General features: G+C 43.5%; 3 protein-coding genes and 1 long non-coding RNA gene across 44 annotated transcripts in view; 2 read left to right on the plus strand and 2 right to left on the minus strand.

The window, feature by feature from the left end:
* Positions 1–22,673: 22,673 nt before the first annotated feature.
* On the minus strand, positions 22,674–23,816 carry LOC136487937 (uncharacterized). The gene has a single exon (XM_066485023.1). The coding sequence runs from the start codon at positions 23,814–23,816 to the stop codon at positions 22,674–22,676; it is 1,143 nt and encodes a 380-aa protein (XP_066341120.1).
* A 19,635-nt stretch (positions 23,817–43,451) lies between these two features.
* Positions 43,452–44,179, minus strand: LOC136487938 (uncharacterized). Its single transcript, XM_066485024.1, has 2 exons — positions 43,921–44,179; positions 43,452–43,780 (listed from the first exon to the last, which is right to left on the minus strand). The coding sequence occupies exons 1-2, from the start codon at positions 44,177–44,179 to the stop codon at positions 43,452–43,454; spliced, it is 588 nt and encodes a 195-aa protein (XP_066341121.1).
* An 11,889-nt stretch (positions 44,180–56,068) lies between these two features.
* Positions 56,069–58,242, plus strand: LOC136487062 (uncharacterized). The gene is made up of 4 exons (XR_010767126.1): positions 56,069–56,168; positions 56,511–56,615; positions 57,977–58,023; positions 58,155–58,242. It is a non-coding gene; the product is annotated as an uncharacterized lncRNA (long non-coding RNA).
* Positions 58,243–64,281: 6,039 nt separating this feature from the next.
* The window catches only part of LOC136486172 (uncharacterized), an 8,881-nt gene continuing 1,073 nt past the window's right edge, over positions 64,282–72,089 (plus strand). The window contains exons 1-14 of one of the 41 annotated variants that reach the window (XM_066483009.1): positions 64,282–64,818; positions 64,926–65,024; positions 65,408–65,533; positions 65,626–65,736; positions 65,841–65,922; positions 66,037–66,130; positions 66,234–66,308; positions 66,908–67,574; positions 68,002–68,104; positions 68,856–68,934; positions 69,129–70,212; positions 70,310–70,413; positions 71,013–71,876; positions 71,970–71,995. In XM_066483009.1, coding sequence (XP_066339106.1) covers positions 65,022–65,024; positions 65,408–65,533; positions 65,626–65,736; positions 65,841–65,922; positions 66,037–66,130; positions 66,234–66,308; positions 66,908–66,920 — 504 coding nt within the window. In that variant the 5' untranslated portion in view covers positions 64,282–64,818; positions 64,926–65,021 and the 3' untranslated portion in view covers positions 66,921–67,574; positions 68,002–68,104; positions 68,856–68,934; ... (2 more) ...; positions 71,013–71,876; positions 71,970–71,995. Of the gene's footprint in view, positions 64,819–64,925; positions 65,737–65,840; positions 65,923–66,036; positions 66,131–66,233; positions 66,309–66,907; positions 67,575–68,001; positions 68,105–68,835; positions 68,935–69,128; positions 70,213–70,309; positions 70,414–70,509; positions 70,673–71,012; positions 71,877–71,969; positions 71,996–72,089 lie in introns of all 41 variants that reach the window. The other 40 variants (XM_066483008.1, XM_066483006.1, XM_066483001.1 and 37 more) reach the window with 40 other exon arrangements.

Genomic DNA, 72,089 nt, shown 5'->3' on the forward strand with positions numbered 1-72,089 from the left:
TTGATCATGATGAAGAGTTGATCCTTGAGAATGAGAAGCTCAAAGAAGAGAACAAGAAGCTCAAGGAAGAGAAGAACAATGATGTTCTCAAGGAAGAGAACAAGAAGCTCAAGATGGAGAAAGAGCATCTCAAGATGGGATTGAGCAAGTTTGCAAGAGGCAAGCATCTCCAAAGTGAGCTACTCATGAACACCGTCATGAAGATGGATAGAAGTGGCATTGGATATGTGGCAAGTGTAGAGAAGAAGAAGGCTCAAGTTCAACAACAACAATCAAAGCCAAAGCCAAAGCCAAAGAGATGTTTTGAGTGTGGACAAGAAGGCCACTTTGCTCATGAGTGCCAAACTCCACCGCCACAACCCTTGCCCAAGCATGCTAGACCCTTTGCCTTCAATGCTCACTACATGCTTAGAAAGGATTCTAGTGGAAAGATGAAAGTCATGTTCTTAGGACCCCCTAACAAGAATAGGCCTAAGAAGATTTGGGTGGCTAAGTCACTTGTTGAGAAGGTGAAGGGCCCTCAACAAGTTTGGGTTCCTAAAGCTTGAATCTCTTGTGTGTAGGTGAACTACAAGACCGGTGGAAGTCATTGGGTTATTGATAGTGGTTGCACTCAACATATGACCGGTGATCCTCGTATGTTCACCTCACTAGATGAAGAGGTAGATGGACAAGAGAAAATAACATTTGGAGATAACTCAAAGGGCAAGGTTAAAGGATTGGGCAAAGTGGCAATATCAAATGATCATTCCATCTCCAATGTGCTATATGTTGCTTCATTGAGCTTCAACTTGCTATCCGTTGGACAATTGTGTGATCTTGGCTTCCAATGCTTGTTCACCGAGAAGGAGGTTGTTGTATCCAAGGTAGATGATAATCAAGTGATATTCAATGGATTTAGATACAACAACTTATATCTAGTGGACTTCACCTCCGAAGATGCAAATTTGAAGACTTGCCTATTCACCAAAACAACACTTGGGTGGCTATGGCATAGAAGACTTGCTCATGTTGGGATGAGCTCACTCAAGAAGCTTATGAAGAATGATTTGGTGAGAGGGTTGAAGGATGTGAAGTTTGAAAAGGACAAGCTTTGTAGTGCATGTCAAGCCGGCAAGCAAGTTGCAAATACTCATCCAACCAAAGCTTTCATGTCAACCACAAGAGTGCTAGAACTCCTTCACATGGATTTATTTGGACCAACAACATACAAGAGTTTGGGAGGAAATCTTATTGTCTTGTGATTGTTGATGACTATTCAAGGTATACATGGGTATTCTTTCTTCATGACAAATCCAAAGTTGCATCTTGCTTCAAGAAGTTTGCCAAGAGAGCACAAAATGAATTTGAAGTGAAGCTCAAGAAGATTAGAAGTGATAATGGCAAAGAGTTTGACAACACAAACATTGAAGCCTATTGTGATGAAGTTGGAATCAAACATGAAGTCTCCGCAACTTATACTCCTCAACAAAATGGTGTAGTTGAGAGGAAGAACCGGACATTGATCACTCTTGCAAGAACAATGCTTGATGAGTACAACACCCCCGAAGCTCTATGGGCGGAAGCAATCAACACCGCATGCTATGCATCCAACCGCCTATTCCTTCAAAAGTTCCTTGGCAAGACACCTTATGAGTTGCTCAATGGGAAGAAGCCGGACGTCTCCTTCTTTAGGGTGTTTGGTTGCAAATGCTACATCTACAAAAAGAGGCAACACCTAGGGAAGTTCCAAAGACTATTGTGATATTGGTTTTCTTGTTGGTTACTCATCAAAGTCCAAAGCATATAGAGTATTTAATCATGCCACCGGCTTGGTTGAAGAAACATATGATGTGGAATTTGATGAATCTAACGGCTCCCAAGGAGCACATGAGAATCTTGATGATGTAGGTGATGAACCATTGAGGGAGGCTATGAAGAATATTCCAGTGGGAGACATCAAGCCAAAAGATGATGAAGATGATGTACAAGTCATTGATCAACCTTCTTCATCAAGTGTGCCACAAGATGGTGAAAAAGATGGGAGAGTAGAAAATGAAGATACTCATATCTCCCATGAGCAAATGGTGGTACAAGCACAAGATGTTGATGCTCCACAACCTCCTCCTCAAGTGGTCAATAGAAGAAATACACCTCTCCTACAAGATCATCCACAAGATCTCATCATAGGGAGTCCATCAAAGGGTGTAATGACTCGATCTCAAAAACTTGCTTCATTTATTGCTCATCACTCTTTTGTCTCTTGCTATGAGCCTACCAAGGTAGAAGAAGCTCTTAAAGATCTGGATTGGATCAATGCCATGCATGAAGAGTTGAACAACTTCACTCGCAATGAAGTTTGGACTCTTGAAGAGCGACCAAAAGGTGCAAGAGTCATTGGAACAAAGTGGGTGTTCCGCAACAAGCAAGATGATCAAGGTGTTGTTGTGAGGAACAAGGCAAGACTAGTTGCAAAGGGGTTCTCCCAAGTTGAAGGTTTGGATTTTGGAGAGACCTTTGCACCGGTTGCAAGATTAGAAGCCATCCGTATCCTACTTGCATATGCATCACATCATGAAATGAAACTATATCAAATGGATGTGAAAAGTGCATTTTTAAATGGCTTTATTAATGAACTAGTCTATGTTGATCAACCTCCCGGGTTTGAAGACCCTAGATATCCTAATCATGTTTATAGGTTGTCCAAGGCACTATATGGGCTTAAGCAAGCCCCAAGAGCTTGGTATGAGCGCCTTCGGGACTTCCTCATTGAGAAGGGCTTCACCATTGGGAAGGTCGACACCACACTATTCACCAAGAAGCTTGATGGGCATATCTTCATTTGTCAAGTATATGTTGATGATATCATCTTTGGATCATCAAATGAAGACTCATGCAAAGAATTTGGTGAATTGATGTCAAAGGAGTTCGAGATGTCAATGATTGGTGAGCTTACATTCTTTCTTGGTTTTCAAGTCAAGCAAATGAAAGAAGGCATCTTCATCTCTCAAGAGAAATACACAAAAGATCTTCTCAAGAGATTCAAGATGGATGAATGTAAGCCAATCAAGACACCAATGCCTACCAATGGACATCTCGACCTAGATGAGGGAGGTAACCCGGTTGATCAAACTCTCTACCGTTCCATGATTGGTAGCTTGTTATATTTAACCGCATCTAGGCCCGACATCATGTTTAGTGTGTGTATGTGTGCTAGATTTCAAGCTAATCCTAAGGAAACACATTTAATTGCCATAAAAAGAATCCTTAGGTATCTTAAGCACACACCAAGCATTGGCCTTTGGTATCCCAAAGGAGCTATATTTGAATTAGTTGGCTATTCCGATTCGGATTATGCCGGTTGCAAAGTTGATAGAAAAAGCACATCCGGAGGGTGCCATTTGCTTGGTAGATCACTTGTGTCTTGGTCCTCCAAGAAACAAAATAGTGTGGCTTTGTCCACCGCCGAAGCAGAATACATTGCCGTGGGTGCTTGTTGTGCACAAATATTATACATGAAACAAACTTTGCTAGACTATGGTGTAGTTCTAGAAAAGGTACCTCTTTTGTGCGACAATGAAAGTGCGGTAAAACTTGCAAATAATCCGGTTCAACACTCTCGCACCAAGCACATAGATATCCGCCATCACTTTCTAAGAGATCATGTTGCTAAAAATGATATATCACTAGAAGGTGTAAGAACCGAAGATCAATTAGCGGATATCTTCACTAAACCGCTAGATGAGGCTACATTTTGTAGATTGCGGAATGAGCTCAATGTGCTTGATTTTAGCAACTTCACTAAAAATTGAGCTTGTGTTGTCCCTTGCATTGCATTGTAATATACAACATGTTTAACGCTTTATAATGCATATAGGGCTTGTCTAACATGGTTAAGATAACCGCCGAAAAGCGTGTGAAGAAGCTTAACCTTGGATCAAACTTGACAAGCAACTAGATTTACTTATAAGTATTGCATATGCATGAATGTTGTTTTGTCGTTTTGTTCCATTTGCCCTCTTATTGCCTATTTTCTTAAAAAGAATTATAGCCTAAGGCAAAATATTTTGAAAAATATGAGGGTTTGAGAGAGGTCACTCACATCAGTCCCAATTGGTGTTTATTTGGATCTTATTTGAGTTGGGACTCGATTGGGAACAGGCAGCGTGGAGGAACATTGAAGATTTACTAGAAAAGAGTGACCGGACGCTGCACCGGACTCTGCAGTCCAGCGTCCGGTCAGTTCACAGGAGGTGAACTCACTATGAAGGAGTGACCAGACTCTGTCTTTCAGCGTCCGGTCAGAAGACATCTCAGCGTCCGGTCGTGTGAAGAAGACGAAGGCTAAGTTGACCAAACTCTGGCTGCGTCCGGTCGGTGTCCACTGGACGCGTCCGGTCGCGATTCCAGAGGAATTGGACCTCTCTGGAATCGACCGGACGCTGGGTGGTAGCGTTCGGTCGCTACCACTAGAGCGTCCGGTCAGTAGATTTCGTGCGGCATCAGATCTCTTTCCCCGTCTCCTTTTCTGACTCGTTGGGGGACCCTTATTTAATCCAAATCTCGTGCGTGTGTTTGCCCTAACCGCCGACATTGCCGAACCTTTCTAGTCCCAAGCCACCACAACCCTAGCCCCCGAAGTGCTACCCGCGCTCACCTCTGCTCACGCCACCGTGCCTCCACCACCGCCGCGCCCACACAGCACTTCCCCGCGCCAGCGCCATCAAGCTCCGCCCACGCGCCACCACGACCCTCCCTGTGTCTGCAGCGCACCCACCTCCACGCTGCGCCCATGTTCACCGCACCACCATGCCCTATCTAGCGTAGCCACCGTGCTCTGCCTGCCCACGTCGCAGAAGCCACCACAACAGCGCCACCCAGCACGCCGTTGAGCCACGCCAATGCCCTAGCACCATCTGTGCCACTACCAAAGTTCCAGGGCCATCATTGCAACCCTCGGCCGTTGATTCACCGCATTGCATTGCCAATCCTCACCAACTAGCTAACCCTAGCTGATCCAGAGGTTCCCTGCGTGTCACTTCTCTTTTCATTGGATCGCCGTTTCGTCTGGTAGCAAGCCAGTCGTCTCAATTTCGTACCTAAATTGCTTGCTCTCATAGGATTTCGCATCTATTAGATATATCGTATTTACTTGTATATCCTTCTATTCCATCGTGCAGCGAGTCGGTGTCGTTGAGGTGTCAGTGGCAGTTGATAGTAAACTCAGAGCCAAGCTCGTGAGTACGGATCGAGGCCAAGCCTCATAAGTGTTAGTGGACAGTTGATCTTGTCAGCAGCAGTGGTTCTAGTCAGATCAGATGGCTCCCACCAAGAATGTTGGTGGTGGTCCAGGAGATGATGATCGGAGGCCTCCCCCTCGCCTGCCTACAGGTCCTAAAGGCAAGGCGACGAAGAAGACTGCATCAAAGAAGCGCAAGTACCCTGATGCAGAGACAGCGAGAGCAGCAGCAGTTGTAGAGGCCGCAGAGCGTGCTGAGAGAGGAGGAGCCCGTAGTGGAGTGGTTATTGCAGATCATCTGTCACCAGAGGCGCAGGGCAGACTTGAGCATATTGAGCGTCTTCATGGTAGTCCATCTGGGACTATCATGATGGTAGGACGACGTCTTCCCATTGTGGATCCTTAGCCTCAGGGGGAGTCACAGCAGGAGTCATAGCAGTAGCCCCCACCAGCAGAGCCGACAGAGCAGACTCAGGAGGGCCAGGGGGCTGAGGAGACCGAGCAGGCACCCCAGCCACAGCTACGCCGCTCTGGTCGTTCACGTGTTCCAGTCTCACCGAGGCCAGCTACTCAGTGCAGGGGATCACGCCCACCGCCTAGACCACAGGGTCCGCCTCCAGTGACCCACCTTGACTTGAGGGCCACCACGGCCAAGCAGGTTCAGCAGCTGAGATTTGGAGAGTTTGATGTATGGTTTCCTCCGAGGAGGGATGAGAGAGCATCTGAGGGATTCTACACACTGCTCTAGGAAGACTTCTACAATGCATATCTGAACAGTGGGGCAGTTTTCAGATCTCAGCAGGTTTGCAGCATTGAGGCTATAGTCACAGCAGCTGGAGAGCATATTCGCCCCTACCTTGCATATCTGTCGGGGCTGACAGATCTGATTGGCCGGACAGGATTGTATGTACCATCTTGGGTTTGGCAGTTCTATGCTTCGCTCTACATTGACCCGCATCATAACTTTATACACTTTGCATTCAGAGGCAGAGACTACAGGATGATGAGTCAGAGGGCCAGGGAGATACTGAGGTTATAGGAGTAGCCTGTAGGGTTACATGAGGTATGTTATGGACAGCAAGAGCCTCCCAGGTGTCCTCATGGTGGTATGGTGCCCCCTATAGATCTTGTGCGCCATTGCTTCAAGGAGCCCTTTGGTGAGAGGTCGAGGAGGAACCCCAGTGACCTTACTCCTACAGCTAGAGTGCTAGAGGCTATCATAAGGAGGACACTACTTCCTAGGATGGGATACAGAGAGGGCTTGACTCGCCTCCAGCATTGGCTCCTCAAGGCCCTGATGCAGCAGACTGTGTTTGATATTTGGGACCTCCTTCTATTAGAGATGGAGGATACTATAGCTGAGGGCTTCAAGGGTCGTAGGCAGCTTCCATATGCACATTGGATCACATTCCTTATTCTCAAGGCTGTGCAAGTTAGGACACCAGAGATGGTTGCAGAGTATAGAGGTGCCACCACAGAGTTTCTAGCTTATAACATGGCACAGAGGATCAGGCATAGCACACCATAGGCACCCACTCAGCCTCACCATCGTCTAGATGTACCAGAGTCTGTAGCTCAATAGGACGAGATTATCAGAGGCATAGCCGCTACTGAGGAGGAGCAGCTTGAGGCTCAGGAGGAGAGGAGCGAGTCTAGTGACAGTTCGGATGACGACTACCTACCTATTCCTCAGATGCCTCCATGCAGACATGATGCAGAGGCCGACAGTTCCAGCTCAGCTCCACCTGCCCCACAGATAGACCCCGCTTTGATTGCTATCCTTGAGCGGATGCAGTAGGATCAGGCTAGACAGGCTCAGGAGACCGCTGCCAACTTTGCATAGTTTCAGGCTCATCAGGACGAGTTTCAGTGCCAGCAGCAGGTCCTCTAGCAGCATCAGCAGTAGATGCATCAACAATAGTTACTCATGCAGTAGTAGCTTTTGGGATTCATGCAACATGTAGTGACAGCCATTGGGGCCCCACAGCCACAGCTTTCGCCCCAGATTGGTCAGCCTACTACCACTATGATGACTCCAGCAGTATAGCCCAGTGGGTTTCAGAGTCAGGGATAGCCTCCAGCTCTGTTTCCTTCACCGATAGTACAGGTGTCCTAGTGGTTATCCTCGCTAGTGGTAACCCTGCATTTCACACCATTACAGACGGGCTTCACACCGGATCAGTCACCATCGCTATTTGTGCCTGACACGTCAGTCTCCAGGGGTCTTAGAGCATCTTTTAGCGAGTTGACAAGGATGCCTACACCACCACATATGCATGTCGTCGGTCCTTCTACAACAGCTCCCATCATCGTGACTACTCAGAGGCTCCCTTCTTCTATCGCATCTTCAGATCCTACGACAGACATACCAGCAGCATCACAGGCAGCACCTGCCCTAGCTCAGACCTAGACCTCTTCAGCGATGCTTCTAGCCACAGAGGGTCAGTCAGTACAGAGCTCAGGGTCAGATGATGATAGCGCCCAGTTCCAGCTTGCCCCTCGTACCTTAGCGCCCGGCTCGTCCGCTGCAGCCCCGCCGACCGACCCTTAGGTTTTGGTGTTTGACACTAAAGGGGAGAGGGTTCGAGTATGTAGACTCAGGGGGAGCGACTTTTAGGGGGAGCCTAGTTAGCTATTAGTCTATTATATACATTTGGAGTTTCATTTGTGTGATACACTATTACTATTATGCATTCAGTGTGTTTACTTTCATGCATACTATTATATCTATGTGATAGTGATATCTACGTGATTGTGATATATGACATGTGTGCTCTCTACTTTGAATTCCTTTATATGTCATATCACTTGTGTTATGCTCATTTGCTTTTGCTTCCATGCTTTACTCCGATGCAAATGAGCTTTATTACTTGTACTCATGCTTATTTCATATCTTTTGAGTACATCGTGTCGGCTTGGGTCATATAAGCTTGCCTAACTATTTTGTTCTTATTAACAAAAGCTTATATGAACCAAGCATGTCAAAAACCTCACTCTTTCACATACTCGAGGTGGTATTGTCATCAATCACCAAAAAGGGGGAGATTGAAAGCATCTAGGCCCCTTGTTGGTTTCGGTGATTAATGACAATATAAGATTACTATGACTAACGTGTGTTTTGTAGAGGCAATTAAGTTAGGTCATGGTAATGGAGATCAATTGGGCAATCAAGGTGGTCATGCCCCTATGATGGAAATCATTTTGGTTTTCAAAGGATGGATGACAAGGTTAAGGATGACTAGTTCTAAGTGTCGATTGGAGTTAGAGAGACACTTAGAGTAGTTTAGGACTTTGTTTTTCCTTTGGCCGTACTATTAAGGGGGGTATGGACAGGTAGCTTGACCTAGATGAGTCTAGTGAGTTAGGTGTGGTGCACACTTGTCATAACTAGCACTAGGTAGCTCCTACATATGCCTAAGATCCTTTGGAGCAAACTTCATTCACATATGATCGAGAGTTGGAAGTGAATTGAGGGTCAAATGCTGACCGGACACTGGCTCCGGTGCGACCGGATGCTGGCCGTAGGGTGCGGTCAGTTCATTTGACCAAGGTGATTGCGTCTGGCACGATCGGACGCTGGAGTGGTCGAGTGACCGGACGCTGAGGTCCAGCGTCCGGTCGACTCTAGTAAGGTTCTAGAGAGGGAATTCTATGACCGGACGCGATCGGTCAGTACTGACCGGACCGTGGGGGTTCAGCATCCGGTCGAGTACAGTAAGGTTCCAGTGAGGGTTTAATGCGACCGAATGCGTCCAGTCAGTGATGATCGAACGCTGCCAGCGTTCGGTCAACACTTAAACACTGGTGTGCGGGTTGAACTGACCGGAGTGTCCGGTCAACATGACCGGAGCGTCCAGTCACCCCGCGGAAGCACATAATGGTTCGTTTTTCAGCCGGTGTTATAAATAGAAGCTCCACTCGTGTGTGGAGTCACTTTTGCTCATTCCAACAGCTGAGAAACACGTTTGTGAGTGCCAAGAAGAGCAAGGTCCTAGTGAGGTGATTGAGATTTGAGAATCCATAAGAGTAGCCTCATTAGTGAATCAAGAGTAGCAAAGTGTGCATCCACCGTTCTCATTAGGCTTCGCGTGGTCAAGTGAGAGTTCGTGCTTGTTACTCTTAGTGATCACCATCACCTAGATGGCTTGGTGGTGATTGGGAGCTTGGTGATCACTCGGCGGAGCTTGTGGGTGACCCAACTCAAGTTGTGAGCGGTTGTGGGTGATTCACTGCGACGGAGTGTCGAAGAATCAACCCATAGAGAGCACTTGATCCTTGCGCGGATCAAGGGGGAGCTACACCCTTGCGCGGGTGCTCCAACGAGGACTAGTGGGCAGTGGCGACTCTCTGATACCTTGGCAAAACATCGTCACTTTCCTCTCTCTCTCTATTTACTTTGAGCATTTACTTTATGCATTTACTTTGAGCAATTCAATACTTGTTTTTACATTCATAGAATTGCCATGCTAGAGTAAGTTTGGAACATAGGTTGCAAGTCCTTTGTGCGTTAGATTAATAGAAACACTTTTCTAGGCACAAGGGGTTAATTGGGCTAACCGTATGACTTAATTATTGCAAGAAAATTTAGAATTAGCCCAATTCACCCCCCTCTTGGGCATCTTGATCCTTTCAGGCTCTTTCTAGACCGACTGATTGGAGGTGGGGATGGTGGAGATCTAAGCACCGCACTAAGTCTGAGACTTAGGAGTGGGGGCTTGGAGTCCACGTTTGGATGGGGACTTGGACCCCATGATAGGAGAATGATGGGTTGGTCCTGCTTGTGCCTGGGGTACAAGCGGGGCGTGTGTTTTGGGGTACCCAGCTAGGCACATTGATTCATGAATTATCAGGCAATCTGGTATGGCTTGTCTATAGTCTAACACCGTAGTAAGAATTGAAAGATGAAAGGTGATGAATTGGAATTGTTTGCTCAACTCTTGCTTGAAAGTAGAACAGGTGCTTACATAGAATAGTTAGATAAAGAATTAATCATGACTACTAATAATAACATAAATAAGGATCCACCATTAGTATTGCTTTCTGCAAAAAGGAAACCATCAAACCATAAAGCTTATCATATCCCTTGGAGTCAGGAAATTATTTCCACTAGTCAGATAAGTCTTGCGAGTACATTGTGTACTCAGGGTTTATTTACCCCTGTTGCAGGTACTACTTGAGGAGTAGCCATTGTGTGAAGGATTCTTCTGGTGGGCATAGACGAATCCTTGCTTATTATCGATAGATGTTTAATTGATGTTTATTTTCATTCTGCTATTTAATATTCCACACTTTAAAGTTGGTAATGTAATAATACAGTTTTTAAGAATTTTGGATGTATGAAATGGACTAAGTATTGTAACTCGTTCTCATTATTGGATCCTTGGGGAAAAGTTTGGACTATTCGGGCTTTCCCTTGGGGTGTGCCCGACGGAACCTGCCCGACGTAGCTTGCTTTCGGGGTGCTTAGTGTCTGGTGGAAGATGAGCGCCTCCGAAGGTGTGATATTTCGGGTTGTTCTGCCATAGTTGGTACCAGAGCTAATAATGAGTTTACGAGTTTCATCACTTTTTTCTAAATACCTAAAATTTGACCAACAAAAGTTTTGCGAAAAGTAGGATGCGATAAAATTATGTAAATAAGTATGGTCTATCTAGGATAGCGGCACTAGTTTTATCTAATCAGTTTTCTGCAGAAACACTAACTTATGCTACATAAGAATCACTTAAACACAAAAAGTGAGCGTGTGATGTGCCAAAAATTCTTACGAATGCCGCTATATTCTGGCTTGAGTGAACGTATAGGCCGATACATGCATCATGATAAGAGAATCTTGTTTAAATTAACTTTTCCCCTACACGTATAATTGGGATTAGTAAATTGATAGGATAATTTAAAAGAATGCTTTAATAAACGTCTTATCATTTCTCTAATCTCTTGTTCCTAATCTAGAGGGTTGACCTAAATGGTTGGTTCCTATCTATTTTCATATGAACCTGAGGTTCGGACTCGGGAGCACCAGTGTCGGAGCGGGCCACGGTCTTGGCGAAGGCCAAGGTGAAAGTGGACGGGGCAATGAGCACGGCAATGGGGAGAGCCATGAGGCTCCCCTTCTGGCTCCTCCTCCACCGCCACCGCCTCCTCCGATGACTCATGTGGAGATGATGGCGGAGATGTTGGCTACTCATCGCGAGTTAGCCCGTGCCATGGAGCTATTGGCATAGGCTATCAGTGGCTTCGCCCATGGAGGCCACAGGGGCAATGGTGGGAATGGGGCTGGTGACCGCGGTCTAGAGGGACCCTGCTCTTATCAGGATTTCTTAAAGACGCACCCACCCATGTTCACACCGACGGCTGAGCCTCTAGATGCGGAGCATTGGCTTCGTATCCTGGAGCAAAAGTTTATGCTGCTCACTGTAACTGATGAGCAGAAGGTGCGCTTTACAGCACAACAACTATTGGGGTCCATGAGTGCATGGTGGGATACATTCAATGCCATACAGCAGGCGGATCATTGGGTGACCTGGTAGGAGTTTACTGCGGACTTCAGAGAGTATTATATTCCTATTGGTGTTCTCAACAAGAAGCTGACGGAGTTCCTAGACCTGCGACAAGGGAGTATGTTCATGATGGACTACATCAACAAGTTCAACCACTTGTCATAGTATGCTAGGACTCATGTTGATACAGATGAGAAGAAGAGGGACCGCTTCTATCACGGCCTCTCTTGCAGCCTACAAAAGGAGTTATATACTGGGAACTATCAAACCTTTGGGGCGATGATGAACGCTGCTATTGCCATGGAGGGCTTGCAGCATCACTCTCAGGCAGAATGGAAGCGCAAGCAGGTGGCTACTGGGTCTTCTAGTCACCCCAATGCTCAGAAAGTATAGGTTGTCAGGTAGGTGCCCTATCAGTCCTCGGGTGGGCATTCGTTTCAACAGCCTCAGCAAACCTTTTAGGCTCCTTCTACTCAGTATCGTGCACCCACTTAGCTGGTGCAACATCAGCAGCCCCAAGGATAGCAGGTTCCACCTTGTTTGGGATAGGGGAACAAGCCTGGTGCTTGTTTCAAGTGTGGCAAGGAAGGCCACTATGCTTGAGAGTGTCCGCAAAACTAGCCAGTCCAGTCTGCTTAGCCATCAACTAACTCTAGGCTAATCAAGCGAACAGTTATCAAGAAGAAAGTGCTAGTCAGCCGATCTAGACAGGTTAATTTCACAAAGGCTGAGAAAATATTACAAAATGAACCGGTGATGGCTGGTATGTTCACCATTGATTCCCATTTAGCTTATGTGTTGTTTGATTATGGTGCATCACATTCATTCATGAGCATGGGTTTTGCACACCGGCACAATATACCTCTTCTGGCTATACCTTTTGCCTATAGAATCAGTACTCTAGGTGCACATATGTGCGTTAATACTCAGACAGAAATAGTGAGCTTAGTATTAGCCACTCACACTTACCGTCTCCAGTTCATGGTGCTGCCTAGGCAAGGCATTGATGTAATTATTGGAATGAACTGGTTGCGGGTATATGGGGTAGTCTTGGATCTGAAGCAAAGAGTTGTAGAGTTATGGCTTCCTTCTTCTGAGGATAGAATGTCTCTTCTTGTGCCCTCAGATCCAGTCTTACCTATTGCTACTCATGCTAAAGCTTCTCCTAATCTTGCCTCTATTCCTGTGGTATGTGAGTTCAAGGATGTTTTTCCTAAAGATCTACTTGGGTTGCCACCAGATCGAGATGTGGAATTCTCCATTGAGTTAGAGCCTGGTACTGCTCCTATCTCTCGATGTCTGTACCGCATGGCCTCGAAGGAATTGGCTAAAATGAAGAAGCGGTTGGAAGAGTTGTTGGAAAAGGGATTCATCTATCCTAGATCTTCACCATGGGGTTGTCCAACCATTTTTGTGAAGAAGAAGGATGTCACTCTTTGGATGTGTGTGGATTACCGCCCTCTCAATGCGGTAACCATTAAGAACAAATATCCTTTACCTCGTATTGATACTTTGTTCGATCAACTAGCTGGTGCCAAGGTGTTCTCCAAGATTGACCTTCATTCAAGCTATCATCAAATCAAGATTAGACCACAAGATATACAAAAGATAGCTTTTTCTACTAGGTATGGGCTGTATGAATACCTAGTCATGTCTTTTGGTCTCACCAACGCTCCTGCATTTTTCATGTACCTAATGAATTCAGTCTTTATGCCAGAGTTGGACAAGTTTGTAGTGGTATTCATTGATGATATCCTGATATATTCCAAGAACAAGGAAGAGCATGCCCAACACCTTCAGATAGTACTGGCTCGATTGAGGGAACACAAGCTGTATGCTAAATTCAGCAAGTGTGAGCTTTGGTTGGATCGAGTGCAGTTTTTGGGGCATGTTTTGACACCTGACGGTATTTTTGTAGACCCTATCAAGGTGCAAGATGTGCTAAATTAGAAGTCTCCCAAGTTAGTGCACCAGATTCGTCAGTTCCTTGGTCTAGCTAGATACTATTGGCGTTTCATTTTAGATTTCTTCAAGATAGCTCAGCCAATGACCAAGTTGCTCCAAAAAGAAGCCAAGTTTTTTTGGAGTTCGGCCTGCGAAGAAGCATTCGAAGCTTTGAAGACATTTCTTACCACTGCTCCTATTTTGGCCCAACCAGACACTGACAAACATTTTGATGTATATTGTGATGCTTCGAAGATGGGGTTGGGATGTGTGCTTATGTAGGAAGGGCATGTGATAGCTTATGCTTCACATCAACAGAAAAAGCATGAAGTGAATTACCCCACCCATGATTTAGAGCTGGCTACTATGGTCCACGCTCTAAAGATTTGGAGGCTTTATTTGTTGAGCAACAAAGTACACATTTTTATGGATCACAAGAGCCTCAAGTATATTTTCACTCAGTCCGAGTTAAATATGAGGCAATGGAGGTGGTTGGAATTGATCAAGGATTATAACTTGGAGGTACATTGTCACCCCAGAAAGGCCAATGTGGTAGCTGATGCTTTGAGCCGATAGTTATATCAGGTTGAAGAAACACCTTTGTCTCTCTACCATGCTGAGGTGCTGGCTCACATTGCCTTAGTCTCAGAATTACTTGAGCAGATTATTATGGAGCAAAGGCAAGACCCTTTAGAAATTCCTCACATCAAGAAGTTAATTGACAAAGGGCATGGTCCTCAGTTTAGTATTGATGAGCAAGGTGTAGTGAGGTACAAGGATAGATGGGTGGTTCCATCAAATGAGGAGCTAAGAAGGAAGATTTTGAATGAAGCTCATCATTCAAAGCTGTCTATCCATCCTGGCAGCAACAAGATGTACCATGATTTGCGCCACTTGTATTGGTGGTCCAACATGAAGCAGGATATCACCAAGTATATCATGGAGTGCGACACTTGTGGGAGAGTTAAGGCAGACCACATGCGTACCCTAGGATATTTGTAGCCCTTGCCCATTCCTGTTTGGAAATGGGAAGATATTTCCATGGATTTCACTGTGGGTTTACCCTACACATCCAAGGGCTATGACTCTATTTGGGTCATTGTGGACCGTCCCACTAAGTCTGCTCATTTCCTTCTGGTGGACACTAGATATATAGCCAAGAAGTATGCTTAGATATATTTTGATTGGATTGTGACCCTGCATGGAACTCCCCTTACTATCATCTCTGATAGAGGGTTAGTTTTTGTCTCTCGTTTCTAGGAGCAACTTCAGCAATGTCTTGGTACTCGTCTCCTTAGAAGCTCAGCATATCATCCACAAACTAACGGCCAAACAGAATGGGTGAACCAGGTACTCGAGGACATGTTGAGAGCTTATGCCATTTCTTTTCCTGAGAAATGGGATGAATGCCTGAAGTTAGCTGAGTTTTCTTACAACAATAGCTATCAGGAGAGCATTCATATGGCACCATTTGAAGCTCTATATGAAAAGAAATGTAGGACACCACTTAACTAGGTTGAAATGGGAGACTATGGGTATTTTGGGCCTGATTTCATCAAAGAAGCTCAAGAGCAAGTCAGCATTATTCAGAGTCATTTGAAGGTAGCTCAGAGCCGATAAAAAGCTTATACGGACAAGCGAAGAAGGCCCTTGCAGTTTGTAGTTGGGGATTATGTGTACCTCAAGGTGTCTCCTATGAGAGGGGTGCATCGGTTTGGCGTCTGTGACAAGCTAGCCCCTCGATATGTGGGTCCTTACAAGGTTTTGGAGCAGTGTGGCCTAGTTGCTTATCGTCTCTAGCTTCCCGATATTTTATCTGCGGTACACAATGTGTTTCACATATCACAGTTGAAGAAATATTTGTGGGTCCCTAATGAAGCTGTAGAAATTGAAGGAATTCCCCTCCAGCCTGATTTGACTTATATTGAATACCCTGTCAAAATCCTGGACGAAAAGGAAAGAGTGACAAGGAACAATGTGGTGAAGTTCTATAGGGTATAGTGGCAAAACCACTCAGATGATGAAGTCACATGGGAACAAGAGAGCTATATATCAAAGCATTACCCCCACCTTCTCTCTGGTTCAGATAGGTAGTTGTTTACATTGAAATGTAATTCTTATCTCTTTTCCCACACTAGACACATGAAATCTCGGGTCGAGAATTTGTTTTAGGGGCATAGATTTGTAACACCCATGATGTTACACTGTATAGTCTTTTACTAGAACACTACATGGGCATCATATTTATGTGTAAATGTGTGTAATATAGGGTGTAAAGAAATGTACGTAACTTGAAACGATCATCGGAAACGCGAAACGAAAGATACATTCAATGTCGCGTTATATCACTTAGGGTTTTAAACGATTTTTTATTGAACGAAAATACTATAGAATGCATATACGGCACTTTAATAAAGTTTGTAGTGTAAGCTTCATAGGTGATGATGAAATACTTGAGGTCGCGAAAGGAATTCACTAGCTAGCGTATCGAATAGCTTGGAAACCGAATTCAACACGAATCCGATCGAGACTTAGTCGAATTTCCTAAGTCGGGAAGCGGTTTGACAAGGCCAAGTTTGGCAATTTTTGTAGGCGAATTGGATTAAGTAGTGGTAGGGTTTCATGGCTGGTTTTGATAGCCTAACATGCCTTCTTGAGTATGGAATAGGTGGTTTAGCAATTGAAGCATTGAGTTGGATTTTTGGGATGCTTTAAAAAGCGTGCATGACACGTTTCCGGACGGTTGCAGCGTCTGGGCGCGGTCACCGTGACTCGGCCGGCGTTGCCGCTCACCCATGCATGCACCCGTGTGCACCACCACGCGGGCTTCGCACCACCGCTGTTGTGCTCACGCACGCGACTCACGCACGCAAGCACGCATGCACTCACGCGCACGCCGCGCTCGGCGGGACGCTAGAGCTCGGCGAGCCTGGCCACTCTACCACCGCCGTCGTGTCCACATGGCCGCTCTGCCACCACCATCGCGTCTGCCTACGTCACTCTGCCACTGCCATCGCATCCGCCTGAGTCGCTCTGCCACCACCGTCGCATGCGCCTAAGCCGCTCTGCTGTCTCGTGCTCGCCTACGTGGGACCGTGTGCGCATGGCTGCACTTGGCCTACTACGGCCCACATGGCCCTACCCACACCATCGCCTTGCCACACATGGGCTTGCCCTGCCTACCTAGCCATCACATCCATGCTTGATGCGACGCTACACTGTTGCCTCTCCCCAGACCGGCGCTAGCCACTGCGGCGCAAAGGGCCGAGCCACCGTCGGCTTGCTAATTTTGGCAATGTGGCCAACCTTCCTTGGGTGCGTTTGGCTGATTCCCCAATGGCCTATAGCACATGCGTGCTTGAACTCCGAGTTGACAGCCACGTCCTTCCACAGCAACGTCGAGCCAAGCCATGCCGACCTTCCCCTGTTTCCTCTGTCGCCATGGTCGCCGGACCCACACCTTCAATTTGGCTTGGTGGAGTCACCTCGGTCCAATTAACTTTGCCCATAGCTCCATTGTGTAGTCAGCCAGCCACCCGACCACATCTTGTAGTGATTCTTGTCGTGCCATCCTCCAATTTGGAGCTTCCTTCCTGCCGGGTCGATAAGACCTTATCGGCATGCGTCGACTGAAGGCCCCCACTCTAGAGCTACTTGCGCTCGATCTGTTGCACCACCCACTTTGCCTCCACCTACTCATCACCCGGCGCACCCTTGCCAGGTTGCTATCACCTCCCAGCCACCCCTGACGTAGTCTTGCCACCGTGGTGCACCACTGCACCGTCCGTGCGTACGTGGCCAGCTTGGCTCGGGCCGCCTCTAGTCGAACCACCACCTCGTCTAGGTCCGCGGTGAGTACCTTGAGCTCATGCGCTACCCCTACTGCTCCGGCATCGTTGTGGCTAACCGGAACGGCACTGTTTTGCTGCAGGAGCTCCGCCGCTGTGGCTCGCCTTTACTACGGCGTCCTGGCTCATGTTTTCAACGCCCAGCGTCTCGCGTTCGCGCCTAAGCAGGTACTGGCTCCTTAGATAGGGCGAGGAGGGTCCTAGGTGCCTGCGCGGGGGCCATCGGTGCCATTGGCCGCTGTGCCGGCGTGCGTAGCCAAGTCAAGGACCTTCCCGATGTGAAGACAGGTTGTTGCAGGGGCCGTTTTGCGTAATCACAGACTGATGGAATAGTGCGCTTAGTGATCGCGCTATTATCGGATAGGCCAAGGGCGGTTTCACGAAATGACCATCACGCGTGGGTCTCCCCGTCGCGGGCCGCCGATGCGCAGTTGGGCTGCGCCGCGTGGGCCGCGCTGGTGGGTCGCGTATGCGCGCGCGCGATGTGCGGAAGTGGGGCGCGCCGCTCGCTCGTGGGCCACGCGGTGGATTTCAGTTTTTCATTTTCCAGTAAATTAGTAAAGGTTTATTCAATTTAGTTTTGAGCTAAACTTTGAAAAAATATAATAAATTCTGTAGATATCCAAAAATAGCAGTGTTCGCCTAAACGACCTAAACGACCGATTAAACAACAACTAAACGGTAAACGGTGGTAAACTATTTTGTTTAGGGAGTAAACGGAAATTAAACGGTTGACCGTTTAAACGGTCAAAAAATGAGAAAAATGGTCTAAACGGCCTAAATGGAACGGAGATAAACAGTATTAAACGGGTTAAACAGCTGTTTAAACGGTTGTTTAAGCGAACACGAGGTAAATCTAGTTTAGTTTTATACGGATAAATTTGTATACTTAAGTTTATTATATTTATAAATGTGTACACTTGATATGTTACATGCATAAATATCTATATTTGATTCTTTTCACATGCATAAATATATATACATACCAAAATAATTGATTTTTACTAGGATAAATATGTATAAATGCTAGAATACTGGATTTTTTACATGCACATATATAATTATATGTATTTTTTTTTAAAGTATAAAACCGTTTAAACCGTTTAAACACCGTGTAAACAACCTAAACGCTAAACGAAGGGCGACCGTGTAAAGACCGTTTACCATTTAGGAAAACATTGAAAAATAGTGAAACAAAATTTGTTAGGTTCACAAAAATGCTATGTATCTATTGGTGTAGTTAGTTTATAGTTACCTGTGATAATGATAGTTTCATTAATTCATGTAGGAAAGCTTAGTATTATTTAGCTTAATATTTATAGGAATTTTTGTGGCAAATTGGTGATAGTTTTAGCCATAAAATTTTTATAGTAGGTTCATTAGATTATTATGTGCTCACTGTAATTTTTGTAGCCATTGAGTAGGCTGGTATATAGGGTAACTAATACTCCTTGTTTTAGTATATATATAGTAAACCGGTATTAAGAGTAAGAATGCATTTAGTTGCCATGTTTCATACTTGTTAATGGTAGCAATAGGTAACTTAGCACCTTAGTCGGTAGAACTAGCTTAGTAGCTTGATAGGTGTGTTCGTATTTTAAGAGTTGTTGTTGTCGTATTACTAAGTGTTGCATCATCATTTCATGCATGTAGATAACGAGTTGGTAGAGTTCGTTCCTGCGGGCGAACAAGAGTTCGAGGAGATCATTGAGGAGTATGAGGAGGAGATTCTCGTACAGGAGGGAACCCCGGAGCCATTCGTTGCTAACTCTATTGACACACCGCCTGCCCAAGGAAAGCCCCGGTGCATAACACTCCTTGAGTTTGCCGAGTGCCCGAAACACTCGGCAAAAGACATAAAACACTCGGCAAATGGTTCGCCGAGTGTAACACTCGGCGAACAGCACTCGCCAAAAACAGTGACGGCAAAGCCGACTTTGCCGAGTGTCTTTTATCGGGCACTCGGCAAAGCCTTTGCCGAGTGCCCGACACTCAGCAAAGTTGAAACCGAAAAAACCCGAAAAAATGGGAATTTTTACCCAAAAAAATGAATTTTTTTTATCGATGGAGGCCCCCACTGGCCAGCGCCCACCCATCTACGACATTTTTTGCGTGAATTTCATGGCTACGCGGTCGACGCGATTCGAACCCGAGATCTCCCGCTGTGCACGTACCTCCTCTACCACTACACCACACTCTCACTTGTGTCTGGATTCCGTTTTAGTTCCCAATATATTATACTAAACCGAGTGTAAATTGCATGTTTGAGGCCCTAAACGAATTCAAATAAAAAAGTTGTAAACTACAAAGTTTCATAACTTTTCGAGATCTACACTTTTAGTTTAGGAAGTTTTTCCATCCGAGGTCGTTTACAAAATTTGAATTTTAAAATTTTGAAATTCAAACACAGTTTTGCATGACAAGATGTTTTCAAATCAAAAAGTTGTAAACTACAAAGTTTCATAACTTTTCGAGATCTACACTTTTAGTTTAGTAAGTTTTTCCATCCGAGGTCGTTTACAAAATTTGAATTTTAAAATTTTGAAATTCAAACACAGTTTTGCATGACAAGATGTTTTCAAATCAAAAAGTTGTCAACTACAATGTTTCATAACTTTTCGAGATCTACAGAGTTTATTTTGGTTGTTTTTTCATCCGAGGTCGTTTGAAAAGTTCAAATTTTAAAATTTTGAAATTCAAACGCAGTTTTGCATGACAAGATGTTTTCAAATCAAAAAGTTGCCAATTACAAAGTTTCATAACTTTTCGAGATCTACAAAGTTTATTTTGGTTGTTTGGTCATCTGTTCATCCGACATGGTCGTTCTAACATTGTTCACAAATCTTATATATCTCTCTTGTAGTTTCATAAACTACAAGAGAGATATGTTAGATTTGTGAACAAATTTATTTTCACTTTGTCGTATGAAGAAAAGACCAAAACAAACATTGTACATCTTGATGAGTTATACAACTTTGTAGTTGAAAACTTTTTCATTTGAATTAATTTACTGCTTCAAAATGTGCTTTGAAATTTTCTTTGCCGAGTGTCAAAAAATAACACTCGGCAAAGAAGCTCTTTGCCGAGTGTCAAAAAAAACACTCGGTAAAGAAGCTCTTTGTCGAGTGTCAAAAAAAATACTCGGCAAAGAGACTCTTTGCCGAGTGTTAAAAAAACACTCGGCAAAGAGCCTCTTTGCCGAGTGTCAAAAAAAAACACTCGGCAAAGACGTCTTTGCCGAGTGCCTGAAAAACAACACTCGGCAAACCACCTAGCACTCGGCAAAGAGCCGGTCTCCGGTAGTGTATCTGTTGGTGTAGTTAGTTTATAGTTACCTGTGATAATGATAGTTTCATTAATTCATGTAGGAAAGCTTAGTATTATTTAGCTTAATATTTATAGGAATTTTTGTGGCAAATTGGTGATAGTTTTAGCCATAAAATTATTACAGTAGGTTCATTAGATTATTATGTGCTCACTATAATTTTTGTAGCCCTTGAGTAGGCTGGTATATAGGGTAACTAATACTCCTTGTTTTAGTATATATAGTAAACCGGTATTAAGAGTAAGAATGCATTTAGTTGCCATGTTTCATACTTGTTAATGGTAGCAATAGGTAACTTAGCACCTTAGTCGGTAGAACTAGCTTAGTAGCTTGATAGGTGTGTTCGTATTTTAAGAGTTGTTGTTGTCGTATTACTAAGTGTTGCATCATCATTTCATGCATGTAGATAACGAGTTGGTAGAGTTCATTCCTACGGGCGAACAAGAGTTCGAGGAGATCATTGAGGAGTACGAAGAGGAGATTCTCGTACAGGAGGGAGCCCCGAAGCCGTTCGTTGCTGACTCTGTTGACACACCGCCTGCCCAAGGCAAGCCCCGGTGCATAACCCCTATTTTTGAATGATCAGTGAATATACATATATGATGTGCATTTATGTTACAGGCATTTCATGGAAACTGCGTGTATAAATATACTTACCTATGAGTCCTACTAGTATAGGTCGAGTAGCTACTGTGCTCAGGATTCGGTAGCATGAGTAACATATCGTTACTCACAATAGGTGATTATTATCACTCCTGATAAAATGGTGGAAAGGAAAATGGACACCGAGTAGGGATATGGTTTGGTTATTGGTGGGTGCAAGAGGTTGTGTCCTGCGGTCAACAGGGCATAGCTTGGTTACACTTTTTCCCTATCTATGTCGGTTAAGGGCTGGCCGTTGCATTAGGTTCTACGTAAGTCATAGACTTATTATCCCGAGCACATACTTGGGTATGGGCATAGGGAAGACTTGTTGTTCTCTTGTCGTGGGTTCCGGCTCTTTCTGGACTGACTGATTGGAGGCGGGGATGGTGGAGGTCTAAGCACCGCACTAAGTCCGAGACTTAGGAGCGGAGGCTTGGAGTCCAAGTTTGGACGGGGACCTGGACCCCATGATAGGAGAGTGATGGGTTGGTCCTGCTTGTGCCTGGGGTACAAGCGGGGCGTGTGTTTTGGTGTACCTAGCTAGGCACATTGATTCATGAATCGCCGGGCAATCCAGTACGGCTTGTCTACAGTCTAGCACCGTAGTAAGAATTAAAAGATGAAAGGTGATGAAATGGAATTGTTTGCTCAACTCTTGCTTGAAAGTAGAACATGTGCTTACATAGAATGACTAGATAAAGAATTAATCGTGACTGCTATTAATAACATAAATAAGGATCCACTATTAGTATTGCTTTCTGCAAAAAGGAAACTAGCAAACCATAAATCTTATCATATCACTTGGAGTCAGGAAATTATTCCCACTAGTCGGATAAGTCTTGCGAGTACATTGTGTACTCAGGGTTTATTTACCCCTATTGCAGGTACTACTTGAGGAGTGGTCATTGTGTGAAGGATTCTTTTGGTGGGCATAGATGGATCCTTGCTTATTATCGATAGATGTTTAATTGATGTTTATTTTCATTCCGCTATTTAATATTCCGCACTCTGAAGTTGGTAATGTAATAATATAATTTTTAAGAATTCTAGATGTATAAAATAGACTAAGTATTGTAACTCATTCTCATTATTGGATCCTTGAGAAAAAGTGTGCCCGACGGAACCCGCCCGGCGTAGCTTGCTTTTGGGGTGCTTAGTGTCTGGTGGAAGATGAGCGCCTCCGAAGGTTTGTTATTTCAGGCGGTTCTGCCACACTCCTCCTCATCCTCACTCTCACTATCGCTCTCATCATCGGATTGTACCTTAGTGGCCTTAGTGATGAAGCATGTTGATGGAGCATCAAATAGTGAAGTCTTGTTGTGAATGGTAATACTTGCAAGAGCCTTCTTCTTGGCGGTCTTCCTCTCATCATCACTTGAATCATCATCATCATCACTTGATGAGGCATCACTATCCCATGTGACACAATAAGATTGACCCTTCTTCTTTTTCTTGAAGGTCATCTTCTTTTCCATCTTCTTGTCTTTCTTGTTGTCATCATCATTATCACTATTGTATGGACAATCCGCAATGAGATGATCCTTGCTCTTGCACTTGAAGCACCTTCTTGGTTCTTCCTTGTTCTTGGATGAAGCCTTTCTTCTTCTAGCACCATAGCCCTTCTTCTTCATGAATTTGCCAAACCTCTTCACAAAGAGAGCCATTTCTTCATCTTCATCATCATGAGCACTTGAGCATTCTTCATCACTTGACTCATCTTTCTTCTTCTTGCCTTTACTCTTAGATGATGCACCTGCCTTGAAAGCAACACTCTTCTTCTTCTTCTTCTCATCCTCTTGGCTAACCCCATCCCTTTCTACACGGTATGTGTCTTGAGTGACCACATCACCTAGTACTTGGTTTGGGGTCATTGCATCCAAGCCACTTCTCACTAGAATGGTGACCAAATTATCAAATCTTGGAGGCAAGCACCTTAGGAACTTGTGTGAGAAATCCTTGTCTTTTACTTTTTCACCTTGGTTCTTGAGATCATTGACAATTACTAGGAGCCTATAGAACATCTCTGCCATGGTCTCTCCTTCTTGCATCTTGAAGCTTGTGAACTTCTCCTTGAGAATGTAAGACCTGGCACTCTTGATCGCTTGTGTGCCTTCAAAAGATTCCTCCAATTTCTTCCAAGCCTCATGAGCATTCTCAAGATTCTTGATTTGCTCGAATACCTTCTCATCAAGAGCATCATGGATGGCACTAAGAGCAATGTCATTGCTTTTCAAGCTCACTTCTTCCGCTGCCGTGGGGGCTTCTAGATTTTCAACCTCAAACTTCTTGTCAACCACTTCCCATATCTTTCTATTCATTGATTTCAAATGAGTGGTCATTTTTGCCTTCCAATAACCATAGTTCTCGCCATTGAATTGGGGTGGCCTCTTGGTATTGTTGATTTGAGCTATTTTGACACCGAAGGATGTTAAGCCTCAAATAACGGTGGTCTCGGCTCTGATACCATTTGAAAGGTCCTAAATGCCTAGAGGGGGGGTGAATAGCCTATAAACATTTTCTACGAAAACACTTAAGCAACCGGTTAGACAACTAAATGGCAAAATATAATTTTGCACTAGCTCTACAAGGGTTGCAAGCCACCTGCCACTATTCTAGTCAATTAAGATCACTAAGCACACAAAGAGCTAAGTTACTACTACTACTTTCGTTAAGCAAGTTAAGAACTAAAACAACTAAGCAACAACCTTAGCTACTCAACTAACTAGGTAACAACCTCTACAACAAGATAAACAAGAAAGTAATGCAAGAGAGGTTGATAGTGTTATACCGAGCCAGCAAGTGTCAATCAATGAATATCAATAGAATTGCAAGGAGACAAATGACACAATTTTTCTCGCGAGGTTCACTTTCTTGCTGGCAAGCTAGTACCCATTGTGAAGGCTCACTCACTTGGAGGTTCACGCGCTTATAGGCATCACACTCCTAACCCACACTTGGGTGCCGTACAACCAACACAAGATGAGGGCACTCAACTTCACAAGCAATTTAAAAGAGTGGCTTTTGGCACTCCGCCGGGGAATAAGCCCAAGAACCCAATAATCATCGGGAGTGGCCATGAACAATCACCAACTCATGCCAAAGCTCCTTCGCTGCTCCAAGCCATCTAGGTGGCGACAACCACCAAGAGTAACAAGAAAATCGCAGCAACAACGATCACCAAGTGCCTCTAGATGCAATCACTCAAGCAAAAGCACTTTGGATCACTCCCAACTCACTTGGATGCATAATCAAGCAAGAGATTGAGTGGAAGAGGCTTGGCTTAGCTCACAAGGATGTATTACTGATGAAAATGTGCAAGAACGTGAGCTAGAGCTGGCCAAGTTCTATTTATAGAGGCCCCAAGCCTCCACTAGCCATTACCTCTTCACAGAGGCAACTAGACAGAGCAACAGTGCTCCAGACCGAGGGGTCCGGACCATTCATCCTGGGTCTGGTTCCTCACCGCAACAAACCAGCGCCTGCCATACGTCCCGCCATTCGAATGTTACCGTTGCGCGAGCTCACTGGTGAGTTCCTGTGTGTTCGGACTGGGCTCCGGACGCTACAGCTCAGTGGTCCGGACCAAAGACCTAGGGTCCGGTCCACTGCCATCGACGAACGAGCAGCTGCCATGCGTCCTTTTTTAACGAGGTAGCCATTGGCGCCTTCACCTGCTCACTCGCGTGCGTTCGGACCCTGGCCTTTGAACTAAGCACAGTGCTCGTCCAGACCATCCAACACTAGAGTCCATAGCATTCCAATAAGCTCCCCGAGAGGCAAAAGCTGTCCGGACTTGGTCCGGACTGGCCAACCGAACCAACACCGCCGTTCGGAGCAGCCACGCCGTCTCCTTGCCCACCACGTGGCTAGGGCTGTAGCAACCGGACCAAGGGCCGATGGTCTAGACGCCTCGCGCCATAGGGTCCGAAGCTGTGTCATCAGCACAGTGCCCCTAGGGTTTGCTTTCGGACTCATCTCTGATGGTCCGGATGCCCCAAGACCCTAGGGTCTAGAGCCCCTTTTCGCCTCCTTTCAACTCCAAACTTTCACCCTTGCTTCCATGTGCCAACATCAAAGTGTTCCACCACTTGTGCACGTGTGTTAGCATTTTTTTAAAGCATTTTCCAAGGGTTCAGAGATAGCACACTAGGTCTTAATGCAAATGCATGAATCACTCCACCTAGTGGGACTTGATAACCACAATTACCATGATTTTCCCCTCTTCATAGTACGATTATCTATCCTAAATGTGATCACACTCTCTATAGTGTCTTATCACCAAAACAAAAATGGCCCTAACCATAGACCTTTGCCTTGAGCCTATTTTTGTTTTTCTCTTTCTTCTTTTCCCAATTAGGAGCACTTGATCAACATCAACTAGGCCACCTTCATCACCTTGAGTGCCTTGTAGCTCCATCACTTGGGGTGTACCAACCTATCTCATAATCACACTTAGAGCAATATGTTAGTACACTAGGTTTCATCAAATATCCAAAATCAAACTAAGGCTTTCAATCTCCCTCTTTTTGGGAATTGATGACAACCTATACAAAGATATGAAATAAATTTAATTTCAAACTTGAGTTGCTTGTCCAAGCGATTTGATCGTGAATAAAGATTGGACAATCACCACAAATTCGATTTTGGAAGTATTAGCTCCTCCTACATATGTGCTAAGTGTGTTTGGTTTAAAGCTTGCACATATTCATGAAATGGAGTTGTGGGAGAGTAATAGCTACCAAACGATGCTATAGTGTATAGAATGGACCTTTGAAGCGTGATACCAATCGGAGTGCACTTTTTACACCATCCTTAGCTCCATAGTTAGCTAGATACATCAAAGACTAAATACCTCGTGAAATCAACATTATAAGTTAGGCTCTAGTACCACTTGATAAACACAACTATATCTAGCTACCAACTATGCATGCTAGTATTTCATTTCATCATTCAAATTCTATTACTAGCATACACCACACAAGTATGTATATTAAACTTAAAAACTTGTGCAATGCAAACAATCATATGTAGATGCACATTCAAATGCCACAATCAAGCCTCATGAAGCCGCAGCCCGAGCAGCCATTGTCGCACTGTTCAGCAGCAGCAGGCCTATGGGCATGTCCTGCTCTACCACTGCAGGCATGCCCAGGTTGATGCGGCTTACAGGTTTGTTCCCTCCATGTCTTCCCATGGCTGCTGCTCGTTTTTTATGAAGCGGAGGTCTCAAACGGAGGCCAACAAACGACGTTAATAGCGAAAGTAACGGAGTGCTAGATTGCAGAACGGATACTCACTTTTAATGGTATTTTACGGCGCGATGACCTTTCGATGGTATTTTCCGAATCTCGTGTTATTTCGGTGCTATGAAACCAATTTTCCCTTAATCTCACTTTACATGCCCTGACATTGCATCTCATAGTGCTGCACTAATACACTCCATATACAGCAGATGAAAACAGCATGTTCGAAGTATACTCTTTAGGTATATTTTACAGCACTAATTCACTATTATTACGAGCTATGACGTTGCTGCCTTTTGTAAGCTCTACTGTCCCTGTATTCGTGCAGGTAGCTGAAAGATTTAGACTTTGGGAATGATCTGGTAGCTAAAAGGTTTAAACTTTGGCTTATAATGCCTCCATGATTTTCTAACACGGGGAAACTATTTATCTAAGTCACCGTCAAGGAAATTGCTCACATGCTCGATGGAAGAACAAAATGGTATGTCAGCTCTCTAATGTGTTGGCTGCTATCAACCCATCCTTGTGTTTAGCTGCAAACTGAAGTTACATTTATGTTATTTTCCTTGGAATAGAATGGGTGACGAAGAGGGAACCTTCTGCAATCCAAAAGCTGCAGCAAATATTGTAAGATTCTAGACATCTATTAGGTCATGCTGTATATTTTATGCCCATTTGCAGTGGCGTCATCATGTTCTCTGTCATTCCAAACAGGAAGCATATATGTACTCAGGATGCTATGGAGCCGCATGGTCCAGAATTTGATGTGATGAATGCCCTCCTAGACAAAGTTGCTGCGTACAGGGCTGGGCATGCCCAACAAATGTCTCCTGTGTTTACCATTCAAATTCTTGTGTCCACGTGGTACCTTATGTAGAACTATAGCCTGTCTATATTGGCTTATTGACAACAAGTGCCTTGTGTAACATGTGTTTATGTCAACCTATTATATATCAATGTAATGTGCTGTCATCAAAATATTATGTCTTTCAGTCATATCTATTCTTTGTCATATGTATATCTATTATTCCATTTATCAAATAGTCATAAAACTATCATGTAAAATTATCACGCGCGCATAGGCGCACGCAAATTACTAGTCTACTCTTATCAAAGCAGTTTGCTTTGGCCGCCTCCTAGCCTGTCCATGACAACAAATTTTTTTTACCGCGTTCGATCCTGAATTCACGGAGTGGATTGAACCTCCTTCCCACCGTAAAAAAACGCATCCTTATCCTCTTGTTAGCTTACGAGGAGCCCGTCGTCCTCTTCCCTGCGCTTCTCCTCCCTCCGCCGCCTCCCCTCCCCCATCCCTCCTCGCTGCGGCACGCCAGACGGGCCTGGCCGCGACCTCCTCCCCGTGATGTGTGCTGGCAGGAGCCAACGCCCGCGCCGCCACTCCGTCTTCGTAGCGCCGCCCCTCTCCATCGCCAGCGCCGCCTCTTCCGATCGCCGGCTCCGTTGCTCCGCCTTCTCCACAGTGTCAGCCTCATCTACAACCTCCTCAGTTCGTGATTTCTTTGTTGTCTAATTTTTGTTTTGTCTTTACTGGATTCGTTGCCTTGCCTCTGCTAGGCCTAGCGTTTCAGGCGGTGGCATACAGGGCCCCTCGACGGTGGTGCACAGGACCTAGGCCACCGGCGCCACTCGCCAGCAGGAGCTGATGCCCGGCATGCTCTGCTTCCGTTGCGAGGCCACCGCTGGCTCTGTTTGCCAGGAGGGCCACCGACGCGTGCTGGTCACGGCTGCGCACCCATGCCCCCATGGCAGCGAGCCACCTGGTCATCCCCTCTTTAGTTTCTCCACCTGCACAAAAGGCCACACAACAGGTATGGATGGATCTGCAGCTGTTGTTTCCAGCTGCTTTCATTATACATTTTATTCTTGGAGGCAACATATATGGTGTGTTAGGTTTTTATTTTTGTTCGGATTTGGTGTTCTTTGACCAACCTCTACAATTTCTTTGACCTGTGTTTGAGATGAGCATGGCATCTTGTATTTGTAGCTAGATGTGAATGACTCTGTAGGAGTTGCATAACGTGTGTTCAATGAAATGTCGATGTATAAGAGTTGCATAACATGTGCTCGATCGAATGCCCATGTGATATGTGGTTTGTACCTTTCGTTTTGCTAACCTGTATTTCATCTACAAGGGTGTTCTTTGACCGACCTGTACAATTTCTTTGACCTGTGCTGACATGACCATGCCATCTTGTACCCCAGCTAGGTGTGAATGATTCTATATGAGTTGCATACCATTTGCTTGATGGAATACCGCTATGAGATATGGTTACTCCTATTGTTTTCCTAACCTCTTTTGCTAGCCTCTATTTCACCTACAAAGATGCCTGCAGCCCAACTCCAAGGTGTATATAGTTTTACAAATCTAAACTATAACTACTCGAGCGTTTATTTTGCAGATCATCTTCTACCTGTGCATATGTCGGATGGTTAGTTTCAGGTACCGTTACCAGGCTCTGGAGGATTAGCTATGGGCATTATTGAAACTAAGGTAAATACTTGGGTTTCCATCTTATTAGGTTTAGCTCAAATCACTTCTTTTTAGTTTCATGGCCATACACCTACCAGCCTTTTGAATTGTCATCTTAATTCTGCTTGGCATTACTAGAACTCAGGTAAATACTTAGTTTTACATCTTACTAGATTCATCTCAGATCACTTTTTTTAGTGCCATGTACATAGACCTACCAACCTTTTGAATTGCCATATCAATTCTGTTTCAGGAAGCCTATAAAACAATTGTTTTCAGACAATTAAATTTCAAGGACTGCTGTTATTGGAAGGGGTGTGCCGTAGGTCACTAGAGAATAACTGCTTTCTTATGTTTCTTGTTTTATAAATATAGCCAACGGACACTGCTTAACAGCATCAGCTTTACTCTATAGGAAATGAATTTATATGTTGTGCTACCCACAACGAAGATTTATCTCTAAAACTATGACTTTGTCATGCTATAATTTGAAGTGTTTTTTTAAAACAAATCTCGAATGTTTCAGGTTGCCAAAGGGCCATCTCACATGGTGTTGGCTGATGACAGTTTTAGTACTATAGTTGGTGAAGTAAAGATCTATTTACAGCAGCATCAAAGCTTTCATAAGGTTTGTGCTATGAGCGTTTGTTTAATTATCGTTGACACTTTGTAGCTACCTGAACATACACATTCTCATTAGAATATAAATGACTCCAACTATTCTTTTCCGAGCAATTTTGCAATGTTCGTGATATTTGATTTGATTCTGGTAGCTACATTCGCTAATTAGTTTTGTCTATTGGTTGAGATTTTTTTTCAATTTAACTTCCTGATCATCAGGTTAACTGCTGACATAAAAAACATGGTGTTGGATCTTATTTACCCCAATCCACAGTCTATTTTGATAGCTACATTCACTAATTAGTTTTGCCTATTTTTGGAGATTTACTGTTTAGTTAAACTTCCTGCTCATCAAGTTAGTTGTTGAGCTCAAAACCATGGTGTCGGGTAAGATTGCCTAGATTGAAACACTTTGTCTTCATCCCTCGGTCTAACCCATTTTATGTACACATCGTTCATTCGTGGGGTAAGATTGCCTGGATTGAACCACTTTGTCTTCATTCCTCAGTCTAACCCATTTTATCTACACATCGTTCATTTGGATTGCTAATTATGTTGGAAAGAAAATATGGCAAATCATTCATGAACTTCATGGCTTACATTTTAGGTTTAGGAATCACTGCTGCATCCGACAAGAACAACAACATTGACAATCTTTGCAGGAACAATTGGGTTAGCATCCCTTGATAGCACAGCTTTTTAAGTGACTGTTTCTATAGTCTGTATACTTGAGTTGCTTTTCCACTGAATGTGGATGTAGTCTGTAGTCTGTAGTCCTAAGTTATTTTCTATGATACAATTTCTTGTGTGCCTGTTTACTCAGCTTATTTTCCCATTACTTACTTCATGTAATGTCTTAGTTGAGTTGTTGATTATTGAAATGGTAATGCCTTTGAGTTTGGCACCATAGCGCTTTCACAAGTTCTGAAACTCAAAGGTTAGTTTGAAAAGAAATATTTTGTTGGCAATATCTACTGTCTTGGTTATATAAATGCTGCTATTTTTCATGTTACATGTTCTTGTTGATCTCTTTTATGAAAAGTTACTTACAGTATTGACATAATGGTAATTCAGATTCTTGTAGCTTTGTCGTCTCTTCTTACACAATCCAGTTACCTGTGTATAGGTAGTGTATTTCTGACATCTCAGTTCAATTAATTCTTTGATTTAGTGATTCACTAATGTATTCATATGTGCAGTTTGTTCACATTTTTTCTGTAGATGTCATTTCATGATTACATTTGTCTTCCTGGTTTCTTACATATTCAATATGTCGATTCTCAAAGGTACCAGCATCAATCAGGTATGCGCTCCTCCTTTTTTGCCCATTTGAATCTTTAGGTTACATACGTCTATATATTAACTTACTCATCTTATTAGCATTCCCTCTGAACATACTAAACTGAATTTATTTAGTCAGCGGTGGTCAAGAAGAAACAAATTCTTTGCCAACAAAAATTCTACATCTGTATATGATAATCGTCCTAATATACTACGCGCGCAACGACGCGTGTGATGAACTAGTTTACTATCATTAAGCCGGCTTGGTTTGGCCGCCAGAACCACATGCCACGTCGCCCCAAATTATTTCGACCGTTCGATCTCCTCAACCGACGACCCAGATCTCTTGGATCGGATTTTACCGGAAGCTGATTCTCCTGCTTCACATTACCTTCTCCGGCTTCTGCTCAGCTTCTTTCTCGCTTCTCTCGCTTCTCATCATAATCCACCCAGACAAATATATACTCAGCTTCGGCTTCTTCTTCACGAAGCTTCTCTTCCCCTCCTCTCTCTCATGTTCGCTCTCTCGCTCTCCCTCTCCGACACGGGCAGGGGGCCACGGCGGGCGCCAGCGTCCGCGCCGGCGGCTGGCGTGACGATGGCGGCCACCATCCTCCTCCTCCGTAGCCTTCCCTTGCCTGCCTCTCGTCTCCGTCTCTCCCGCCCTTTCCTCTCTCTCTTCCCTTCCCTCTCGAACTGGCGCCTGCTGCGAGGCGGCGGCTGCCCCCCTGCAGCCGCCGTGGTTGGGGCCCAGTGGCCCCCTCCCTCTCCCACATCCTGCATGCGAAGCTCATCAACACTTTCTCCCTCTGCTCCATCTGCTCGTGCGCTACAGGCGCTACAGGAAACCCTAGCTGCCTGTTTTCGAGCAGGTGTGTACTGATGCGTTCATTCTATTGGTTCAGTTGTTCATCAATTTGATTACTTTATTGTTTCTTCTATGAGTTTGTATTTTGTTTACCTGGGTTCTGTTCACCTGGGTTCAGGCCTCGTTTCATACCTGTGCAATTGCGCCTACATGTATTCAATATGTACCGATCCTACGCTACGTGCGGCGTCGGTAGGTGATAACTTCGATCAGGTATGTATTGATGCGCTCATTTAATTGGTTCATTTAATTGTTGATCAATTCGGTTGTATTTTGTTTACCTGGGTTCTGTTCACCTGGGTTCAGGCCTCATTTCATACCTGTGCAACTGCCAAGGTTTTAAATAGCCGGCTAAGCCATTTAGCTTTCTATGTCCGAAAACAGGCTATAGCCGGCTATAGCGGGCTATAGCGGCAGCTAAGAGCTAACTTGTATATGAAAAAACTTAGCTAAATCCTTCTCAAACATCTATAGCCAGAGATAGCGGAGGCTATAGCCGGAGATTTAAAACCTTGGCAACTGCGCCTACATGTATTCAATATGTACTGATCCTACGCTACGTGTGGCGTCGGCGGATGATAGCTTCGACCAGGTATGTATTGATGCGCTCATTTAATTGGTTCATTTAATTGTTGATCAAATCGGTTAGTTCATGGTTTGATCTGTGAGCTCGTATTTTATTTGGGTGGGTTTACATTCTGTTTCGAAATGTACTGATCCTGCAAAATCGTTAGTTTATGGTTCGAACTGTGAATGTGTATTTTGATGCGCTTAAGGGTTGCTTGCTTCTTGCCAAATATAGTGCACGAAAATGACCTACTTTGGTGTCAAACATTACTTACCAGTTAGAAATATTGTTGTTTTCAAATCTTAGCCTGTCAAAAACCTGTGTTTTGCATTCAGACTCTAAACAATACGATGTATGCCTCTTCCTTTTTTCATGGTAATGCTTCAGTTCTGTGCAATTCCTGTTGTTCATGCCCCTTCCTATTTCCTACTTAATAGGATGCTGAATATATATATATTTTTTAAAAGAAGGATGCTGAATAAAATCTTCAATTCTGAGCATAGATAATAACTACAGCAAGTTAACCAGCCTCTGCCTTAGGCTGTTACTTCAGTACAACGCTTGAGCGCACAAACAGGGTCCTCAGCCTGCCGCTGGTATCTTCTATTCAGTTCTCATGCTACTTTACATGGTAACAAACACCGATCCTATCTCAATACCACAGGACATGTAGCTTTGCAAGTTTTTCTTCATTGCTAGGTATTCAATGTCATTTATTGGATCTGAAGTTTGTTCTTGTTTCATTTCTACTTTGTTCCTACGGTATCATTATAGATTATAGGTATTGAGATAAAGACTAAAGTTTTCGGCGACATCTCTTTTTTCCTCTCTTCTTCTTTTCTGAAGTATCTTTTTCAGTTCTCGTACATGTGTTCTAAATTCAGTTGACCACTTCTTTATAAATAAAGATAATTTCATGTTTTGATAATTGCTGTGCACAAGCATCGTCTTTTTGTTACGTATAGACCTCTTAGGTTAAAAGAGCATATTCTGAGGCCTTTCCTAATCGAAATGTGCCATGAATGGTGATATAATACATTTTCGAATTGGAATTAGAATGCTCTTGATCAATTTTGCTTTGGCTTTTGCTGCACTTCTTGCGACTTGTCCGTCTCTCAGTTTCCATGGTTTTAACTTCATGTAGATCTATCTTCTATCTCTGTGTTTACATGGAACTGTCTACATGTACAGATCAAGGATGCTATGAATGTATATTCTGTACATGCTGTGTATACATGCTAAACGATTCAGCTTTCCATGCAAACTTTTAACCCGACAGGTATTTCTTTTATGCCCATCAGCTACAACCATCTGTGTATGATACGTGTTCATTTACTTGCAGATTTCATTTGGTTGTCTGCTTACCTAATAACAACAATTACGCAATTTGAATGACCACTTTTTTCAGCCATGTTTTAAGAATATTATAAGCCTTCCCTATTATACAAAATTTCATCTGTATTCACTTCTCATCTTGCAATCAGTTAACACTGTATATCTGAATTGTCGCGTTTATCTCAAAAATATTAATCGCTCGACTGCTTTCTGCAGGCTAATCACACAAAGCTTTATCCCCTTACCGGCGCGCGCGACAATGGGGGAGGGTGCTAGCCTGGCTTGGCGCTTTACAATTATGGCGGCGGCTTCTGCCTTGACCCAGTACAAAATCACATGCTAACGGCTGCTTCTTCCTTGGAGGTATGCTAATTTTTTTACTGTTCCTCCACTCGCCCTTTCTTTATTATCCTAAATGTGATTCAAGGTATGTTTACAAAATATTTATGGTCTGAGAAAGCAATATTTTAATCTAATATAGCTTTGGTTTTCCCTCTCAGTACCGTTTTATTTAGGGCACCTTGAGAAAGTTCATGTCTCGAGATGATTAGTATAGCTGTAGCCTACGTTATTTGTGGAAGACGAAAAAATCTAGATTTTAGCATCCCATCAATTTCAAGGTATAAACGCCGTTAGCTGCACGGTTTGATTTTCGTTTAATCCCCGGCGCGCGCAAAGGCACGACTAATTATTAAACCCAACAGCTAGGCACGTCACCAAAAAATCTACCATCTGCTGGATCTGAGAATTTACGATCAGGATTTTACTACACCAGCTTTTGCCCTGAATCAGCTTCACTTACCTTTTGTGTCTCAATCAGCTTCCTTCAGCTTCTGTTCTCATCACCCCGCTTAACTTCACTTCAGAATCTAGATAAGCAAATATATATGTCACCTTCCACTTCCCAAAAAAAACGTGTCTCTCCTCTTCCTCTCCGTCTCCCTCCTCCCGTGCCTCCTCCTCCTCCGCCCAGCCTTGCCTGCCTCTTCTTCCTCGTCGGCGGCCGTGACGAAACCTAGCTGCCTCTTCTTCCTCGCCGGCCCCCCTGCGCTGCATGCGGTCCGCGGCCGCTCGACGAAACCCTAGCTGCGTCTTTCTCGCCGGCAGCAACGGCGGCCAAGTTCGCTAGCTTTGTATGGCGGTGCATCACCATCTTCTTCCCCTACCCCTCTCCTTCTTCCTCTCCCTCTCCGTGTGGTGCCGAAGGCGCGGTACAGGGCGAGCACCCTACCCGGTGCGAGCGCGCACCGTAGCGTAGCGACGCGGACGTGCGGTGGCGTAGGCAAGCGTGCGCCCTCCATGCGTGGCCATGGGGCGGTGCAGGGCCGGTGCGCCCTCTAGCGGGCCACGTCGGTGAGCGCGGCTTTGGGGCAACTGGGCGGAGCACGCGACGGCTCCGACACGAGCAGACCAACAAGGACCACCTCGTCGCTTTCCCAGCTAATCCTCTCTCGCCCATCTTCCCCTTCCTCCATTCCAGATACTTATTGGTGAGGCTCCATTTTCTCCCTCCCCTCGTGCTCTTCCTGCTGCACACCACAGATGAATTTATTTGAGGGGTATTTTTCACCTTTGTCCCTTTCCTCTTTGGTTTCTAGGATTCCATTTGAATCCTCTTCGATTCTTGGTGATTCGAACTGAATCTTCTCCGATTTTTGCGGATTACAGGAGGAACACGCTGATAGAGAAACGAGGTACTGACCAATCAGTTCTTTTGAGGAAACATATAAGCTGATGACTTTCTTGTACTTTTGTCTAATCTGTAATTTTCTATGTATATGGCCAGATACTCCTACAACATGATCAGGTGATGATCTACAATATCTGATGATTACATCATAAATTATGTTTAACTTTTACAGCAATGATCACGGGAGATCTTTCCTTCTTGTGTTTTTCTTTTTCTAGAATTCAGCCTATTTTCAGTGAGTTCCGTTCTTAATGTTTGACTGATTTGGTGTGTTCGAGTTTTATTAGAATCAAATTGGGTTTGAACCCATTCCTGGTGAATTTTGGACAGCCTCCGTTTGTACACTGCATACTATTGTGCTTTTGAAACAATGGTTTTCACATACACAGCAATAGCAAAAGCAGCACTCTTCTAATTTTCAGAACCGTGACTCCTTCCCAGCAACAGTTACCTACTCATTGTCCTTATCCAATTTTCCCACCTTTTATTGGTTTGATTTTTTTGGTGAATTTGAGAGTTGTTTAGTCAGCAGGCTTATGTACTGTTCCGAAACTTATTGAGAAGCAATAGTTGCCAGGCTGCTTTGGTTTCTCAGTCTAGCTGCAATGCAGCGTGATAGCTGCTGACTGAGTTTGGACAACAAGTTCAATCCGCTGAACCTGGTAGCTGCATCTCCTTTCAGTGTTTTAGTCATCGGGAGTAGTAGGATTTCGGTGGCTGCAATCTACCAGGAAAACATCAGTTGTAGCTAGGCCAATATTATCTATGCACTCCATAGCTTGTGTAACAAATTTGTACTATTCTGGAATTCCGAATACAGGTATCTTATTTGCATTTGCTTTTTTCAGTTCCTAATTCCCATGACTCTAGACAAAGGAAGTTATCAGTCATGGTTGATCCTATCCGTTTTACCTTGAATCGTTGCATCCATTGTAAAATGCTTATCTACTTTTTCCTGTTTAAAACTGAAAGCTGAGTGCTGATGAGGTACTTCTTTGCATCCATCCAGAATCCACTGTTCTCTATTTTCATACATAAAAATAAATGTATTGTCTTCTATCTCCTGCTTGTTTCAAAGTTCTGCTATACACATATTAGAGGTTCATAGTCTGATAGTACAAGTCTTGAATTTCCATTGGTAGTTCTAGATTTGCCTACCACATTAACAAGCAATTTATCCATTGCAAACTTGGGATCAAAAGAACAAAATCAATGATGCTTTGTACATTCACTAAAATATTGTGTTTCTTGTGCTTACTCACACTTAAATTTGAAGATCCCTCTTCATGACACTGCTTAACTGCTAATGTCGATTTATTGTACAGAGTATTGCTTCATCTGGTTGATCTGCTATTTTTTTTATAATGCCTCTTCTGAGAAGATTACATTTTAAGTTTACATAAGCTAGCCTTGTATCTTGCTTCCAGTAATTTGTTAACATGGTGGTACACTCTATTTTTTCAGAGAAACAAGAGGCAGTGAGGAAGCTGATGGAGACCTCAGGTATCTATGAATCTTTTTTCTAGATCTCTGAATGTCTTCCCTCCTAATGCTACAGCTGTCATATCCTCCATTGATTATTATATGCCTTTAATACGTTGGGGCTAAAGAGAATTCAGGGTGTAGCTTTTTTAGAGCAAGGTGGTGCTGGAGGTTTTGTCGGTATCAAATTGAAAAATCCTGAAATGAAACGTGTGTGTGCTTCTATGGAATAATTGCATTATGGTTCTACCTCTGCTTTCTATTAGGTAACTAAAGGTACCTGTACAGATAAAAAGTGGTATGCATTTCCATCAATTTTGTACCATTAAATGGTGCATTAACAACTGTGTTCCCTGGACTAAATATAGTGGCCTGATCCTATTCATGGCTGCTGATATGCAGGTTCTTTCCCTTATCAGGATCTCGGGTTGATGATATTTGTAGCTCATTCTAAGGTATCCTGTTTCTTTGATGTTAGGTTCTCATAGTACATGCTCATTTCTTTTTATTAATCTTACATATAGTGCCATGATCCTTTTCATGGACAAGTGCTCTGCCAATTTGAGTTTTTCAATGGTTCTTCCACAAACATACCATGTCACAATTTTTTGAGTGCCTCGTCCAATAAGAGATTGAGAAACGTATCATGATCCGTGTTAGGATTCGATTCCTATATTTTTTGAGATTCAACGCTTTTCCTTGTGTTCTATTTTTTAGATTTAAGAGGAATATATATCAACTGAGTTTAGGATAATAGGTACATTTAACTCTGCCCAGCTTTACCCACTGTTAACATGATTTCACCATGATATGATATTTCATTACAATCTAGGTTTACCGTGCACACATTATTCTTCAATTTAGTTTGCAAACAAATAATAGTACCCAGTCCTATTTTTTGCATTTCAGTATTGGCATCCATTCATCAATAATTTAACGTACCCGCTGATCACAGCTTGCTAAGAGAACTTCCTATTTGCTTTCCTATAGGTCCAGGAGGGAGGACACGAGTGTCTCCTCCATGGAAGCCAAGGAGAGGCAGGCCACAGCCAGCAGCTGCATCGCCCAAACATTCTGCTGCGTGTACTCATGGGAAAACACACAAAAAACAGCACAATAGATATTCTGTACGAACGATCCACGAAACCAGGGACAGATCATACATGTTCGATATTCTTGCATTGCAAGTACCGTACGCCTAAGCCCTAATTGTGTGATATCTAGGCCATTGCACCACCATCTATGGTTAGTTAAAAGACGTAAACTTACTTGCTTCCTTTCCAACCTATTGAATGTATCACGATGAGCATTCTTAAGGTACAACGATGTGGCTGCGGACTAAACTTATGTGGCTATCTATTTCAATACTTAGAATAATACTTATCTACTGTCGTAATGCTACCACACCATGAACCAGATTAAAGTCTTTGCTGTCGCACCTCAGTTTTCTCAGATTTTTGACCGCACGGGCGCGCGAAAGTGCGCGCCCCACCACTAGTTTACCTAAACAAGGGTGGCCTACTCCTCGAGCGGAACCACCGTCCACGTCACCCGGAAATTCCTCGTCCGTTAGATCTCGCGATAAACAGCCATGATTTGCTAGATCTGCTTCCAATAGAATCAGCTTCAGTGCGTCGGCTCCTTGCACAGAAGCCACGTCGAATCCAGGCCAGTAAATATATATGTCAGCTTCCGCTTCACCTGAGTAAAAAAACACAGCTCTTCCGTTCCCTCCCTCCCTCTCTCTCTTCGCTTCCTCCCTCCTCCTCCCGACATCAGGGGCGACGGCGACGGCCACGGCGCCGGGCGCGAGCGGCGCGCTGCGGCCGCCCTCCTTCTCCTCCACCTCCTCCTCGTCCTCCTCCTTCCTCCCGCGGCGGCGGCGGCCGCAAGGCAGCGGCGCAGCCTGCAGGTGACGCGGGTCTCCTCTCCCCCATCCTCCGTGCGGTCTCCTCGATGCCTCCTCCCGCCGGGGCGCCTGCGCTCCTCCTGTCGGCGAAACCCTAGGTACGATGCCGGATGGGCCAAACCCTAAACTCCGGCGTGCGCTCTCTCCCCTTCCTTAAACTCCCTCTCCTCACTGCGGGGATCTTGGCTCCCCTCCCCTCTTCGCTACAGCGAGCAAGCTCGCCCAGTGTCCATTGTCTCTTGCTGTTATCTTTTGTGCACAACTGATATCCTTCCATGTACAGTGATTATAAATTGTTGCATTCATGCTATCTACTGAGGCTTGGGGATGGTGCAATGATGATCTTTTTAAGACTGAGACAATGGAGTTCTGCAGTGATGAGTACATAGTTATTTCATTCTTCAATGAATCTTGTGACAATGTCGTTCTATTAGTTGCACATTTTATCCATTTGTTAGTCAGCATACATCCATTGTCAATGATGTCTTTGCTTCATACAATTCATCGGTTCTTCTATTACTGAGCACAGCCCATTGCCAATGATGTAATTGCGATTGGCCTTGCTAGAAAGGTAATTTACTACTTAGTGAACGTCAGTATCAGGCTTAGTTTCCTCTTTAACTGTCCAAACTATACCTATTATTTATGCATTGTACCTTTGCTTGTCTCAGATTACTTTTCATGGTTTGTGTTAAGTGTTTGTGACAAAAATACACTAATAGTGTTTGGGCAGCCCGTTGGAAATCTTGCATGTAGAAACAATTTGGACTCATCTTGCATTGGTTGGTTGTTGAAAGGAATTTTAATACAAGGAGGTTGCCTGCATAGTCAGTCGTCATTGATCAGTGATGGAATATAATTACGTTACCTTGTGTGCTGTCGTACTATAACTATCTTGGTTGATAACATGCATGAACCTAAACTTATGCATCCTATTCCTAATATTGATCCTAAACTTAGAAGGTGTCTCTTGCACCAAAGTACTCCTAAAATTAATTGTACTTTCTTTTTGTCATTCATCTTAATACTGTTGTTTGAACTCTGTGATCAGCACTTCTTTTATGAGGAGGTCAGTTAGCACATAAACTCAGTACTGCCATACATAGTTGCTATTTACTACTTAATGAACAAATGGTATGCCATTTTTATCTTCCAGAAATAAATTTGTTACGATTATCCCTTTGAAACCTACTTTCGTTTTTCCTGTACATGAAATTTTCCATGACATTGTGCTCCACGTCATTCATCTATAGCTTACCTGCTCAGTTACTGCTAATTGTTCCATTCATTGCTCTGCATAAGTCATTTACCTGTTTATTTTTTTTTTGCCATGTTGTTTCTCTTTTTTATGCTCATCTCTTTATTTTTTCAACTGAACTGGTCATTTATTCACTTCCAGTATAATTTATGTTGCTGGTAGCAGTTGTCTTGTTACCCAGCCTATTGCACTTCCACGCTACTGAAGCACTTATGAATGCCTAGACAACCTAAAGTTCAGATACTTAGACTACGACGCTTTTTGTACAATAATCCTACCTCTGTATAAATGAAATAGATAAGATGGTGAGCTCACCTACGTTACTTATACCAAAATTTAGTCAGTTTTGAGTCAACTATCATATGACTCAAAGACATAATATTTGGGCTCCAATGGTTGTCTAATGATCCAAGCAAGTTTGGTGATTCTGATCTCCAATTCAGGTGTGTAGCTAGGCAGCTTAGTGAGAAGCTACATTAGGTAGTACATTTTAGATGGATTGCTATAGTTACTGGATGTATATTTTTATTTACAGTTTCCACTCAATATTCTACTTTAGCTTTTCACCATGCAAGATTGTCCTTGAGGCTGCAGGTTGATGAACAAATGATGGTTTACACATTACTGAGGTCTCTAAGAAGCTCTGCCAACTTTATATATGCTCCAAGCCTCTTTGCTTATGATCTCGTGTTCTAACCATTTACCAATTTATGTCATGCGTTCCTCATTCACTATGGTCTCAAGCTCTGGCCATTTTCCATTTGCCATTTTTTCCCTTCTTCAGCCTGTGATGAAAATTTGACATCCGTTGCTCAACGCTACGATCTGATGTTCATTCGCTTGTGAGGTACTGGGCATGCCTGCAATTTCTGAGAGCAACCCATTTGTCAGCATGCCTTTAAGCTCCAAGTTCATGAACAAATGATGATTAACACATTACTGAGTCCTCCAACAAGCTCTGACACTTTTGTATGTGCTGCAAGCTTCTTTGCTTACGATCTCCTGTTGTAACCATTTGCCAAATCATATCATGTGTTCCTATCGTTATAGTCTGATGTTTAGACCATTTGCCATTTTTTCCCTTCTTCAACCTGTGATGAAAATTCCAGATCCATTGCACAGCAATATGATCTCAGGTTTATTCGCTTCTGAGGCACTCGGCATGGCCTGTTACCTATATTTCATGAACAAACGATCATTGCCACATTACTGAGGCCTCTAAGAAGGTACGGCAGCTCACCGCCATAAATTTGCTAACCATAAAGTTGCATACTAAGTGCATCTCCAAGAGCATCTCCATATTCAGGTATGCAAAGCAATACACACCATGTTGGTTGCCTGACCCATCATTATTTATGAGGTCAAGAGTTTGCCTCTGCAGTTCACAGAATTAATTACTTGATACAAACATACTGTTCAACTGCACTTCAAATGAAACCACTCGTGTCATACATGCTCGTGATTACATCTACAGAAATATAGCTACTGCTGTCCTGTCTATTTGTTTTTCCTAATCTTAGTTCTTACCAATGAAGCCACTTCTACGGCTTCTGTTTACAGGGGGACCGTTTTAGCAACAAACAAGTTCCAATGGGATAGCAAGGACAAATTTCAACTTCGAACTAAAGTTCCTATACAATTTTCTACATTAGCAATCGAAATTGAATTATTTTCCCTACTTTAGATATTACAGCACAGCGAGTGTAGGATCAGAGCTGTCAATAGAAATTAAATTTACATACCGCTCGGATGAGGTCGGCTCTGGATTCTTCTATCAGATGCATCATGCCATGAAATTTGAGGTTATATGATGCACGCGAAATAGAAATTAGAAATATTTTGTAACCAGACCCTATTGCTTCTCCGTTGAAATATTTATACTTAGATTCAATTTAAGGCATGGAGCTACTGCACTCCATTTTTCGTATTGTTCAGTAGATTCTGTCAGTGTTGAGGTTCTACAATAAGATTGCTTGTGTCAATGCAATGAAGTGATCACATCAACACCTCTGCTTACAACATGGAGTATGAATGCCTTCACCTTAGATTTCAATGAAATGAATTTGCACTGCCATAAAATTTGCTCTTAGAAAGTTATCAATCAGTTTTGTACATTAATTAGATGGCATGTTGCCTATTGCATCCTTCAAATTAAATGTAGGCTATGTAGAATTATATAAGCAAGGTTCAGCCTTTTTGTATGCTACAAATTAAAACGAAGGTTATGTTCAATTATATAAGAAGGCTTCTTTGTTGCCTCCCAGACTGGGGACTACTAGCTAAAAGCAGAATCATCAGTTGAGGTTGTTTTCCCTTGGTAACCTTCTCGAACTTACTTTTCTTCAGATTTAGATGCCCATACAAATGCATGATTCAGTTGAAATTTATGCGGATGACATTCATCCTTCTATCTCTCAGTTTGTCACTGTGTTCTCATGATCTTTTTTCCTTTTTGCTTTTCACTTCTTTTTTTTCAAGGTTTGCACTTCCAAAGAAATTGTATTTGCCGAGATCCATAGACATCTACAGGTCTGTCAGTAAATAAAGGTATAGCAATCATCAGATTATAAATACTAATTACTGAATCCTAAAGCTAGATAGTTATATGTGTCCCTTTTATTATGCTGCCAAAATAAGTCAACTGAATGGCTATGGTCAATTCGTCTTTTCCCGTTTTTTTTTTTGTGGTCTTCCAATTATGCGCCTTAGCAATACGCATCGAGCTAAATGTGTTCCATACTTATCCACCGTCATAATGCTACCACACTATGAACCATACTAAAATCCTTTAACGTCGCGCGAAGGCACGCGCCTGCCACTAGTCTAAAGACAAGAAAGCGTAAAGAGTAGCCGGCCACCCAGCGTGCCACGTCGTCTGCTTTTCGTGGCCGTTCGATCGGCCGCGCGGACGGCCTAGATAGGGCGAGCCGCGGTCATTTTTCAAAAAAAAAACCTTCTTTTTTCCGGAAATCAACCCGCGCTCCAGAGTCCCTCTCAGGATATTTTGCAAAAAAACACCTCAGATACTGCTTGTATTGTAAGTACATTATTAGCACATGCATGCAGAGCAGAATCTGATAAATAAGCTAGAAAACACAGGTATCCGTACATATATACTCTCTCTGTTCTTCTGAATAAATAGATTTATAAAATTGTCTTACGTCAGAGAGGGAGTATATATTAGGAGGAGTAGAGTAGTGATGACTAGGTCGTCGGGGTCGGGGGCGCCTACGAGATTTGTATCTTATTGGGCTCGTGCTTGGGCTTGGGGATGGTAATCTGAAGCCAGCCTTTGGACAGCATCATCGCGCCCACATTCTTCTCGTCGTAGCCAGGAGGCATGAGCAGGCGGACGTCCAGCGAGCTCGCCCGCCACTCGTCGTTGATGTCGACCTTGTACTTGACGACCAGGAGCACGTGGTCCGTTGTTGAAACCTCCAGTTTATCCTGGGCCAATTCTCCTACCTCCAGCTCCAGGATGATGAGGTCCTTGTCCTTGTCTTCCCAGATTCTCCAGTTGGTGCCCGCTGATGTAGTTGTAGGCCGGTACACCAGGGCTTCCAATTCATTCCAAAATCAATTTATTACTTTAATTACTAGCAGTATGTACAATTGTCGATCAATCAATAAATGAAGTTCGGCTTTATTTAGTATAAATTTATTTAGCGTGGCACTACATACAGCTTACCACACTTACCAGCGGGTTCGATGTGGTACGAGTACTTATTTAGCGCATGGCACGCGAAGAGAGCAGCCCGCCGGGACCGGGACTCCTTGCATGATGAGGAGGCCCAGCGCAGAGCCTCTACTGACGAAGCCGCCGCCGGTTGTCTGCTGCGGAGCTGCAGTGATCCGGCGCCGGAAGAGGATTTCCCCGGCGTTGGCGTGGGCCTTGGCGCCGGCGCGGCCGCCCGGGTCATCAGGAGGGTGGTGCAGGAGCTCAACGACATCGCCATCTATCTATCACCGCTAGTATTGCTTGCACTATGTGTTCTTGTGCACTGCGGCTTGCTTGCTGTGGCGATGATGCATCATTGTATATATGCGTGCCTGCCTTATATAGAGGCCGTGTGAGGGACAAGTGCTGGGTAGCTTCACTTCGTCTTTTCCCGTTTTTTTTTTGTGGTCTTCCAATTATGCGCCTTAGCAATACGCATCGAGCTAAATGTGTTCCATACTTATCCACCGTCATAATGCTACCACACTATGAACCATACTAAAATCCTTTAACGTCACGCGAAGGCGCGCGCCTGCCACTAGTTTACCTATACAAGCCCGCGATGGTTTCCCGAAGGAACCACCGTCCATGTCAACCAAAAAAAAATCTACCATTGGATCTCGGGTTCGATGGACCAGATCTACTCAATCGGATTCTACTGTGCCTAGCTTCTACCTGCTCCATGCTGCTTTTGTTCACCTCCCTATGATTTGGGGTAGCTTCTTCAGAATCCGCCAGCTTTAGGTTTCTGACCGATCTGGATCCATTGAAACAGATATATATCCGGGCTTCTGCTTCCTCTTCTTCCCACGCTTTTCCCCGCACCGGCTCCCTCCCCGACCCCGACGCCTCTCCTTCCCCGTCTTCCGCCACTCCTCCCGCACCACGCCGCCGCAGCTCGCGCCCCCGCCTCCCCTTCCCAGCTCCTCTATTCATCCTTCCTCCCCTTCCCCACTCCTCTATTCATCCTTCCTCTCTTGATCTCGACGCTGTCTCTCTCAAGGCCGCAGGCCGAGGGTGCCCACGGCGCTGCGCAAGCTAGGGCGGGCCCCGCGCTGGCGGCAGGTGCGGGCGGGGCGGACCCCGGCGCAGTGTGGGGCGAGCGCCCCCTGGCGCCCGACATGGAGGCCGCCGGCGCGGGCTGGGTCCAGGCGCGGAGGCTGCTGGCGGTGCACCGGCACGACCAAACCTCACGCGACGGCTTCAGGCGCGAGAGCTCCAGGTGAAGCCGCTCTCTCTCTTGCTCCTCCTCTCCTTGGCTTGCTAAAAACCCTATCTATTTTTTCTACAAACCCTACCTATCTTTGCTACAGGAAACCCTAGCTCCCGGTTCCGCTCAGCTCAGAAGGAATGAAGCTACGAAGTGTCGACGCAATGATTTGAGCAACTATCAGGAGGTACGCAGTTCCCTTGGACATATTTTATTTATACAGGTTCTCTATTCATTTTGTTTCAATTCCACATTTAGTTTACTATTTAGCCAGCCAACCTGTATTTATTTATTTTTTACCAAATTTATACTAAAATGTTCCAGGTGCTCAGACCTTTTCCGAGACAACATTCAAAGACCACACTATTCATTAAAAAAAGTCCATGGTTAAGGGGTGTACGGTTAGTATAAAATATTTTTTACCATTATGCATTGATGTTTGTAGATGTATTTAATACAAGCAAATAGGACGAAATATTTTTTTTTAAAGATACCATGAAATTCTAGAGGTTTTCTTCTCTTAACAATGGTTGCTATATTGAGTACTACCTACTTCTATTGACCAGCTACGTCCAAATACTCTACTACTATGGCTTGGTTGTAGACTGCCTCTTATTTCATAAGGCCCTTTATATAGAGTGTTCCTTTACTTGGTGGCGCTGCCTACAACCCAAAAATATCTTAGGGCAAACAGATTACATGTTGCGCCTTTCTAATTTATGTACGTCAACATATATTTTGTTGCCTTCAGTTTATGATGGAAAAGTATTTTGTCCTATGTGTTTTCATTATTTTCCTTTCTTTTCTAGATAAGCCCTTCAGCTTACACTTATATGGTACCAACCATGTCCTATGTGTTTTCATTAAATACTATCTGGCTTGCCTACTCGCTAGGGATACGAGGTAGACATGCTTCTTCATGTCAATTTACTTCCAATAGTGAATCTTGGTCTTCGACAGTTTGAGCTAACTTTGTTTCTTTTGTTGTCCTTTTGATTTAGAGTTCTTGGTTACCCTTGAAGAAATATGGAGCAGTGTTTTTGCTGCCTGCTTCGGAATAGGAACCACGCAGAAGTTCTGGCATCAGGGCTGCCTCTTCAACAACAATGTGAAGTTTTGTATGCCTTGATATAGACCTACACCAATGAAAGTAGACCAACTCAACTAAGCTTATGGATTTCTCTCTCGTATGTGTTAGCACTCTTACGACCATGATATTTTATTTAGTTGCACATGATATATCATATTGATCCCTAATTCCATTAGTCTTTCTATCCGTAATTTTACCTAGCCTAATAGTTCCTTTTGTTTTTTATGGCCAACAAATGCGACTGGGAAAAGTATAATTGGAGTGCTTCAGTTCACATTTAGCAAACAAGGTAACCTCCAATTCATATTGCTCCTCTATTTCATGTAGTATCTCAGTTGAGTTGTTTGGGTATTAAAAAATAGAAACTCAATAAATATTTTTCCTTATAAATTTCCTGTCATTTTACCATGTCTAAACTTTGACGCTCATGTTTCTCACATCCCTCAACCAAGGCAGCAAATTGGCGAGAGGAACTACAGCTATGATTCAAGCAGTCCCATGAATGCAACCCTTCTGAATCCAGGTCTCTGTCTGATGCCCCCTAGCTACTTTCCCCTCCATCTCCCTTTCCTGTGTTTCTGTGATTAGAAAAAGAGAGGATTCAAGAGTTCTCATGGAAAAATTTATGAATAAAATGGGTTACTGATTACACGAATTGATGGCTTCCATTACAAAGCTCAATCAGTTAGCTCTTTTTTTCTCAAAACAACGCAGAAAAGCTCTGTATCGTTTCGTTAAGAGGAATCCATTAGCTCTTGAATTGAAACCAATTTATTTAGTCAGATTTGGGGGACACGCAACTGTTTATATCAGGCTTTTTGAGGCGTCGCCTAGTCGTCGCCTAGGCGTCGCCTAGGCAACAAGGCGTGGTCGAGGTCCTGGGCGTCGGGGTCGCCACGCCCTCAGCGTGTATGGCGTCCGCCTCATAGGATTAGGCATCCGCCTCATAGGATTAGGCGTCGCCTAGGCGCGAATGGCGTCGGACGGACGCCTACTACCGCGCCGCGGACGCCGGATGCCGAAGAGCGCGGCCCCATGGGGAATCGACCTCACGCCCGCGGGAAACGTCAGACGCGCGGGAAATCGACCGCGCGTGCGCCTCTTCGGGTGGGAAATCGACCGCGCGAGTCATTGACCGCGAGTGCGGGCGAGGGGAGAGGAAGAAAGAAGGCGGCGGACGAACCTGGACCTCCGCTGGGCGCTCGTGTCCACCAGCTGGCCGCCTCTGGCGCGGAGTCGGCCTGCATCTTCCTCCGTCGGCGTCGGCCCGCCTATTGACTGCGCCTCCGTCGGGTCCCCTTCCGCCTGGTATGCCCCCCGCCTCCACTCTGCTTTTCCGCCGGCCTGCATCTTCCTCCGCCGAAGTCTAGCTGCTGCATCTCTGGCACCGTCGTCGATTCGGGGGAGGCGGATGGCGACAGGGACGGGGAGTGGGCCGCGGGAGGCGGCATTGTCGGGGAAGTTGAGGCACGTGGATTCCGAAGGTGCCGAGCCAGAGGCGGGTCCAGTTCCGCGGGAGGCGGATCTCCGCCACCCACTTGCCCCAGTGCCGCTGCCGCACTCTTCTGTCTGCTCTGCTCTGCTTGTACTGTTGCTCTATACTCTCTGCTTTGCCTCCTCAAGCTCTGCTCTGAATCTCGATATGCTCTGCTCTGCTCTGTTCTGTTCTATTGTGTCTGCTTCTTCAACTTTCTTCCAGGAAAGCCTTTCACCGAGCTTTCCCTATTCCTTACTAAAGGAGCGAGCTCTAGTTAGATACTTCTTTCTTTTTTTCCCGAGCTGATAGCAGTCTGTAAACGTCAATCTCCCACTTCACTTGTTGTGAAATAGATCAAGCCACTCATCAAATAAATAGAAAATCTTCACTGAACAATAGCAAAAGTTCCTGAATATGGCGTGTGCTCTACTTTCCCAAACATAAGGCACTAGTATATAAAATTCTAGCTTACAACGCCTTACAATGTGTGTATGGCGTCGCCTAGGCATCCGCCACAAACGCCTAGGCGTTGTGAAGGGGGTCGGGCGCCGCGCCTCGCCGCGGCGCCTCAAAATCATTGGTTTATATGGCCATGCATTTTTCCTCACAAAATTCAGAGTTAAAGTTTCTTGATATGCAATGTTCCAGAAAGAATAATTATTCCTGTCATTTGGCTTTAGCTTCCCATGGGCAAGTAATACTTACGGTAATGACCAGCCTCAACTACTACAAAGATATTGAGTTAGGGATATCCTATGAGCCACATTTGTTCCACACATCAATATTGTATTTTATTGACCGCCTAATTTTACATATGTGCTCTCATCAGTCAAGTTATTAGCAGTGCCATGCGAAATTTTATCGTATCTGATTTACTGGTACCAACCAAGAGCCAATTCGGCATTAGATTTTCTGTACTTCAAATTCGACATTTTGTTTCCCTAAATGTCATAATGAAAGGTCAGATGTATGTCATGGTCAGCTTAGTTATGGAGAGAGTATTAGCTCAGCTATGTCAATTATCCTTATATGAGCTTCTATGAATTTTTTACTAACTTGCCCAACCATTTAAAGGACTGATCATCTACACACCTATTCGATTTGTAGTGGGAGCCAACAGACCAGGTCTATGTGCACGGATGTGGCTTCCATCTATTCTGATTGGTAATTGAATTGTCAGGTACGGTTGAATTACTTCTGCATATCTGTCTTTACAGTGATTTACTATAGCTTTCAGTTTGATCCAACGAAATTGGCCAAACCTACTGTATTGGTGGTGTCTGAATATTGGTTCATCCTGTTGGTGTGTCGAACCTAATATTTTTGAGTGATCCACAAATTCTTTGTATGATGTGTAGATTACTATTGCATATGCTACGCTCTTTTGAGAATATGTGGTTCTATTTTGCCAACTTCATATTCTACTATGGGCTAGAGCAAATTTATGCATGCTTACATTCTTCTAAAGAGTAATCTGTTTTCTATTAATTAACAGTAAATGTCAGAGACACAGTCGATGCCTCGGCGACCATCTAATTCCGAATTATATCCATTGCTGGAATTATTCAGCGAAAATTCCTTAAACAAATTTTAGCCTCGGGTGCTTTGCATGCTCCTGTTTTGTCATAGGAAGTCAGCAGTTACCTCACATTGCTAATTTCTAATTCCAAAACCTGTCTACCAGTTTGATTCTTAGTTCGATATCCATAGGTAACCTTACTTTGTAGTTATGCTAAAACTATGCTTTCTTGGACAAAAAGGGATGGCCACAGTTAACTGATACAAATTCTTTCCCTATTTTTTTTCTTGATTGGTTATGTTCCTGCAGGGAGTGGTGCCACAGAACAAGATGGCATGGCCGCTTCATTTTTTTGCCAGACGCGTAAGGTTACATTTTGCAACTCAAAGACACCTGCCTTTGCCTTGCTATCTCAGGTTCTCTTTTGCAACTCAAAGACACATGCCATTGCCTTACCATCTCAGGTTCTCTGTACATAGCAAAAAGTCAGCCTATTTAGAACCTTCGTCGTGGACTTGGTGTTTGTATATTAATATCACTGCTTCAAGTATACTTACTGCTCTATTCTGTAATGTTAGTAAATAACGTTCTCCTCTTTAGCTTCTTCGGTCACAAAAAAAAACCATAGATATTAACAATCGACAAATCAAACATTAGGAGTAGCACATATTGGAGCCTCGAAACAAATGGTTTGTCATTGATCAATATCTGCTGGATCCCACTTCAGATTTACCTGTGTATACTTTTCCTAGGCTTCTTCTATCCTTTTGTGTGCTTATCCAAGGGAGTCCTAATGAAGGTTGCCATGAACTGATCCCAAAAAGGCTGAAGAAGAGGCGACCACCATGATCTCCATTGTCATGAACTAATCCCAAAAAGGCTGAAGTAGAGGAGACCACCATGATCTCCATAACCATAAATGTAAGCGACATATGCTTGTGTAGCTGATTGAACATATTCTGAGGACCTTGTGTATGCCAAGGATAGTCTATTATTCTAGAGATTCTTCTATGTACATCAGCACTTTTCTTCATTGTATTGCTATGCTGTGTCAGGGATGAGTAAAGGACCCAATACTTTTTTTCCTAGGTCTTCGATTCATGATATTACTAAATCCATGAACCATTTTAGTTTCATACCTGTATTGCGCAATTAAACATTTACACTTCAGTCCTATATTGATCCATCTCTCAGACCAACTCGCTCAGGGATTTGAATTTTAGGATATTGGTTGCTCAGGTAAATTTGTTAGGGTTTTTTACTGCAATATATACTTACTGCTTCAGTAACTTCACACAGATTTTTTGCACTCTTATTATCTTTAAAGCTTCTCACTTATTCATATATTCTAGGATTAGATTGATCTGAAAAATGGGAAAAGAAGTGAACAACCATAATCCTATATCACAAAGCAACTGCTGATATACGATGAATGGAATATGATTTGTGAATGTTGGCTTGTCTTAGAAGGGGAGCCTTGGCGCAGTGGTAAAGCTGCTGGCTTGTGACCATGAGGTCACGGGTTCAAATCCTGGAAACAGCCTCTTGCAGAAATGCATGGAAAGGCTGCGTACAAAAGACCCAAGTGGTCGGACCCTTCCCCTGACCCTGCGCAAGCGGGAGCTACGTGCACTAGACAAATGACAGTTCCGGTACTCTAATTAGTTTCAACTAATATTAATGCCTTTCGAAATCCAAGTCACCGATGTGCTTAATGAACACTTCTGGTTCATTTAAACCTTAAACGTTCAAAATTTGACTTTCTTTTTACATAGTGCATAAGCTGCTAGAAATTAAAGCAAATGCTCCCATCAGCTATTTTAATTTTCTGAGGAAAGTTCCGCTTCACTAAATAAGATAGCAAATGAGGTCAATCAAAATTATTTTGTCTTATCATAGAATGAATCCATGTCTCAGTGCTGTATTCAAGCAAATCACTCTTGACAGTACTGAGACAAATGCATCGTCTACTGCATGTATCTCCGATCATATCTTCATGCATAGTTTGAGGTGGCCACATACTTCTACAGTTAAGATATAGTATTTCCCTTTCCTTAAAGAAAAGGCTTCCCTTCTTGCTAATAACACACCTAATTACTATAGTTCCAGAACATAGGTTGAAACACAATAGTGTCTTGCTGCCAGACAGGTGAACCATTAGCATTGTACCCCAAAAAATATGATCTTTTTTTACTGACATGTCATCTATTGACATATTCATATAATATCTAATGCATATTACAGGCTTCAGCCACACCTGTTCAAAGCACGGTACATCCATCGGTCCTCTGTGGAAGCACCACAAAACAGCAAAGGTACTACGTCACCATCATATGCCAATTATCTGTACCCAATACAAAGGGTACATCATGAATTACCATCGCCATTAACCAATTTCAGATACACATCAACAATACACAGGCATTGGAAGACTAAACGCATGCAGCATGCACCCAGATGAAATTGCAAAAGAGATTGCAGTACCATTTAACTTATATGTCGCCATTTTCAAGGTAACATATATACCACCAAAGCTTTATCATCCATTTAAGCAAAGCGAATCTACAAGCAAATCTGCTTTCACAGCAGACGCTCCATGCAGCGAGCTTTGACTTGGAGATGTTATCGTGATGCAAACAACATGAATTGGCTCATCTACCGTGGATGGCAGGTACATTCACCATGCCATAAACTGACACGGCTAACAGTCATCATGCTCTACATTTATCTGCAAAACTGTGACTTTTTCTGCTATAATTTGGAGTGCTTTTTAAACAAGTATTTTTATTAACAGTAGATAGATCCAAACTTAATGTTTCAGCAACCATTTTCCCTATTGATTTCAGATTGATTAACATTTTGTTTCCACATTCTAGGCGCCTGTGTGGCTCCAGCCTTCATCTGTGCCACTTCAATAGGTATGTTTCTCTTGCACACAAACAGAAGGCGTGTGCCTGTCTCTTCAGCATTCCACTTCATTTGGTCCTCTAAACCCCCATTCTCTGCTTTTGTTTCCTACCAGAATATGTGCTCCTTACAGTGAACAGTGCATAAAAACAACCAAACGCCAACATCTATAGCCCATTTCGTTGGTCTGGATTTGTATGAGATTAAACTCTAAGGACTCTTTGGATCATGAATCTAGCACATGATAATTGTACATGAATGTGTAACTTTGAAATTAGTTGAGACACCTGCATTTGTTACCTTAGGTTCACATAATGACCACATTTACTTTGCTTTGTTCCGAAGCTGTAGTTGGGCCTTAATGAATTGTGAAATATCGATCTGATGATTCATGTTGTCTTTGAGGTTGTATGGAGAGAAGATAAGACAGTTGTAAACATTGCCAAGACATGTTTTCTATTTACAGCACATACACTTACCCGATGTGCACAAGGGCGCGCGCATTCCACTAGTTTACCTACACAAGCCCGGATGGCTCCTCCGACAGGAGCCCTGTCCACGTCGGCAGAAATTGTTTCCTCCGTCGGATTTTTTAATCGATGGCCCAGATCTCTTGAATCTGATTCTCGTCCGGAGCAGCTTCCCGTCGTCCTCTCCGGCTTCTTCGAATTCTTCGCGCTCTTATTTACCTTCTACGGCTTCTTCTCAGAATCCAGCGAAACGAACATAATATCCAGCTTCTGATTTCCCTTCCCCAAACCTCTGCTTCTCCTTCCCCTTCCTCCCTCTCTCTCGTCCGATCCCTCCCTCTCCCGATCTCTCCCGACGCGCGGCCACCGGCGCCAGCAGCGCGGCGCGGCTGCGGTCACCCTCATCCTCCTCCTCCACCTCCCCACGGCGTGCCGGCCGGGCAAATGCCGTCGGCTCACCGCGCTCCCCGGCCTCTGCCGCGGCACCGCGTGTGCCCGCCGGCGGTGGCTATCCCCGACCACGGCGCAGCGTGACCGGGCCCTACCGGTGGCTGCCCGCCAGCGTGCCTGCCCCCCGGCGCCGCATCCTCCTCTAGCCCACGGCCGTTCATATGCTACAGGAAACCCTAGGTCGGGAGCTCCTAGCGCCGAACCCCGCCCCCGACTCCTCTCTCTCTCTCTCTCTCTCTCTGCAACGCCGAACCCGCCCCCGGCTCCTTTCGCTCCCTGTGGCGTGTGCACCTAGCTAAGGTCCTCCTATGGCTGTAGTTTGATTTTATGCCTCTGTATTTTTTTAGATGTACCTCGATTTGTTTGTTGCGGGTTCCTGATTTGGTACACTCTGTCAAGCATGGCCAGTCGACAAGAGGTGCGTGTATTCATGCATCCTTCTGGGATACGATTTAGCATGTTCAGAACCTTTGTTACATGGCTGCTAATTTTTTTGGGTGCATACTAATGCTGCTTTGGCTGTCTGTGAAATTATTTGTCTGCCAACTAATGCTGCTTTCATTTCTTGGTAGTTATGCTGGTTATGACTACGTAAGTTTAATAGCAATATGATAGAATCCCCTGCAGTGCTCTTTTTTTCTTATATGTTGGTGATTTCCAACATGTAAAGGAATTTGTAAGAACCCATGGTAGGTGCAGAGAGGGATTCTTAGCTACAACCTGCTTGGAAATTGCATACAATAGTTAAGATCCTGCATTATTACCTCTAAAGAATATGATAAAATATTAAAATGCAGTTCCCAGAGGTAATTCTGCCGTGGTTCTATGCAGTTCTAATTTTGTGAAATTTAGTCCATGTTAGCTTAAGTGCCATTCAAATTCCAGATTTCTGGTTAGCGGCCAAATTATGACCGCAAAATCACATCCTTTTCTGATTTTAGAGGCGATTTTGGGGTCACGTTGCCTAGCTCCCCTACCGTGGTCAACCTTCTGATTCTAAACCGAGATTTGGTTATGATCAGATGATCTTAGCGTCTGCCGTTTGCTATTTTTTCCCCTTCTTGAGCCTGTGATGAAAATTCCATATGCATTGCTCAATGATATGATCTGATGTTCGTTCGCTTGTGAGATACTCGGCATGGGTGTTACTTATATGATGCAATTTCTGAGGGTCAACCAGTTATCACCATGCCTTGAGGCTCCAAATTGATGAACAAATGATGATGATTGCTATGTTTCTGAGCCCTCTATTCGGGAAGGCCTCCCTGGGTAGCGAGTTGGTACACGTCGTCCCTAAAACTGTGATTGGTCCATGCCAGCACCGCATCATCTTCGTCTTATCTGATTGGTCCACCTCAGCAACACAGCTCCAATACAAGCAGCCGTCGCTCTCGCCTTGCTATTGTTTCCTTCTTGAGCCTGTGATGAAAATTACATGTGCATTGCTCAATGATATGATCTGATGTTCGCTCGCTTGTGAGGTACTGGGCATGAGTGTTATGTTACTGATATCATGCAGTTTCTGAGGGTAAACCAATTAGCACCATGCCTTTTTTGGCCATCAGTTAACACCATCCCTTGAGGCTCCAAGTTGATGAACAAATGATGATTGCTATGTTTCTGAGGCCTCTAAAAATCATGTCTCCGTTTACAAAAGATTCTTATCTTCTTCACTGTGACAGCATACTTTTCCTATCGCTGTCATTTTACATGTTTGTTGTCAGCAAATGATCTCCCTCTACAAGTAGTGCAAGCTACGCATTCAGTAAGTCACAATTGTATTTGCACATCCAAAATGATTCGATATTTAGGGGAACGAAATTTGGGGGTGTCTGCTATAGATTTGCCTCTCTCTTTTTTTGGCTATATCATCTGCTGCATGCAAGGAGAAGTCCCGTTTACAACCTTATCTAGCATTATGCACTTTTTTTTGCATCTCCTTTTACCTAGGTCAATTGGTTATTCCTGTTTTTCCCCATCTCTTCCTACCTATTCTCTTTTCTGTATTTTTTGGAACGCGCCAATGAGAGTTGTTATTTGTTGGCTATTCAGTCACAAACTATGAAGCTAGAACTGCCTCTTACTTATGAAATCTGAACTCCTGAGGTCATTGCCTGTGATGATTTCCTCATTTGTCTAATCTAAGCTCTGCCTTTCCCATTTCATTGCATACTTGCTTGCATTTTTTTCCTTTCTTCGGCCTGTGATAAAAAGTCCATGCCCGTTCCTCCGGGATATGATCGGATGTTTATTCGCTTGTGAGGTACTGGGCATGACCTGTTAGTCATATCATGTAATTTCTCAGTGTAACTGATTCCTTAGCATGCCTTGAAGCTCCAGGTTAATTAACAAATAATCATTGCCATGTTTTTAGGCTTCTAAAAATCCTCTTCTCATTGAAAATAAATTCTTACCTACTCCATTACTGCGATAAAGATTTTGCAAACCTTTAAAAGAGCATGTTGGTTTACAGAGAAATGTCAACGGGAATTGCTATTGTTTATGTAGCGCTCTGCGCTTTTTTTTTGCATCTCCTTCTACCTAGGTCAATTGGTTATTCCTGTTTTTTGCCATCTTTTCCTATCTATTCTGTTTTCTGTATTTTGGAGGCACCAATGAGAGTTGGTATTTGTTGCCTATTCAGTCGCATACTATGCGGTTAGAACTGCCTCTTACTTATGAAATCTGAACTCCTGAGATCATTGGCTATGATGACTTCCTCCTTTATCTAATCTAAGCATCGCCTTTCGTATTTCATCGCATACTTACTTATTATTTTGGTAGTTTCACCGCATCAGATATGTGAGTTACGTTCACTAAAACATAGATCAGAGTATAGGCTGTATTAGCATTTGTCTGACTGAGAATTGAGAGAATTTTTAGACTACACAGCAAAACAGAGGGTGGCTATGCTCCCTATGATATGTTAGTTTATTCGAGTTATCATATTTGATGATCTATTGATCTGTCCTTCAATTTTTTTTGTTATTTCTGGCTGTTCCAGTTGCTGCATATGTAAGCTTCCGTCTACTTCACATGTGCTCTCGTCAAAACTATGTCACCTCCAGTTTTCTTGGTAACCTTTCCTATCCGTGTGACTTCAGGTACGTTGCAGTGGTGTATTCTGCATTCAAGTTTTCTTGGTATTGTTTTTACAATTTAGTGACCATCTGCTATCTCGGAGACATAAGGCATTGCAAAGTCTTGAAACTGCCCCACTTCAAATTGATTTCGAACATATTTTTTTTAGTTCACAAACCATCGATGTTGCCATTATCCGGTCCAATCTAACATTAGCTCGAGTGTGCTCACAGTCACAACAAAAGACATTCATACAGTCATGTCTTGTTGTTACCTTTAGTTTACGGATACTATCTTGCAACTTAGAACTATGTGCTCAGTTTGCCTACACCTGCTACATTTATATAATCTACATGCACATGTAGGTCAAAGTGATAGCTGACAAGGGTGACCCAATAATGAATCTGCTACCACAGTGAGATTGGACTCCTATGGAAAGGAAGAAAAAAAAGATATGGACGAGTACCTAGGTAATCCCTTGGTCATCTCTTTCATGTTCCCTTTGTCTGATTTAGTGATTTCACAGTTTGGTTCGCATTTGTTTGGCAGTGGAATTTCTAACAGTTTGTAGTATTTGGTTGCTTCAAATAGATAAGTTTCTGCAACGTCCTAAACAGTTCCCTAAGGATTGACAACTTTTTCTAAGGGATAGTGCAATGTATAACTGAATTTTTTTCTGCACAGAATGTCGCCTTTTCTTGTGCTCCCTTTTGTTTATCAAGTGTTAGGCTTTATCTTAGATGGTCATGATGATTGATCAACAATGGACTCATGAGGGAATACCTAAAGAGCTAAAATCCGTTATGTTAGCAGATTCGAGATAGGTAACAGTGATTGTTCTCTACCTTATCAGTTTTCAAGAATACTTGACTGCACACTGCAGATGTTCAGCAGAGTCAAATTAGGAAGTGTGCTTGCATGCTTTGTATTAGGTGTTTGCATCAATCGATATTCAAGGGAAATGCTTGTGGCTGCAATGTATGTTATGTTTTAGTAATAACGCAATTTGATATCACAAAAGGGCAACTACATTACGCTTATCAGGTACTCAAATTTGGCAATCGACGTCTCAGTGACATACTTTGGACATGTGTTCATTTCCTCCCTTTAATTTCCCGTCATTGATTCCCACCTCTTTTTTTAAATCTTTGGACCTCTGCTAGACAATTCTATACATGGCAGTTTTTAAGTTCTTTTCGTTACGATCTAGGTGTGTCATATATAAATGTCTCAGTTTGAGCTGTACCATGATGATCCTATTTTAACTTATTGGGATCATATATCTATTCTGATTGGTGTTTCAGTTCTGAGGTCCTGTTCGATTACTTTTTCATATTTGTATTTACACTGATTTTCTATAGCTTTCGATTTGCTGTGTGCAACTTGATATTTTTGGGTGAACCAAGTGTTCTTTGCAACATGTGTAAGTTACTATTGCATATGGTCCTATTTTCACAAATTTATATTGTAATATGAGCTATAAGAAATTTATGCAGGCTTAGATTTTCTTCAAGAGTAATCTGATCTAGGCTTTTGGTTTTCTTTTCTACCAACAGTCAACAATAGCGCAATTACACATGGCAAAATTAAAGCTCCTCTAGAAACAGCAAAACTACTCCAGAGAGGAGTAGCTTCCTGATGGCTATGGCCAAGAGATGGCAAATAGCCTACAACCTTCTTCCCCACCTTCTTGGCTATACATTTGACAAAAAAAGAAAGAAAGAAAAAGAAACTGATATGCCTCTTATTAGGTAGCATTATGCATAGGTAGCTAATTGGGTAACTAACTTGGGAGCGCTAATGAATCCTGCATTGTGCTCTGCCATGGCAGGCCTCTATAATTGCATCAGCAGCGACTGAGGAGGAGATGAGGAACTGGTAACACTCTTAGCCCTCTGCTTCTGTTTACCAAGCACCAACCATTCCTCCCTATCCTACCTGAATTAAGAAAGATCACGCTGGTCTACCTACCTACTATTTTTAAACTGATTGTCTTTGCTGCTGCATAGAGTGACAACATGGAACAAGATGGCTGCTTCGTCATTTGGCGAGATGTGCCAGGTTATATTTATCACATCAGACGCGGCCATGATTGCCTTGCCATCTCAATCCTATGTACATATACAGCAACAGTTCCTGGGAAACACACATCAGTCTCTTTAGAAACTTCGTCGTGTCACTCCATATGTACTCATTATGTCGCTACTTCAACTATGCTTAATCTACTATGGCTGTGTAGTGTTACCAACTACTTACCTATCTATTTTACTGCTAACTCGGTTTCTGCATTGAAAGATTCAATATATATTTTCGAATGTGAACTTACCTGTGTCTACCAACGCACGCAAGGGCGCGCGCCTTCCACTAGTTAACCCATACAAGCCCGCGAGGACTCCAAGAAGGAGACACCGGCCACGTCGCTCTAATTTTTTTCCTCCGTCGGATTTTCGAAGCGATGGCCCAGATCTCTTGAAGGTGATTCTCGTCCGGAGCAGCTTCCCGCCATCCTCTCTGGCTTCTTCGAATTCTTCGCGCTCTTATTTACCTTCTACGGCTTCTCAGAATCTAGCAAAAAGAATATAATATCCAGCTTCTGCTTTCCCTTCCCCAAACTTCTGCTTCTCCTTCCCCTTCCTCGCTCTCTCTCGTCCGCTCCCTCCCTCTCCCGATCTCTCCCGACGCGCGGCTAGGGCGACCACCGGCGCCAGCAGCGCGGCGCAGCTGCGGTCGCCCTTGTCCTCCTCCTCCACCTCCCCACGGCGTGCCGGCCGAGCAAGTGCCGCCGGCTCACCGCGCTCCCCGGCCTCTGTCGCGGCACCGCGCGTCGCCGCCGGCGGTGGCTGTCCCCGGCCACGGCGCAGCGTGATCGGGCCTTGCCGGTGGCTGCCCGCCAGCGTGGCTGCCCCCCGGCGCCGCTTCCTCCTCTAGCCCGCGGGCGTTCATATGCTACAGGCAACCCTAGGTCCGGAGCTCCTAGCGCCGAACCCCGCCCCCGACTTCTCTCTCTCTCTCTCTCTGGCACGCCAAACCCACCCCCGGCTCCTTTCTCTCCCTGTGGCGTGTGCAGCTAGCTGAGGTCCTCCTATGGCTGTATTTCGATTTTATGCCTCTGTATTTTTTAGATGTACCTCGATTTGTTTGTTGCAGGTTCCTGATTTGGTACGCTCTGTCAAACATGGCCAGTCGACAAGAGGTTCGTGTATTCATGCATCCTTCTAGGATACAATTCAGCATGTTCAGAACCTTTGTTACATGGCTGTTAATTTTTTTTGTGCATACTAATGCTACTTTGGCTGTCTGCAAAATTATTTGTCTGTCAACTAATGCTGCTTTCATTTCTTTGTAGTTATGCTGGTTATGACTACGTAAGTTTAATAACAATATGATAGGATCACCATTTCTTTTATGAAAAATAATGCCGGCAGAACTTTTTTTTTGCCCCTCATGCAGCTCTGCAATGATACAGTCCCAGTGCTTGTTGGACCAGTCTCATACTTGCTCCTCTCTAAACCTGCCATGGGTGTTCACAGATCTTTCTCTCTTCTTTCACTTCTTGGTAGTATTTTTCCCATCTACAAGTAAGCATCCACACAAAGCAGCCAACACATTAATATTCACCAAATACATGAAGGCCACCTGTGGACCACATTAGTTATTTCATTTTGCTGTAGTTCTGTCCCTAAAAGTTATGTAAAAATCGCTTGCTTGGAGCTAATGGTTTAGCCTCTCCTGTTCCCCAAACTATCGTATGGAACTCAGATTAGATGGCAGGCCACCGAGTTTCACTTTGTTGCTTAAATTTTTTACCTCATTCCCATAGGGAAAATGATATTTTTTTACATGTCACTCATGCATTAGAAAAAATTAACATCACAGCTCAGGCCATGGTAACCTTGAATCTTTTGTTCTTTTTGTTACCTCTACCAATCAATTCCTGAAGTACAAGCAAGCTACGGTATGATACTCTCCACCTGGCAGCAACTAATTTGATGATGGACATTGTTTTTTAGGTTCTTGATTGAGGTAATGTGTTGTCTGATCAATCTACAATTTGTAGATGGCAAGGACAGCCACCTACAGCAGAACGTCCAATGTGCACGACAGGCAGCAGATGTATAACGAGGCAAGCATGGAAGGAAAGGTAGTTCGGTCATAGTTCCTATGAATTGACTACGTTTTTTTCACCTACGCGCGCACAATTTTGCTCCACTGGTTTGGGTAGCTGCAGCCTGTGTAGTAGACGAAGCAGAAAAAATATTCATATTTCTTCTTTCTGATATTTTTTTGGGTATCACATTTTTGTTTGGTTCAATTTATTTGGCTTCGTTCATTCCTTCACTTCAGTCATCGGTGCTTTTCTCATGTTCTCTTACATCGTGCAGTTTCTTTACATCGGTGCGGTTTCAAATTAGATGTGTCAGCAAAACAAAAACATTCACTTAATTGCCACCTCAAGATTTGTTCATTTGATACATTTTTGCCAGCAATTTTCAGGCCAGAATTCAGGAGGGAAACTGGATTGAATATATATGGATCCGGGGCTGCCAAAATGTTGGTGAGTAAATACTTATTGCATCTGTTAGTTCTTCTAGCTAGAGCTTATTTGGGCAGGGCTTCATGTTGTACAAACTAAATTAAAATCTCTTTCATGCACATCTCCAGCCATTTTTATTCTTATGGCAGTCCATTTACTCATCTGATATTTTATTAACCTACATGTGCGAACTGAGCTAAAATATTTCTCATGTATGAGCTGAGCTAGCCCACTGTTCTTATGTCAGGCCATTTACATGTATGAACTGAGCTAACATAACAGAAAGCAAACTGATATTTCTCATGATGTAACCACTGATGCAGAATAATTAATGCAAATATGTTCAGTACTCTTTGCGACCTCAGTTTCACCCTTTTTAGATCATCAACTTTGTACTTGCTGATGCTTTGCTAACTTATTCTAAGTATTTGTGGTGTGAAGAAAAAAAACCACTGTATCTACGGATTCAATATGGTTGTCTTCTGAAACTTTTCCTGCTATTATAGATGGTGAGGTCGATAGGATCGGCAGAACTACATGCTAAATTTATACAGTGCACTCTTCAAACTTTGGCTTTATAATATGTTTGCAAAACCACCAATTCTGTCCTATGGGCCTGTAATATTCCATTTGTTCTACAAAGACTCTAGGTAATTGTATCATTCGCTCTTATACTGCTAATAAGACTTAAACACGTGGTGTACAATGAGCTACTTTCCTTTGGCCTTCTACCACCCATGAGTTGTTATAGACAAATTTACTTGATGCAAGCATATATATCCCTGGATTATTCCACGATTTAAAAAGGAAATTAAGTCCATAGGTGCTAATTTGTAATAGTTATATGAGTGGAAACACATGCCTTCATTTTTTTCATGCTTTGTATTATTTCAGATTTCAATAGAATGAGTGTGTACTTTCATCACAATTTGAGCTTTAGACCTACTGAATCATTGGTGATTTATACATGTAAGTATTATGTCAATTAGTTTCGAATTACGCATGTTGATTTACGAAAATAAACATTTAAGTTACTGCCTCATACATGACTGACCAAGATTTATCTGAATCAGTTGTGTTTTCTTTATAGCTATCTTAGTTCACAGCTATTGGTCTGCTGCTGCCTTCACTCAACCTAAATGAGGGAATGGAGTGCTTCATTAAAAAAGAACATGATCCTTACCATCAGCGAGGATGGAGGGAACATGAGCATTTGAACTGCCTTTGCTTTTGAGTCTTGATGCCACTTCACTCAAGGCACCTAAACAACCTCAATACTATATTAGAATATGTTGGTATAATGGTTTGGACAGATTTTTATTACATGCAGAACTAAAAAATATTGGAGCCCAAATTTAGAACCACGTAGTACCTTTTATGATACCCTGATTGCTTTAGCGATGTCTTTGTGCTGGGCCATCAACCACGTAATCTCGTGAGGATACTCTGCGTCCATACCACACCTATACTGCTTTAGCCTCCATCTTTGGTCCATGGTTCACTTTAGTTGGGCAGTAGCAGTACACAGTAGCTCCTTTCTTTGCCACTTGGGTGGCTATTTACTGTCCAGGCATCTCATTGTTAATAATTGGATTAGATTCATGTATAGAATTGAGACTACGCTCTCAATTTTTGATTTGTATGGCTGCTGTTTTTTTACAAAAAGACCAAGGCTTCTGCCTAAATAGACAGTTCAAACTTACGACAAGTTAAAATATATATAATGGACAAACTTTTGATCCATTAGTTTCCAGAAAGTATAACCATAGCCTACCTAAATTTTGCGGATGGTAGACCATCTAGATTTTAGTTATATTCGGTGTGGGGAAACTGTCACCGCAATTGCTAGCTAACAACTCTAGATGGCCTGCATATTGGTTGATAAACCTGTCCATAATTATGTTTCCTGTATTACTAATGTTTCCTATGTATTGTAGTGACTGCTTGTTAGCTTGTTGGCTGCACGGTCGAAATGACAGGTCCTTATACAATGCTAGCCCAATTCTATTTGCAGCGTCTCTGTCTAATCAGTTTCCCCAATAATTTCTTTGCTCCTTGCGGTGCAGTGAATAGCCGGTATTTCGCATCGATTCACTTAGCAAGCAGTTTTCAGAGACGCTCTCTTATTTTGGTAAGAAACCTACTTTGGGCCTCTACCTATCTTCATCACCTACCACATACAAATTCTTTTAGCTTAGCACCATTTTTCAGTCCAGGTAGATGCCTTTTAGGCCTCGAAATAATATCATCTTATTTGCCAATGGCTGTATCAAATTGGTAAGATAATTTTACATTGTTTGTGATGAAGCACTGATACTTAGGTTATGTAGTCTCATGTGTTACTTGGGGACACCCATTTCGGCATCGAGTGCAAGAAGCCCGTGCCAGCCACCATAGGGCATCTGATGGTATGTGTTACCTGAACCACATACCCATTATATACTGATGGTATGGTATCGATCACTGAAACTATGCTGAAAGCCTCTTTGTTTATGATATGTTGTTCTAAACATTTGAATTTATTTTTCTGATTCAAAAACCGGATTCATTTTTCATCTTCCCTATACGATGTTATTGTTTCTGCACGATTTATTTCACATTCTGATATGCGGATGTACCTCATATTTTTTGATACACATACTGTGCAAGTTAGAAATAGGAAAATGGAAACGCCGTCCTTTTTTTACATGTACTTTGACTGATATGAGTTATGTTCAGAATTAATTCGTAATGACATTAATCTCACATCCTTTTTTTGTTTCCAGAAATAATCACAGAAGGCCGTAATGTTACAGGATGCTCCAAGTATTTTGTGCCTCCTTTTGTTCGGCATTGTCCCTTAACTGATCTTCATCTATGTTTTGCTATAGTAATCAGTGTTATTTTAAACGTTAAACAGTAAACAGTCGATCACCTATCGTATAGCCCATTATTCGAGCAAAACGGATGTTTAAACGGGAAAAACAGCCGTTTAAACGGTCAAAACAACCAATTAAACGGAAACGGTGTACCACCGTTTAGCGTTTAAACGGTGTGTAAACGGGCTAAATAGCCGTTTAGGCGAACAGTGATAGTAATCGACATCAAACCATGCATGCCTTGCTGCGGCTTAACACCAAATGGAGCAATGCCATGGGTGTTCCAAGTATTTTGTTTTCCCTTTTTTAGGCATTGTCCCTCTTTATCTATGTTTCCTACAGTAATCGGCATCGAGCGATATATGTTTTACTGTAGCTCCACACCGAAGGGAGCAATGCCATGTTCCTGAATTCAATATATATTTTCAAAAGTAAACTTACATTGCCTATCAACGCGCGCAAGGGCGCACGCCTTATACCAGTGAAACTCCGTAAAGCTCTAGCATCCGCGCGACGAGAGCGCTTCAGCTACTGTGCGGTTACTATTTACGAATCGGACGCATCCACGTGCCTCGTGCGTGTGTCCGCCTCCTTTCCCTGTCTCCCGGTCCGTTCAACGCTCCGCGGGAGCTGGGGTTGGCCGATCCTGGGCGTGTCCACGCTATTAAATTTGTTTTGCACCGTTGGATCGTGAGTTTGCGGTCTCCGTTCCTTCGTGGTACCGTCCGGCCAAAATATCTAGCCTCCTCTCTCGCCCGCTCCGTAAAAAAAAAAGTCCTCATCCTCCGCCTCCTCCCGCGAGCTGCCGCCTCCACCGCTCCCGCCCCCGCCTTCCTCTCCCTCCCTCTCCCTCTCCCTCTCTCCCGGCGTGGCGGCGTGCCGGCCGGGCCCCACCGCCGCTGCCTCACCGCGCGGCGCGCTGGCAGGGCGACGGCGCCGCGCCGCGCGTGGGCCTCGGTAGTTGCCGTCCCCGTCCCCGGCCGCGGCGCGGGGCGACCGGTCTCCGCCGGTGGCAGCCGGCACGGCTACTCCTCGGCGCGACCTTCTCTCGCCGGACCGCATCTGCTCCAGGAAACCCTAGCTGGCTGTGCTCGACGACCCCGGCTGCGTCGCGAGCTCCCCCCGGCAGCGCGAACGCCCAGCACAGGCGAGCCAGCCTGCGCGTCGCCTCTCGGCGGCCGGATCTGGCTGTAGCTCACCCTCTTCTTCTGGAGCGGATCTTTCCACTGCCGGCTGTGCACGGTTCCTCCATGTATCGTTTCTTGCAGAAGCTGTATCGTAGTATGTGGTGTTCTTGCACTCCTTTCCATCTCTCTTGTAATTGTTCTTGTCAATGCTGCTCAGCACTTTAGTTCTAACCACCTCTCTCTTGTCTTTTTTTTCCTTAGATGGTTATGCAAAGGATCAATGACTTCATGGGCATTGCGCAGGTGCCACAGTAACAGCGGGTCTGGTACCGTAACGGCGGGTTGGCTACAGTGCCGATGGTTTTGAATTTTCTTTTTTTTTTAATTTATTTTCGGTGATTTTTTGAAAAATCATAGTAAATCATAGAAAAATCATAAAATGAAAAATCTAATTTTATTGGACTCCACATGAGTAGATCTACACAGTGAATATATAATACGGTATGCTTTAATACAATTTTTTTTTTGTAGCCTTAGATTAATTGTAGCCTATACATGTTTCTGCCTATTAGAATTAGATAGATTGTGTGGTGGCTGCAACGGGAAAATTTGGCACTGACAAAACAGCCAATCAGAACATTGCATTTTTCCCAGTTACCCATGTCACAGTACTACCTCCTACATATTTTGTTGAAGATTTTGAGTCTGCATGTACATATAATTTCCGTGCTTCTCATTACCAGGATCACATACAAACAATGCGTGAGAATTATACACAAGATTTCAGAAACAAAGATGTTACGAGGAGTCATATTGCTGGGCCAACATACCCTATAGATAAACTAGCCCTTAGAGCAGGTAATGAAAAGGTACATCTAACTGCAACATGTTCGGTGGCCATGAGTGATGTTGCATTTTATTCTACAATGTTAGAATGTACCTGTGATGTATGTGGTGGCAGTTTGGTTTCCTACATGCAGAGTTTACACATAGCTTCTTTTATTTATGGAAGCCTGAACATATATGGTTGCTTTTATATGATATCTCATTGCCATTAGCAACATTAGGAAGGGTAAGCTGAGGCACTGTTGTCACCACAATTTTACACGTTGAGGTACTTTCTGAAGATAATATTTTCTAATAGCATATACTTTCTTTGTTTGTTTTGGGCTGTAGCGGCATCTCACTATGAGCAAGAGTCGGTACATTAAACAAGGAAAAGTCCTGAATCTGCCTATCAGGCTCGCTTGCAACTCAGGTACAAAAAATGTGTTCCTGTACATCCTGGATTCAGCTTTATTGTGCTGAGGACGCTTCTCAAATTCTTGATATAGTACCTTCACAAGTTTCTCTTCTTTATTGGCTTTCACAGGTTCAAATGTACATACATGCTTTCTGTCCGATTGGTGTTACCAATTTGAGTGTCACTGCAGTCACTTATCTGCAGTCCTACTGTTTGGTATAATGTAAAGTGTCCTACCCTGCTCTCAATTGTGGGTATTTGATTTCATAGCAAAAAAAATATACCAGGAGCAACATGTAAGTATAATTTATGCTTGTCATTACCAGGGTCACATACCACCGGCATGGAATGGTTGGTGTCTCAACTGCTGCTGAGAGTAGGTGTTGCGTGAGCACATGCGAGTAAGCTTTCTACCAAAATATCAGTTTTCTATTTTTGATTTGAGAACCATAGCTTGCCGCCAGCTAACTATTGCCAAATTCCTGTTTCCCTCAAAATTTCAGTCTTCAATTAGTTGAGTTTGAGATTATAGAATTGGATTTCATCGGAAAGAGAGGAAAATGATGTAGTGGATTGCCTATTCTGTTGTGATTTGGGAACCATTGCTTGCCGCCAGCTAACTATTATGAAATTTCTATTTTCCCAAAATTTCAATCCTGGATTAGTCAAATTTGTGATTACAGAAATGAATTTCATTGGAAAAAAAGGAAAAAGATGTAGTGGATTGCCTCTTTCCTTGTAGAATTAAATTTGCTCTTAAGTTACAAATGCACGTGACGGGCCAGGGCAACATACAGCCTGCATAAATGTTCAGTTTCTGACCCTTTCTCTATCTGTCTTACTTAAAACAATAGTGTCATCAAACATTGTCCTTGGAGGTTAGCTCCTGAGTCAGTGATTTTTTGAGTTTTCTAATCTTGCATTAACAGCTAAAAACTGGATTTTTTTTTTAGTTTTACAATCTTACGGGTTTTCTATTATTCTTGGGTTTACTTTTCAGTCAGGATATGTAGAAAGCCTCGGTGCTTCATGACGGCCGCCTTGGCTCTGTTGCCGCATCGTTCTATCCTGCCTTATTCCTGCTTGCTTCCTTCCTCGTCTTCCTTGCTACTGCATTGTTTTTGGCTTGCTTAGTTGGCCAACAAGTGATGTTCTCTTTATGTTATGCCTGGCTATGGTTGTTTCGTTGCTCCTTTTTGTGTTCCGATCCCTTTGTTTGCAGGGATGTTATTGTACGATATAGTTTACCTTCTTGGATAATTAGAGATCATAGTGTTTGCTCCCGTTTTCGTGGAGTATAATGATAGTGCACAACTCATCTTGCCCACCAGAATGTGGTTGTCACCAGTTTAGCTGTGGATTGCCCACCAGAATGTGGTTGTCACCAGCTTAGCTGTTGATCTTTAGTGCTTGATAAGTCAGAATATTTTTCCCTTGCTCATGCCTCCTTTTCTTTAAAAGGCGCACTGCATTTTGATGATCTATTCCTATATAGGTGCTACATATAAATTATCAGAGCATTCTTACTTTTCCTCTTATTACATTTCAAATACAGATTAGAAACCATGGACAAACCTTGCTGCAAACTGGCATTCCAAAGTGCCTTATAAAATCCTCCAAGAAGAGAAGTTTAGAAGTCACTAGCTATTTAGGTTTCTAGCTCTAAGGTATAGTGTTCCTTCGAATTATGAAGCTTTTGGATTTCCATTTATGCTATATGTTCATGTTATATTGCTATATTTGCTAAACACATCATTCAATGCTCATGCTTATTTTCTCTGAGCTTAAAGGCAAACTTAATTAATTTGGAATGAGCTATTGCTACAAGTTGTTATCTGCTACTATGTATTTGTATGATCTAATAAAGTGTGCAGCCAGGTTCAGCTGCCTCATTAGGATTTGGCTATTTTTTATTCTAATCAATTCTATTCTGAACTTCTGAGGGTAAATTTAGCAATGAGTTTCTGGATGATGTCTTAAATGCATACCATACAAACTACATACTCTTACATTGTATATGCTTAGTCTTTGTATGTAGACATGGATCGGTTTTACATGGTTGCACTTATTTCTTTTGCCTATATTTTTCTGCAGGGTCGTTGTTGTCACAGCTGTGTTCGCCTTTGTCATTGCTGCAGGACTGGCCAGTCCCCTGCTTCTTGTTTTCCCAGTCCAGCCAACACAGACTGTTTTTTAGGTGCTCCTTTCAGTTATCCTGCGTTTGTGAGCCTGTTTGTCTTCTAAATTACCACCTTCGCTGTGCTGCTCGAATTGCCCTTTGTTGCTTTAGGAAGGATTAGCCAGTATGTTCCATTCTAAAAAACCTCGGTCATCAACCACGATTTGTGCTTTCCGATCCTGTTTAGATACGATTAGATGTTCTTGTGTGCATGGTCTGTTTGTGCCTTTACTGCCTATTCAGATGTTTCTTCATATGTCTATGAACTTGCCTGCCTTTTAAATTATTTGCTTCAACAAGTACCCACTATGTTGCCCTTTACCAATCCAGCAGCATTAGTTCCCTCTCTAAATTTGCTTACTCCATGTAGTACCTCAGTTCAGTTGTTGGGTTATTAAAATTGGGGAAGACATGAAATGGTCATGCCGTTGGCTCTGAGGAATTCTGAAACTCATAGATTAGTTTTTTTAAAATATTTGGCGGTATCTACTGGCTTGGTTCTATGAATGCTGCTATTTTTCAGAATACATGTTCTTGTTGATCTCTTTATATTTATGAAAAGTAACTTACATTATACACGTAACAATAATTCAGACTATTTCTTTACCGAGGTGTTCTCTAAATTGTTTTATACCTTTGTCCTCTCTTCTTGCACAAACCATTTGCCTGTATATAGGCAGTGTGCTTCCCACCCCTCAGCTCAGTTAATTCTTTGCTTTAGTGATTCACTAATGTATTCACATGTACAGTTTGTTTGTGTTTTTCCCAGATGTTATTTCCTGATTACATTTGAATGGCATTGGCATCAACCTGATACGTGCTCTCTTTTTGCCCATTTGGATCTTCAGGTTACATAAGCCTACATATTAACTTAAATATAGATCAGTACGAAGTTTCTACCATAATTTTTCATATCCTAATAATATGTAACTTTAAGTTATATAATTATTATGCTTTATCACCAAATTGTTTCATTATTTTAGCTTCGCTAATTCAGTTACATGCATAAAGAGCATTTACCAAATTCTCTGCTCCTTACTAGGAACCAGCACCTGTCCATTAAGGCCATTGTGTCTCTTGGTCGAGTGGCACAACTTGCGGCAATGTCATGGTGCATGCGACGCCATCTCTGAAGATAGAAGTACATGTAGTTCACGCTGGTAACGTCAAGCAGCCTCGGTTCCTTTGGAGCAACGCGACGTCCATATATGAGGCCTTAGAGTGGTTTGCGTACCCAAATTGAGTGTTTCTCTTCTTTTTTTTTTTTTTGAGATTGTTTCTGGCTAATCAGACAATGTCAAAAAAGGGCAATGTATCAATGGCAGAGCTTCAGCATAGTCTAGGGACTGCTGATAGGGCCCTTGGACTATTACATCATCTACCATGACTGATAGCTGCCAAGAAACTTACCAATACCAGCTTGTAGGGTGTATGTTTATGCACTGCTGTTAGTCATTAGACAAATTAAATGTGTTTCATGTCGAATTATGCGCTTCAAGGTAAAATTCTTCCTGTGCCCCTGTGATATATACATCCTAAATACGTATCTACATACATTCTTATTCACTGTACTTCCTCCTTGTTCAGAAATTCCACTGTAACTGCATATGCGCGCGATGGCGCGCGCCCTTCCACCAGTTCCTTCAATTTGAAACACGTTCGCCAGCAGCCACACTAGCCACGTTAGCAAAATTCTTTGGGACCGTCTGATCTCGTTTTGACGGCTTCAGTTTGCTCCACCGGTGTTTACTGTGCCTGCACCACGCGTCGCCCCATCTGAGGCTGCCGGCAAAAAAAATATCTACCTCCGTCTCTCTATAGTTCTGGCCGCTCCACTCCTTCCTCGCCTCCTACGCCGCCGTCTCCTTCGCCTCGTTTCCTCGCCTCCCACGCCAGTTCCTCCCCTTCGATCTCCCTCTCCTGCTCCCCTCCCGTGCCGATCGACCGGCCTCCGGCGTGGGCAGCGTACAGGCACGGACCCAGCCACGGCCTCGGTGGCGCGCAGGCGTAGACCCAGTCCCGGCACGGGAAGCGTGGCCTCTCTCTCCCTCTCCTGATGTGGCGCGGCACCGGCCGTGCCCCCGCGGTGGGCGCATCCGCGGGCCGGCGACCGCTATCCCCTGCTGGTGCGTCTCCTCATGTCCAGGATCTCTCGCTCCCCTTCGCTGTGCACGCCGATTTATATGCGGATGAAGTGTGCGCCTGTGTTCCATGAAACCCTAGGTGGCTCAGTCATCTCCTACGGAACCCGGAGCAGCGGCGTCACGGCGCCAGGAGGAGCAGCGGCGTCATGGCGCGAGCAGCAGCGTCGCCGTTGGTACGCCGAGGTATTCCCCATTTTCCAAGCCTCAACCTAGAACCCTCCTCTTCCTTCTTCTATTGTCTTGCATCACATCATGGATTCTGCGGTGGGGTCGCCATAGCGAGCTTCCACGCGCCAGCTCCATCCCCTAGGTTTGGTTTTCGCTAGCCTGCTTAGGCCATATGCAGCTTTGCGAACGGAGAACAAACAGCCGGTGGCTGCCGCATGGTGCATCGAGCAGGATGACCGGTGCCCCTTCCTGTAGGAACAGACCGTCAAATTGAGTACGCTCCAAATATATTTTTTGTCCTCTGAAATTTGATTGGGTTTTGAGTCTGCTCTATCTGGGGCTAACCGAGATTTGCCACCTCAATTGTTGAAGAAGCAAACTTATACTGATTTATTTAGGTCCACCAAGGATTGAATCAAAATATCAATTTAATTTACTCATCCAGCCTGCTCAATCCAACATCATAGTTACCTTTTCGTGCTAATATATAAGAATGTTCGCTTCAGTAAAGAATGTGCATGTATATAACAACAGCATACTATTGTTTGTGGGGGCTTGGGGAAAAGTATATGCGAGGCACTTAATAGCTAACTCTTCAATGCTGCAATTTGCAGATTTGGCTTCTTTGTGGCGTCCCAGTTAATACCACAATCATCGGTTGAGGCTGCTTTCCCTTGGTAAGTTTCTTGCAGTTACTTTTCTTGCCTTATAAAAAAAAAAGTTACTTTTCTTGCGATTGATTGGTTCATGTGTTGCTGACAGATACATTTTCATATTGAGAGGGATGAAATATGTACTATTGTGCTCTATGTTCTTAGCAATTACTATTCCTTCTTATTAAACTCTGAAATGTTGATTCAATACTGGCTTCTTTGTGGCGTCCCTGTTCATAGCAGAATCATCAGTTGAGTCTGCTTTCCCTTGGTCTCGCTGTTACTTTTCTTGCGCTTTATTGGTTCATGATCTGCTCTATTCATTTGATTTTTTTTTTAGTTCTAGGTCTAGAAGACCAGCCAACAGGATTGCTCAATTGCAGGTAAACACCTCGCACAACTTTAGCGGTGCCAAATTGTTTGGAATTCATTCTTAGGATTGGGGTAACATAGAGGTTTCCACTCAAAACCTACTGTATTAAATGTACAAAACCTGCTACGTCATATTACCAGCCAGACAGTTCATCACCGCGTTCAGAGGGTACAGATGGGCACTGTAGCACGGCTGATTTTGGATGATTGAATAGTATTCTGTGAGAGAGAATAAGCTGAAACAAGCTGGGACATGACCAGCCGAACACGGTGCACAAAAGCAACATTTCGCCTTCCAGTGTATTCTGATTTTTCTTCCTTTGGTCTATTTGTTTAATTTCCATTCTCTGTCTTCACCACCTTCTATTTGTTTTCCAAGGATCAACCGGAGGGATGTTCATGTTCGGGTCTGCCTTACACTGTACCATGCCATGCGTTTGTCATAGTGTTTAGGTAAGGGTTACAAAGCTCCCTATTCATTTTACCATGTCATCGTTTCAGTTTGATCCCTCTAATATTCTGTTAAACTTTTCCTATTTCATTTAGGTGAGGTCTGCAACAGAAAAATAGAGGTTATTTTTAGCTTCTAACCTTTCCCTGCTGCATGTCATGGATGCATTACGGAATGAAGAAAACATAAATTTTAATATCTACATGATCATTTCA

Source organism: Miscanthus floridulus, chromosome 10 (genome assembly GCF_019320115.1).
Source record: "Miscanthus floridulus cultivar M001 chromosome 10, ASM1932011v1, whole genome shotgun sequence".
Lineage (NCBI taxonomy): Eukaryota > Viridiplantae > Streptophyta > Magnoliopsida > Poales > Poaceae > Miscanthus > Miscanthus floridulus.

Coding starts and splice junctions, on each gene's coding strand:
- LOC136487937 (XM_066485023.1), bottom strand. CDS start 23,816: ATGACCACTCATTTGAAATCAATGAATAGAAAGATATGGGAAGTGGTT.
- LOC136487938 (XM_066485024.1), bottom strand. CDS start 44,179: ATGGCGATGTCGTTGAGCTCCTGCACCACCCTCCTGATGACCCGGGCG. Junction 43,781..43,920: donor GTACCACATCGAACCCGCTG/GTAAGTGTGGTA, acceptor ATGAATTGGAAG/CCCTGGTGTACCGGCCTACA.